Source organism: Indicator indicator, chromosome 7, assembly GCF_027791375.1.
Source record: "Indicator indicator isolate 239-I01 chromosome 7, UM_Iind_1.1, whole genome shotgun sequence".
Lineage (NCBI taxonomy): Eukaryota > Metazoa > Chordata > Aves > Piciformes > Indicatoridae > Indicator > Indicator indicator.
The window spans coordinates 12,867,001-12,922,849 of NC_072016.1; the positions used below are offsets into that span (position 1 = coordinate 12,867,001).

Sequence of the window (55,849 nt, forward strand, 5' to 3'; positions counted from 1 at the left end):
TGGCTGTCCCTGCAGAAGCTGTAACAAAACGCAGACCCCCAGCGCAGGGCTAATGGAGGCAACTTAGACAGGAGAAGGCGCGGCCCCTCGTCTCTCGACGCTGCCTACTCCCCCCCAGCACCGGGCGCGCCGCTCTTCATCGAGCCGCTGCCCGAGCGCTGCCGGGCCCGCGGGACTGCTTGACTGCTTGTGCTGCCCTGATGATGTTACCGAGCCCCGTCACCTCCACCCCCTTCTCTGTCAAAGACATCCTCAACCTGGAGCAGCAGCAGGACCCGCACTATGGGGCCCAGCTCTCGCACCACCTGGAACACCACTTCCACCCCGCCGCTTGTCTGCTGGCGGCCGCCGACGGAGCCCGCTTCTCCGACGGCGAGGAAGAAGAGGAGGAGGAGAAGCTGTCGTACCTGAGCCCCATGGCAGCGCCCGGCAGCCAGCCGGACGCGCGGATCTCCGCTGACAACTACGTGCACGCTGTGCTGCGCGGCTCCTGTGAAGCCTCCAGTCCGGGAGAGGAGCTGGATCCCTCGGCTCGCGACCCAAGTGAGTACCGGTCCGCACTGCGCTCTTCCGCACCGCCCTGGCGGGACGCGCCCGCGCGCGCTTCTTGCGCGACGTTCCCACCCCGCTGGGCATCGTCCAGTGAAACTCCGGTTCCCGCCGCCGTCGCGTCCCAAGGGCATGTCGAGCCAGGACTGGCACGTCATGGGGCTGCCATTGCCCGTTTCTGCACCCACCTCGCTACCTTCTCGGGAAGCGCCTCCGCAGGGTGTCGATTCAGAGCTGTCGGGTCAGGCCCGAGCTCCACAATTTCGGTAGCGGAGAGGGCACCGGGACGGGTTAGGCCCAACCCGTGCCCGGTGCGGCGGGACCCTCCGAGGAGCAGGTGCCCGGTGCCGTACGGGTCTCAGGCTTCGGCCCCGCGGTGCCGCAGCGGTAATGCCGCAGCCGGCCTGGAGGCACGGGGTCGCGCCCAGCCCGGCCGCCCGAACCAACCTCTCGCAAACACAGGCGGTGTCGGAGGCGGCCGGTCCCGGCGCTGCCTCCCCACCCGCACCGCGGTTCCCCTGCGGGCGCATAGCAGCGAGGAGACGGCTGGGGAGCCGCGCCGGGTGCTCGCCCGCCGGTAGGGCTCGTCGGGAACAGGGAATACCCGGCGCGTCGAGGTGCAGCCATGACCTGTGCTCTCCTCCCCGTGCAGAGAGTTGCGTCTTGAAGAAGCCGCTGGATGCAGCGGAGAAGACGGAGGAGGCCGAGAGGCCGAAGCAGCGGAGCCGGAGGAAGCCGCGCGTCCTCTTCTCACAGGCGCAGGTCTTCGAGCTGGAGCGGCGGTTCAAGCAGCAGCGTTACCTGTCGGCGCCCGAGCGGGAGCACCTGGCCAGCAGCCTCAAGCTCACCTCCACGCAGGTGAAGATCTGGTTCCAGAACCGGCGCTACAAGTGCAAGCGGCAGCGGCAGGACAAGTCGCTGGAGCTGGGCGGCCCGGCGGCCCCGCCACCGCCGCGCAGAGTGGCCGTGCCCGTGCTGGTCCGCGACGGCAAACCGTGCCTCGGCGGGTCGCAGGGCTACAGCTCGGCGTACAACGGGCCCTACTCCTACAACGGTTTCCCCGCCTATGGCTACGGCAACGCAGCCTCCTACAACCCCGGCTACGGCTGCACCTACCCCGCGGGCACCGGCGGCGCCTCTATGCAAGCCGCCTGCAGCCCGGCAGCGGCCGCCGGCCCTTTCGTGAACGTGGGCAGCCTAGGGGGCTTCGGCAGCGGCGGGCAGCCGCTGCACCAGGCGTCAGCGGGGCCCTCCTGCAGCCAGGGAACACTGCAGGGCATCCGGGCCTGGTAGCCCGCACGCACTGATGGCCAAGAGCGGACCAGCAGGACGGCCCGGCGGCTCCAGGGCCCCGTCAATCACCCGCACTGCAGGCCGGCGGCACGCTGCGCAACGGGTGCCCCGGACTGGAGAAGTGACGGCCGCGGAGGGGCGGCACGGCGGGACGTCGGCACTCTCGCGGACCGCGGCACGGGGTCGGCGGAGCGGCGGGACGAGACGGGACAGGGCCGCCCGAGCTTGCAGCAGAGGGCCGCCGCCCCGCGGAGCCGCCGCGACGGCCGGGCGAACCAGAGTCGGTCGCGCCGTGCCAGCGGAGCAGCTTTGCTTTTAAAAAGCCGACGGCGGGGTCCAGTGGTGCCGCGGCCCCTCTATCTACTCTGTATCGGTTACTGCCAGCGCCAGCTCGCCGCGTCAGTCAATAAACCAGGTGCAATATCCGCTGCCCGCTCCTCCTTCGCCCAGTGGCCACTGCCTGGCGGCGAGGCCGGGACGGTGCCCGCCGGCGGGGCGATCGCAGCGGCATGCCCGCGGGGCAGGGCGGCCCGGCCGGTTTGTGAGCGTGCCAAGGGCGCTGAATGGGGCCGCGCAGCTCAGAGCCGGGCCCATTGTGGCCGCCGGGCCGGCACTGAAAGGAGCCGCCGAGGAAGGTAGCGGGAATGGGCGCTTATTGGATTCGGGAACAAAAGGTGTGGCAGGGAGGCGAGGGACAAAGAGGCCCCGACGCCGAGATTGACGGGCCGCTTTGCCCCCCACTGAGGCCCAGGCCCGGCGCTTTATGCGCGAGGTCTGCAGAAACGTGCTGGGTTTTGTTCCCCTTTCTGGGAGCGCAGGAGGAAAGGAGGGGGGTCCGCGGGCCGCTGATTAGGGCCGGCCGGGCCGAGTACGCTGAATGCTGGGGCATTATTGCTACATGTTCAGTCATTTCGCTCAGCTGCAGGGGGAGGGGGCAGCCGAGGCCCCCCGAGTCCTGCGGGATCGGCTGCCGGGTCACCCATAGCCCGGGCCGCCCCGTCCCACCGCGGCGGAGCTCTCGAAGCGGTCCTCGTCCCGTCACCGCCGACGTGCCTCTGCCGTGCGGGTCCTACCGAGCGCCACCGCCGGGGCCAGAGACACACTCGAGGAGGGACGAACAGCCGCGGACCTCGGTCTGGCTCTCTCCGGGCAGCCTTAGAGACCGGTGGCGCCCGGCGCTCTCTCGCACTGTACCGCAGGTCTCCTCAGCCGCGACGCTGAAGCTCCCGAAGATGTTTCCAGCAGAGCCTTCACGGAGCTGCTGGGACAGAGACAGCCCGGGGGCTCGGTGTGCCTCCCACCATCGCCCAATAATGTCCACTGTGTCCTCCCCCTGCCCTGCGCACAGCGGTCCCCCTGCCACGAGCACAGGGCCAGGCTTTGTTGCCTGCCGTGGCAGAAGCAGCAGGTAACATCTGTTTGCGCTGCTGAATTAGTTTTACACTGCACATTTCCACTGCATAACGAAACGTGCACACTCGGGATTTGCTGTTTGAAACGAATCACAAAAATTCTTTCCATTGCAGTGCCACAGGGACAGAGTGGACAACCAGCATGCCCAGCTCCCTGCCCTTTCTTGGCAAAGCATGGTGATGTCCAGCAAGCCACCCGGAGGCCAGTAGGATTCATGGGGCCGGTGCTGGGAGAGGATGCGGCACGCCCAGCTGATTGTTTGCTGTATGGGAGCAAGGTGTCGCAGGAGAGGAAGCCCAAGCCCTGGTCTTGGCTTTTGGAGATGAGTGGTTAAGGCCCTGTGGTCTCATGGGTAGAAACAGGATAGCCAAGAACAAAGATAGGTAATTCTCTCTCTTTGTGACAGCAGTCAGGCTGGGGAGATTTGTCTCTGCCATAGGAAAGAGTTGCACTTTCCTCCATGTTCTGCCAGACTGTTATCTACAAAAATAGGGAGCCCATGTGAATTCATGCCTCACTGTGCAAACCAAAGGAATCGTGACCATAGTACAAGCTTCCAGCTTACTACATCCCCTTCCAACATGACAGATGGTTAGAAATCCACTGCATCCCTGGCAGCACCCAGAGGCTTCGGGTGAAACCAGAGGTTCGGTGTGGGATATGCTGCCCACATCTCTAGCCACAGTCTGTGGAGCACAGACAGTTAAGCAAAGAGGCACACAGGTACAGCATGGTTGTGTTGCAAGAGGTGATACCAGTACCAGCATTATCAAGCATCATTGCCTCATTGTTGTGAGGTCAATTTTGTGCTCACCCCACTTGTACCTGGTGACATCCATGTGCACTCCCTTACCACGCTTTCACTGCACAGAGCTGGAATAGCACCCAGCTAAGGGATAATGAGACGCCTGGCTGCGGGCTGGTATGGCACGGTGATGGAAGTTTCTAGATATCCATTATAGCAAGCTCCAATCCTAGGACAGATCACAGCTGTCCCACCAGCTCAGATTGGGGGAAGGGCAGGGGGTTAGTGGGACTCTGTAGACTCTCACCCAAAGACCCAAAGCTAATGGGGAGGACAGAGCAGTACAAAGAGCTGGCGGTGCCGGAGGGCCTGGAGCAGGGTGGCGGAAGTGAAGCACTCCAAAGAGGAGGAACAGCCAGCGGGCGCCAGTGGGAGGGAGATGGTGGGAGACTGCAGATTGGACAGGCTGCCCAGGGTGGGGAGACACAATGGAGGGAAGTTGCTGCGTGGCCGCGCTGGAAGCAGTGCCTGCTCGTGACATACCTTGTCCCCCCAACCCTGGGGTGAAGCAGGGTGAGAGACAAGAGTTGCAGGGTGCTAGTGGAAATCCCTCCAGCATGATTTCAGTGTGACTGTGGTGATGCAGCCAGAGGGAAGGAGTGGGAGAAGGATGGAGAGGACCATGGTCAACGGGCAGAGATTGTGTTGTTTCTTCCTGGTTGTTTCAGGGGATTTCCTGCTGTTTGGGAGGCAGGTTGGGATGTGCTAATAGATTTTGGACAGAGGTGGTATCCTCTAAAGCAGTGCACTGACTTAAAGCAAATGAGAGAATGCTGGGGCAGCCAGACTTCAGGTACCAGGCCTCAGGCCCACTCTGTGCATAGGCTCCAGTTCTGTTTTGCGTTTGAGTTTCCTGGCCAAGGAGGAGCCCATGAGCAGAAGTTGCCTCTGTCCAGTGGTTTCTAGGGAGGCTTTATTCAAACTCCAATGATAGATGTTTTCCTGTGGCTTCTACATCGTGCTTGGGATCAAATGGGAGCAGCACTGTTCTCTCTGCAGCACCACATATGTGCTTTAATTTCCTTTTTTTCCCAACCTCTTTTTCCATCCTCCCTTCCCTGCTGCTGTGGTCATCCCTCCATCTCATGCCATTCATCCTCTCTTTACTACCCACTTGCTGTCATCAGTAAGGAGCTCCTGCAGGGGTGGAGAGAGACACCTCTTCCCAGAGAAGCTGGCCAGGCTGCCCATGGACCTGGACAGACCTCACTGAGTTCTGGTCCCATGTACTTCAACCCTAGCATGGCCTGCTGCCCTGGGGCTGGGAGACTGGGAGGGTCTCAGCTGTGTGCTGGTATGGTGCCCACCTCTTGCCACGCTGTGTTGTATCTGGGTTGGAGTTGCATCTCCTGCTCTGTACTACTTTCCACAGCAGCCACCAAGAACAGAGAGCTGTGGAGACTGCCCAGCCAGCAGGGCTCCATGAAGCTATCAGGGCTCAGAGATGCTGGAAGCTACTTCTGGCAATAGCAATGCAAAGCTATTGCACAAGTGTTTTCCAGTGCCAAGAAAGCTGTGGCCAGCCATGGATCAGGTAATTAAATTAAGATATTGTTACTTGTGCTGTGGAACCTCCAGTGAAGGTTTCTCCCACTACTTGCCTGCCAGCATGAGGGCCAGAGACTTGCCTCTCTTCTTTGAGTGAGTCACAGATGGCCACAGACCCTTTCTAGTCCTCAGCCTGTCCCATGCATGAAAAGATGATTACACCTGACTAAGCAGGGGGGGCACACATGCATATTTTAGCTGTTCCTTCTCTCCTCCCTGCACTGGTGAGACTGGGCACAGCACTGCTACGAGAGATTCAGGTGAATTCAGAGGATGCCAGTTCTTTATTCCCTCCAGCGCACAGCACTGCTGAACGCCAAAGCCCTTCCAGGCTGCGCCATGCCACCTTCTCCTACCTGGGCAATAAAGTCCACAGACCCTTTCCCGGGGACGACCGTCCGCTCTCGCCCATGACGGCTACACGCAAGGCAGTGCAGGGCCCATCAGGGTCCCCAGCTGCTGCCCGGGAGCGCCAGGTGCCCTGGGCTGTCAGTTGGACCACTGTTCTCGGAGCCTGTCGCCAAGCGAGGTACGCCACCGCCATCTATCGGCAGGCTCTAGGGGACACGGAGAGACACGTAACCCTTCCGTTCTCACCAACCCGGGAGCTCTGCCGCTGGTGTTGGCTCCGTTTAGGGGTGATTGAGTGTCCCGCAAGGCTCGGAGGGTTGCAGAGCAGCCGAGCAGGGTTACCACCCCTCATGCTGCCATTAATCTCCCAGCTCTGAGGACAGCAGTGGCTCTGGGCAGGCTGGTGTCTCCCCGGAGCTGAGCCCGGCGGGATTTGGGGTCTCCCGGCACAAGTAGCTTTGCTGCGGCGGGCAGTATCACTGAGACCTGTACACGCAGCGAAAGAAAAGCACTAACATGTGCCTCCACCGCAGTGGGAGAGCAAGGGACAGGGTCAGTGTGCCCTCTGAACTTTTAGCCACCGTGCAGGTCCATTTCTAGGGAGCCATGCTTCGTCGCCGGTGCTCTCGTTGTTGTTGGTTTTTGTTTTGTTTTTCGTTTCGTTTCGTTTCGTTTCGTTTTGTTTCGTTTTCAGCTGCGTACAAGCATCCGGCATGTTTTTAGCGCTGGTTATCTTCTCCGTTCCCAAGTGATGCAATTCACCCCAAGGCTGTGAGCCCCTTCCCAAAGCTCCAAATGTCCTGGCACTGCCCGCAGCCGCCAGCTACCACGTTCACCCCTGGCAAGTCCTTGCCCAGGGACATTTTATGATTGCAGTGTCCAGCGCCTGGTGCCCGTTACAGCTGTGTCCTCACCAGAGGGAGCTGTGTCCCCGGTGGAGGCACGAGTCGATTTTATCCCAATTCCTTACTCCCTCCCCTTTATGTAGCCCTCGGCAATGTACTGCTCAAGTCTAATGGGCCCCTAAAGGTGCCGTGCAAGGCATGGTCTGTGCCCTGCCAGGAGGCCTTTATGTCACCCCTCTGCCATGCCACAACTGCCCAGGGAAGGATTTCAGGCGTTTTCTGGGACTAGCACCACAAGCAGTGCAATGCCTGGAGGCATGCTGGGCTGGGGACATTAGGGCTGGAGTCCCCCCACTATCTTCTGGAACAGCCCTTGCTTCACATGCTTTTGAGAGAGACTGATCTCAGAGCAGCCTCTAGTGTCACACCAGCCTTGAGCTGTTCTCACCTGCATGCTCTCGGGAGAATGACCCCTGCTGCCACTGCCATGCCATCCCCATCTAACCCAGAAGTGGCTTTTCTCCCATGTCTGCTACCTCCCCAGTGTGACACACCACTTGCCCACAACCCAGCTTCAGACAGGCAGCATCTTCCCAGGGCCACTTGCAGCCTGTTGTTGGGGGACTTCAATGCAATCTTGCACAAAGTACAGGTATTACCAATATCTCCCCATCAAACCAGACACATGAAGACCAGTCCCAGCCCAGCCCTAGGGATTGCTTTCTCTGGTGCCTCTTTTCACCTGAGAAAGCAGGTTGTCAGCCTCAGCTTTACCTTTCAGTCTATATTCCCTCCCCGCCCCACAATGCTCAGCTGGAGTCAGGCAGGCTGGGACCAGCTCAGCCAAGAACTCTCAGCAGCTTAACCCAGGCAGTAACATGGGTCAGAAGAGGCTTTCCCAGGGCTCACCAGAGGCAATGTCTGCTCTGTGTCCAGGCAGCCCCAGTGCCTGCATTTACCACCACTGTATAGCTCTGGGGTCATGAGAACTCGTACTACTTTATTGGGGTTTGACAGAGCCCTGAGGAATCCCAGAGCCACAGTGTGCTGGGGCTGGAGGGAGGCTGGAAGCTCACCTCTGAGTCCCTGAAGGTCTCTGGCCATCTCCTCCTGCTGAGCAGGGCTGTCTGGCACCCACTGCAGAGGAGCTGAGGAACAGGAAAGCTCTGGTAGTCCAAACATTGGCAGAAGAGTGGAAAGGATGTGGCTTGGCAGGGCAGTGTCTTTGGCCACCCTCCCTGCCCCTGAACTGGGCTGGCAAAGGGTGGGACCTGATGGTCTACATGTGGTCCCTGGAACAGGAGCATCTTGGGAGCCTGCCAGCCGCTGGCTGAAGATATAAGAAAGGACACTGGACAGATGTCCACTTTTTGCTCTGGGGGAGATTAACCCCCTCCAGCTCCCCTCACCCCAGCTCTGCCCTTAATCTGTGGGAGCATAGGCACCTCTGGTCACCCCAGGAAGATGGCTGGGGGCTCCTAAGCTGCTCCTGGCATGGCAAACTCTGTCTGCAGCAAAGTAGGGCTGGTAGCACTGCTCAGCTCTGCCTGACTGTGAGCTGGGGGACTCACTGCTCCTGGCAGGACAGGGCTCAAAGGGCAGTCAGTTGTGGGAAGGTAAGGCAGCAAATCTCTGCCCAAACTGGATGTGGTTGGGAATTCTGCAAGAAGGCAAGAGAAAAAGGGATTGTCTCCAGAACTGCCAGGCTAAGTGTGGCTTCCTTGATGGAAAGCCAAAAATAGTCTTTACTCAGAAAAGACTGTAGGAGGGAGCTCACTCAAGGAGCAGCCAAATACCTAGGAGGCCATAGGACAGACCCAGAGCAGCACAGCTTCATCGAGGTGTTAGCAGACCTTGAAAAAGCAGTGGCTGTAGCTGAATGCTAGTTCAATAACTGATGCCTCTGGCTATCTCATCATACCAAAGGTGCCAGAGGAGCTGGGCTGGCTGGAAAGGGGGGGCACTCCCACCATGGCAGAGCTGGGGAGCAGCTGTACCCCAGCATGGCCAGCCTTTGGTCTGTGCCAGAAATTGAGCTCAGGCGATGGAGATCGCAGCAGGGCAGGGTTGTGGGGTTTTTTTTTCCACTCTTTTTTGGCCTATCCAAGGGATATCTGGAAACCCCTGGGTGATTCAGCTGTCCCTGCAGTGCCAGATCTTTCACAGGCAGCACCATCCTCCCTGGGGCTGCTGCTGCCTGTGCTGGGCAATACCCAGCAGCTGCTGGGTAAGCTATCAAAGTGCCAAGAGATCAGAAAGGCCATGCCCTTGCCAGGAGAGTGTTCAGGCCAGTTGCTCACATAGCAGCATCTCTGTGCTGACTCATCATCTCCCTGTTCCTGGGGGTCTCGCTCCCTTCTACAGCACTTCTATGGGCAGTTATTCCTGGAAACATCCTGGAGTTCAATCATGCCTTCACCAGCTGACATTTACAGAGCTTCTTCTAGCAGCTGATCGATTTAATGATGTTAATTGCCTCCCAGCCTCTGTTTATCCTTTCCCTCTGCAGAGTCTCTCATGACCTTGGTATGTAGTGAAGGTTAAAGGTTAAGCTGCAGCTCTGCTGTCAACATCTTTCAGCTTCTGGGCAGGGAGACCTATCCTGGCAGAGCCCAATTGTACCCACCTAATACCCTGCCAAGTTGATTCTCCTCTGGTCTCTCCCAGGCATTTTTGCTTCTCAGATTTCACTGGAGGGGCCTCAGGGTTGCCAAATCTTGCTATACTCAAACTATTTCTTAAAGGCCCAGCTCCTGAAATGGTGAGAAAAATGGAGGCTCCTGCCTTTAAGTGTCTTCTATTTCCTGAAGGAGTTTCTCATCCTCCTGCCTGTGCAGCAAAAGCAGGCACCAGGACCCTGCAGCCCATGCCAGGGAGCAGAGGATAGGCACACAATCCAGGTGGACCTGGGCTGCAGAGCAGTGACTGTGACCACTCTGTCCCCCGTGACAACCACACCTGCAGGGCAGCCATCAGAAACCCCAGAGGTGGTGGCTCAGCATCCAGCCTCAGGAATCCTGCACAAGAGAGGTATTTAAGGTGGAGCTAGGGTTTGCTGGAGCTTGGGAGCGTCAAGTACCTGGCCCTACAGTGAAGGGGTTGTTGCACTCCCAACTCCCTGAGGGCTGTGCATTCACTCTCACTCATCAGCCTTTCCAGCTGTAGTGAAGTCCACCCCAGTAGCCCTCTGTGTTGGCCAGCAGGTCCTCTGGAGCAGCCCTGAGTTGACCCAGATGCTCACTGTCAGCACTTTACCATGGCTGTGAACCCATTTCTCCTAGGCTATCATTTTGGACATGGCAGCATGGAATGCATGCCTCTCCTGCAAGCACTTATGGAGGCACCCTGGGAGTGTCAGGGGTCACCCACTAGCACCTGGCTTGAGAAATGCAAAGCTCTGGTCTGGGAGGGTCAGCACAACTAGGTGATGCTTTGGTGCAGAGCATATGATTCAGTGAGCCTGGCTCACAGGTCCAGAGCTGGGTGAGACCCTACACAAAGTCAGTATCAAGACAACTAACATGTTCAAAAGATTAAGCTATTCATTATCATTAGATTAGAAAAAATAATAGCACTTTGAGCAAGCATGGCAGTAGTCATAAAATGCTCATCAAGTATCGAATCAGTTTAATTACTCAAAACCAGGGGGCAAAATCCCTGCTGAGCCCCAGATCTCCTATGCAAGGCACACAAAGACCTCTAGCCTCACCCAAGTGCAAAATTCACATGCAATTCCTGACACACAATCCGGGACTCCTGTCAGCATCTCTGTTTGGAGTAGTTTGGAAGCGTCCTGAAGATCCCTGATGAGACTGAGGATGCAAGACAGCCTAATCAAGGAGCATGAATCTCAGCTTCTCCAATGAAGTCACATCCCATGCCTATAGCAGGTGATGGGCCATAAGACAAAGGATGGGGGCCACCTTTCTCCTTGCATGTTGCCAGGATGGCAGCCAGGCAGGTTTTCTTGTTCCACCACCACTCCCAGACTCAGCTTCTCCCTCTGGCACCCATCAAGAGCTCAGCACCAGGCAGAGTCAGAAAGGCATGGTGCCAGAAGCTAGGCCATGGGGAGTAACAAGGGGACATGAGGACAGAGCAGAACTGTTTTTATTGGAGGTGTCAAGAGCAGGAACAGTAACAAACCTACAGGCTCCCCTCCTCAAGTGCCATCCTCCCGCTCCCCTCCGCCACTGGGGTAGTCAGCATCACATGTGCGTGCTACAAGACAACGGTAAGGCTTACACTTTGCTTCAGCCAAAAGCCAGACAAAGCCCCCAGCAACCCCAGCCACCACTGCCCCTCCTTAATGACTGCAAGCTCAGCTTGGCCCTGCCAGAAGCAGGGCATGACATTCACCATCCCTTCCGAGGAAGGTCGAGATTTGTGTGAAAGGAAGTTGTGGTTAAGGGAAGGACAGGAGCACAGCTCCACCGAAGTGCCAGGAGATGTGACCTGAGCTGCACCTCCTATCAGGACATCTTGGAGGACCCTGGGAGAGGGCGAGCCGTACAGCCTGAGCAGTGCTGCAGCAGCCACAGGCAATAAACAGCAGCACTTAACCCCAAAGGGTTTCACTGCCCCCTTTCTTCACCACAAACCAAACCAAAAGGGAGAGGGGTCAGAAGACAAACCAGGAGGGGAGGTGAAGCAGGTCTGGAATGGTGTTCAGCTCTGGCTCACTTCCCAGCACGCCGCTCCTCCTGGCGCTTGGTGAGGATGTATTTGAAAAATTCGTACACGGACCAGGCAATTGCTGTTGAGGGCATCTGATAAATGACTCTTGCCTGGACCCCTCTGAAGTAGGCAGTCACACCGCCCACTTGGTACACCGTCCTGAAGGCATTGGCCATGCCTGTGATGTGTCCACTGATGTTGGAGCTCAAGGCCAGGGACTCCTGGGTATTGAGCAGTGTTTTACAAACGTCCAAAGGCGTAGTGGCAGCAGCAGCAACGGCCCCTGCACAGGCTCCAGAGACCACGTGAGAGCCTGGGTTGTACTGTCTGTGGGGGTTGAGCTGCTCTTGCAAGAACTCGTAGGTCATGAAATGAATGGCTTGGAAGGGGATGTTCATAGTGAGCTGGGTGGTGTAGCTGCGGTAGAAAGCTCCAGCCCCTTCGTTGCGCCACACAGCCCGCACACAGTCCGTCACACGCTGGTAAGGTGAGTTGTACATCTGCATCCTCTGTTTGACCACTTGGGACAGATGGTAGCAGCCAGGACCCAGGCATGGAAGAAGAGAGAGAAGGGGTAAGTGCAAAGCCAGACTTTCTCTAAGTCCCTGGAGTTTGGTCATGATGGCTTAACTTGGGCCAGCAGTGCTCTGCATGTCCCCAGGAAGGACTGCAGATATTTAGACCTGCTGAGGCATCACCATTGCACAAGCATCATCATCTGCAAACCCCACAGCTGCTGCAGGGAACACCCCCAATACCCAGGTGCTTTTACTTCAGAGCCACCCTCACTCCCAAGAAACTGGCTTTTCCCCATACACCACTGCAGACCTACCAGTCAGAAGAACTCCCTCCACATCTATTCTTTTTGCTTTCAGAAGACTCACAATGTTGATGAGCCTGTTCCTCCCCAGCCACCCTTGCTGCAGCCCAGAATAACTACAGCATATCAGAGTCCACCAGCCAGGAATTATTGCCAGGCCGCTCCAAAAACACAGCCAGGCTGGGGCAAGAACCAAACACCAACCCACTTCAACACATCCATGAGCAGGGCAGTGAAGCCCAGAGTACTGTCCTGCCTCCCTGCATGACAAGGAACCAAAACCAAGACGACTACAAACCACTGCAGCTGCTACAAGATGGCAAGCTCCAGCAAAGTAATGACAAGGGTCTTGGCCACTCAACTGCCTGCTCCTCAGGGTCCCAGCCAGTCAGCAGGCACGCAGCCTTGCTGGGCCCAGATCAGCTGAAGCCTGCACCATCATGAGCCCCCTCAGCTTTAAGAAGAATACACTCATGACTGGCCTTTCTGTGGTATTTCCCCTTCTCCCACCATGTTCACAGACTTTAAGTACAATTTCCCTCTCTTTCATACACACCAAAATCAGCATCTTCCTGACTTCTCTAGCACCTTTGTACACTTGCTTCATTTATTCTTTTCCCTGACTACAGGCCCAAAACCATAACACATCTTCTTGAGATCTCACCACAACAATGCCCTGCTTCCAAACACTTCAACTGATTACATCTCTCTTGCCTTCTCTCCTGCTCCAGGCAACTCACCAGGCAAATCTCTGGCTGGTGCCTTCCCAGCTGTTCATAAAACAGAATTTGCTGCACTTCCCAGAATTGATCCTTCTGCCTACCCTCTCTGTAACAGGCAGCTACCAGGGCCCCTAACTAGAGCCACAGCCCCCAAAGGATCCTTGCAGTTGGGTGAGCAATGAGGAGAGCACCCTCTGTACTGCAGAGGGGACCCAAGTGACATGGGCAGTCCCTGATCCTCCCCATTGTTACCTTCAGCAGGGTTCATGGCTGCATCATGGAGCAACGTTGCTACACACCCAGCTGCACCTGCAAAACAAGAACTGCCACATGTAAGGGGGTGCAGCAGTGAGGGACCCTGAGGCTCTACCACAGCCCCAAGTCCCCTACCAAAGCACAGGAGGAGGCCTCTGAAAAAGAGTGAAATCCAAAAAGGGCTTCCATGCCCCTCCAAGAGGCTGGCTGGTCCTCAGTAGTTCCCACCCAGAGAAGGCTCAAGACGGAGAGGATCGTGAGAGGTTGTCAGTTCCCATGGGCTGACTGGAACTCTCAGGGACAGACTGATTCCACCAGGTAACATGGGATCAAAGGAATGGCAAGTGTCCCATGCCCCATGGAGGAGAAAGCTTATGGTACTCCACTGCACACCTGCTGAGGGTGGGACATGTCCTGCTCTCCCCTTGGCCCTATGCCTTCCCCATCACGGCAGCTCCTTGAGTCAACCAAACAAGCACCATGGCAAGACAAGCTCCAAAACCCCACAGTGCTCCTGGCGTGAGCTCTGTCGATAACCTGTGTGACTCCAGCTGGTCCCAGCTCAACTGCAGGCAGCTCCTCTACTGACACCCTTCCAAGCTCGGGCTGCTAACCTGCTTCAAGGTAGATACTCATGAGCAACTCCAGCAGGTGCAGGACCAGCTCTTCCCCCAGCGTGGCAGCACACTGGCGCCACTGCACAGCTGGCTCACAGCTGAAGAGAGCACACGACTTTAAGACATCCATGACACCCCGAGCCCGCAGCACCCACGGCGCTGCAGATGAGCAGGACCGGATCGGACCTCCCTACCGCCAAACCTCGGCTTCTCCCCACCCCGGCGTTGAGGGGGGCGGCCCGCGGTAACCCCCGGCCTCCGTGGCCCCCCGGGGGGCATCGGAAGCAGTACCGTTGGCCACATGGCTATTGCCCCCCGCGTGGATAACGTCGCTCAGCGTCTTTTTTAACTTTTCGTAGCAGGCAAAGTAGAGGGCGTGCGCCGGGCCGGCGCCGGTGGCCGTGATGTTCATGCCCCGCATGGGCCGCCAGACACCCTCGGTGCGGGCGATGCGCCACAGGGCCTCCAGCACGTTCCGGTAGCGGGCGGCGGGCTCCGGCTGCAGGCTCTGCATCCGCGTCTGCAACATAAGGCCCGGCCGGGCGTCCCGTCACCCTCGCAGGCCCGACGGGACCCAACCGGAGCAACTCCCATCTCCTTCCCCGCCAGGGCCCTGTTGCCATCCCCCTACCCACCGCGCCCCCGCCCGGCCGCCAGTGCCAGCACCTTGACGCAGTCGACGGGATACATCACGCAGTGCTCCATGACGCCCGCCACGGCACCCGCTAGCATGTGCGTGGAGACGGCGGCGCCCTGCGGCAAAGCCTCGTAGTCGGGGGCGGGTGGGGAGCGGGGCTCCGGGCCCCGTGCCTCCTCAGGTCCCCCCGGGCCGGCGCCGGAGCCCGGGCCCACCTCTGCCTCCGCGCCGCCTCGCCGCGCCCGGCCCGCGCCGCCGCCTCCCATAAGCAGCAGCAGGACACGGCCCGACTCCGCGCCGCCCCGCGCGCCGGGGCCCGGGCCCGCGCCCGCCCCCGCTCCCGCCCCCAGCTCCATGGCGCCGCAGCCACCGCCGCCGCCCCGGCCCCGCGCCGCGCCGTGCCGCCCCGTTCCCGCTCCCGCCCCTCTCCGCCGCGCCCATTGCCGCCGCGGCTTCTGCCCGCCCAGCGCGCGCCATTGGCCGCCGCGGCTTGCTGCCCGCCCCAGCCGCGCGCCCACTGGCTCGGCTCGCCGCCTACCATCCCCGCGTTCCGCGCTCATTGGCCGACGCCTCCGCGGCTCGGACACCGCCACTGGTTGGCTACTCCCTCCGGCGCGCTTGGATGCGCTGCCTGTTGGCCGTCTGAACTCCCCGCCCAGCCGAACCGCACAGCTCATTGGGTGTCTCAACTTCGTGCCCCGCCCCATCACGCATTCCATTGGACGGTGAACCCGAGACCTTTGGCCCGCCAGCAGTTCCTCTCCGCGGGACCAGAGAGTCGCCATTGGCCGCCTCACCCGCCACTCCGGCTCTCGGCGCGTGCTGTTTATTTGGGTGCCTCGTATTGGTTGGCCGCTGGCGGTAGAAAGGCTGCGATAGGGCGTGCAGGAGGAAGGCTCTGGGTGACGTTCCCGGCGAAGGTCGCGCGCGGGAGCAAGGGCGAAGACAGCCGCGGCCTTCGGCCTCCTGGGGGAGCCGTGCCGCCCCGATCCGATTGGTCGCCTGGGCCTGTTGGCGCGGCTCCGCCGGTGGGCGGTGACGCCGATTGGGTTTCCTGATCGCGGGGCATGGAGCACCGCCCGGCAGGGCTCGCCTGCGGGTTCCCTATTGGCTGTGGTGGGGGTGTCTGGTGACGTGGCCGCCGGTGGCGGCGGCGGGTGCCGGCAGCGGGGCGATGCGCGGGCGGGCGGCGGCGGGCGCACATGGCCAGGTGAGCGGGGCCGGTCTGGGAAGCCGGGGCTGGCCTCGGGCCCGCTGCTGAACTGTGGCATCTGCCCGCAGGATTGGCGTTTCCTGCCCGTCGTGGCGCTCAGCGGGACCCTGCCCGTGTCCGGTGCCGCGGCAGCGCCCGGCAGCGCTGGCGCTGGCCCTCGCCGTGGGGCTGCTACTGCTGCTGGCGGTCGCCGCACCCCGTCGCTGGGTCGCACCTCCCCGCGCCGCCCGGCGCGACGAGAGGTGAGCCAGGACCTGGGCTACTGGGGGCCCGCGGCTCGCCGTTGCCCAGTGGTGCTGAGGTGACCTGTCCCCTCTCCGCCCCCAGGTACCTGGCACGGGCGGAAGAGCTGACGGCCACTGACACCGAGGACTCTGCCCTCAATTACGGAGTGGTCATTGACTGCGGGAGTAGCGGGTCCCGGGTTTTCGTCTACTTCTGGCCCCCACACAACGGGAACCCCCACGACTTGCTGGACATCAGGCAGATGAGGGATCGGAGCAGCCGTCCCGTCGTCAAGAAAATTAAACCAGGTCGGTGCTACCTATCTCCGCTCCTGGCCCCGATGTCCCCACATACTGGACAGGTACCACTCCTGCCTGTGGTGAGGCTGGCTGGTTCATAGTCTTATTTCCCTGGGCAGGAATCTCCGTGGCAGCGGCACCCCCCGAGCAAGCTACGCCCTACCTGCGCCCTCTGCTTCAGTTCGCGGCAGCCCACGTCCCAGCTCAGAAGCACAAGGAAACTCTGCTTTACATCCTGTGCACGGCAGGCATGCGGCTGCTGCCCGAGAGGTGAGCTCATCGCAGGAACCGGGAGTCCGCGGGGATCTCCCAGCTGCAAGAACGGAGGAAGAAAGCTACTTGTCTGAAGCCTAATGGGAGAAATAGGAGTTGGGGGGGCAGGAGGGATTGAGAAGGAAAAGGGTGTGTTGTAGTGGCAAGGGCTGCCAAACGAGGGTTTGAGCATGCTGGGTGGTAGCTGCTCTAGAGGAGACACTTTTTACTGAAGTTTTGAATGGATAGAGCTGGTTTCTCATGTCCAAAGTGGACTGGGTGCAGCAGCAAGATTCATGGGGCTGGCTGTGAGGTATATTGCAATGAGATTCCCACTGTCCTTTGCAGTGCTGTGAAAGAGAGTTGCTCGTGAAGGTCCTGTAGCATCTGTGCACAGGATGTCAGGGCTTGGAAAGGACCCAAATACATCATCGAGTCCAACCCCCCTTGCCAGAGTAAGACCATACAATCTAGCTCAGGTCGCAGAGGAATGCATCCAGGTGGGCCTTGAAAGTCTCCAGAGAAGGAAACTACACAACCTCTCTTGCATCCTTGCAGGCAGCAAGCTGCAATCTTGGAAGACCTGGTGAGAAACGTGCCCCTGGAATTTGATTTCCTCTTCTCCAGATCACATGCAGAAGTGATCTCAGGGAAACAGGAAGGTAGGAGCTTGCACAACGCACTGCTTGGTTCTCTTTAGTATATTGTTGCAATGATTTTTTCTGTCTTGTGCAGGTGTTTATGCTTGGATTGGCATCAACTTTGTCCTGGGCCGGTTTGATCATGAGGACGGTGAGTCTGGCTGCTTGTAGAGCAGCTGGAGGGTTTGAATAGAGCCCTGCTGGAGCTCATGCCAGTGCTAGAGCTAAGAGGAAGCTCTCAAGCAGGCAGTGGCTGCTCCTCTGGCCAGGCAATGCCTGAACCCAGCTATATGTGTGGAATTCTCCTGAGCCTGGGACTTGGAGGGGCATCTGCTGCAGTCAGAGAAACAAATCCTTGTGTGAGTGGGACACCCTCCAGTGTTTGGGAGGAGAACTAGGGAGAAGGGTTTTGTGGTACTATTCCTGTAGTGGTTTCCAGCACTAGTTGCTTTGGGGAAACACACAAAGCTTGGGGGCAGCCACCCCGATTGCCAGGACCCACTGCCCTGCAAGTGATCCTCATGGACTACTTTCAGGGGTGGAGGAGCCCCACAAAGTTGCTCTGAGGGGATAACAGTGAAAGCGAGGAGATGCTGCCCTAGGCCCTGTTCCTCACTGACAAGCTTCTGTGGGTTGCAGAGGAGGATGCGGTGGTCACCGTAGCGCTGGGGGACCACAGAGATTTGCTGGTTCGCAAACGAACAGTTGGGATCCTAGACATGGGGGGCGCCTCCCTACAGATTGCTTACGAGGTGCCTGACTCTGGAGCTTTCTCCTCACAGCAGGTACGTACCTGGCCAGCTGGCCCCAAGAGCAGCCCCTGCCTTCCCTGGCCTCTGCTGATCGCAGACCTCTCTGCATCCCCAGGAGGAGGCTGCTAAGAGCTTGCTGGCAGAATTCAACTTGGGTTGCGATGTGCAGCACACTGGCCACATGTACCGTGTCTATGTCAACACCTTCCTGGGCTTTGGGGGCAATTTTGCCCGGCAGCGCTATGAGGACCTTGTGCTGAACCAGACCTATGTTCACAACCGGTATTGTTGCCTTGCCTAGAGGTGCCTCTGCTGGGGTGTCACAAAATGCAGTGCTGGTCCCTTCACACCACTCTCTCCCCATTGGATTTGTTCCAAGAACCACCTGAGGCAATAACAGCTCCCACAACCACCTGGGCAGCAGCCACGTGGCAGTGACTGGTGCCCAGGCTGGCACTGGGTGTACAGGCACTGCCCTTCTCCAAGCCCAGCAGATGTTATCAGTGTTGCAGTTCCCTGCCTTCTTCCTCCTCCCCTCATGGCAGGTGCTTTTGGCTTTTTTTGCTCTGACTATCTCTCCTCTAGCACATATTTCTGTCACATCCCTATCTTGAGCTCTCTGTCTTCCCTTCCCAATGCACTACGTGAAACTATTGCCACATAGAGGCTTGGTGCCCAGGTACTCCTGTGCCAGGAGAAAACCCTGCCTTCAGAGCCCCAGGGGCTAGCAGAAGGGTAGATCTTTGCAAGATGGGTGGGGTGGGCATCTCACAGATGCTGCGGGCATGTGGCAGGGGGTGGCAGAGCAGGTGCCAGCACTGTGGGGTACAAGGAGACATGGCTTGGTCTGGTGCAGGGGATGTCTGGATATGAGGCAGCCCTAGACTAAGCTTTTAGGAGTAGTACAAGAACCCCATGTGATTGCCTTTCCTTCCTGGCATGTTTTCCAGCCTACATGGCCAGCAGACAGGACTGAGCCCGGAGATGCCTTTCCTGGACCCCTGCCTGCCTGTAGGGCTGGAGGACACTGTGGTGAGGGGCCGCCAAACCCTGTACATGCGGGGTCAGGGGGACTGGCTGGCCTGTGTGGAAATGGTGCAACCCCTCCTAGCTGCACCCAACAGCAGCCAGGCCTCCCTGGTGGGGACCTACAAAGCACCCATTGACTTTAGCAACAGTGAGTTTTATGGCTTCTCTGAGTTCTTCTACTGCACCGAGGATGTGCTACGCCTGGGGGGCCGCTACAGTGCCCCCACCTTCACTGCTTCTGCCCAGGTGGGTGTTGCCCAAGCCTGGGGATGGGAGGAAGTAGGGGCTGTTTCTCTGCTTTGATCCCTAACTTCTATCCCCCCAGGAGTACTGCAGGCAACGATGGGAAGTGCTGACCCAGCGCTTCCACGGTGGCCTCTACTCTGCACATGCTGACCAGCACCGGCTGAAGTAAGTGACTTTGCTTGAGAGGTGCCATGGCTGCACCTCCTGGTGGTTGGGAAGTGAAGGTTGCTGAGGTGAGGGACTGTGGTGCAGATAGCAGTATCTGGCTGATGATCCCATACGCCATGCCTGCAGGTATCAGTGCTTCAAATCAGCCTGGATGTATCAAGTCCTTCACCAGGGCTTTCACTTCCCTCTGGACTACCCCAGCCTGCGCACAGCCCAGCTGGTATATGACCGGGAGGTGCAGTGGACGCTGGGAGCCATTCTCTACAAGACACGATTTCTGCCACTCAGGTACCACTGGCTTGCTGATAGCATTGCTCAGGCAAGGGTGGGTGGAGATGAGTAGGACTTACCATACTGGGTAAGGGCTCTGCCACACCCAGCAAGGGGAGCAGCAGCACCATGGTAGTACCCAACAGCATCTCAGAGCCAGTCCTGACTCCTCTCTGCAGGGATCTCCGTCGGGAGAGCATGAGGCAAGCACATCCCTCCTGGCTTCGCCTCTCTTTTGTCTACAACCACTATCTTTTCTTCGCCTGCATCCTGGTCGTAGTGCTGGCTATAGTCCTCTACCTCCTGCGGCTGCGCCGCATCCACCGCCGGCAGCTGCGCTCGGCCCAGCTCACCCTGCTCTGGCTGGACAAGGTAGTGGTGGCACCAGGCCAGGGAAATGGGCCATGATACTGGTGGTACCTGCCTTCCAGTTGCACCAGCAGAACCAGGACTGGAAGACAGCCTGGGCTCAAAGGGCTTTCTTAAGGACTATTTCAGTTCTGCAGTTCATCATCTCCACATCAGAAACACAGCCTGTGGGCTGAGGCAGCTGTGGACATTGGAGCTTTCCTCTCCACCCTGCCCCAGTCCTAATCTTAGCATTCCTTGGCCTCTAGCCTTTGCCTGTAGGGCAGAGTCCTCTGATGCCAGCAGGCTCAAGGTTGCAGCCCTGGCCAGGCCCTCAGATAAGTAGGACACTATCACCAATGCAGCCAACCTAAGGCCTGGGGCATGGGGCCACCCCATGATTCAGCTGCTGGTTTGCAGAGCAGGCTAGGTGAGGTGCTGTAGCTTATCACCTGGGGTGGTCTTTCTGCAGTCTACTAGCCCAGGGGCTAAAAACCAGCTGTTGCCAGGGAAGTAACTGCGGGAATCAGGGGAGTCACAAGTTCCCCTGAACTGCTCTGCCCAGCGTGGTCCCTCTTGTAGCATTCCCTAAGAGTTGTCCTGTTTACCGTATCTTCACTCCCAGGACAATCCTCCCACAATCCTAGCCCATGGCTCAGGCTCAGCCTTTAGGGCTCAGGGATTGGTTCCTAAGGCACCACTAATATGGGTTGCCTTTCCTTTCATGCATTCCCTTCTGAGCACATCTGCACTGTGGTGTCCCACATATTAATCAGGAACTAGCACCAGGACCTGTGGTTCTCTCCACCATGAGTTGCAGGCTGGGCCTGCTCATGAGGGAATCGCCTCACTCCAGTCCAGCTCACTGCCCTAGGCCAGGCCTGAGTTATGGCTGGGCACACAGGCATGAGCCTTCCTCCCCTGGGGATGGAGCACCCCAGGATCCTGCCAATGACCCAATGAAGTTTGACACTTTTTACTTGAATTCAACTGTTCCTATTCCTGTAGCAATAAACAAATTCCATGAGCCAGCCAGCACTGGTGGTGTTCTCCAGTGGGCACTTCCTAGCAGTGACAACTCCTGGCTGTTGGCATGACCAGGGGGCCAGCATGTTTGCAGCAGCATTGCTCTGTGCCCCTGCCCTGGGACCACAGAGCTGCTTTAGTACTAGCAGCAAGCAGAAGGGACAGCTGAGCTCAAGTCCCAAGTTGGTAGCAGCAAGGAAGGCTCCAATCCAAATGAACTGTTGTGATCCTTTGCTGCTCCACTCTCTCCTCCTAAGATAAGGTCCACTCAGAGACCCTAGAAGATGTTGCTCCTGCTTTTTACCTTATTTCCCAGCCTTTGAAAGGGGCCACTGAGTTTCCCCAGCTGTTGTACAGCCACGGGGATAGGCCCCAGCACAGCTGTCTAGCACGAGAGGCTGGGCAGGTACCCAGGTCACCCTCTAGCACATGCTGTTTCCTGTGACCCTGGCCCAAGAGGATGAGTGGCATCAAGGATAAAGCTTTCCACATACCAGTGTGCTGCCACCCTCCTGCTCAACAGCTGGGGATCCCAACCCTGTTCTCATAGTACAAGAGTGGGGCCAAGGGGAAGGGAGGAAGTTTCAATAAAGCCAAGATTGTTCTTCATCCTCAAAACACCAAGTGACTCTGCTTCCAGCATCATTTAGTAGAAAAAGGATTTATTTCTACAACACACATTTAACAATCACAAATACATAAATAAATACAGATAAATTACGTGATAAATACGGGGAAACTGAAAACACAACACTCACTTCTCGGAACTGAGACACAGGTTGGGGGAGTGGTGGTACCTAGATCCTGCTGCAACACCCTCACTGCTGAGGTGGAAGGAGACAATCCCTTTCATCCCTCCAACAGAATCCCCTGCCCTGCAACCCCAGCATCTCCCTCATCACAATCAAAGGGGTCTGCATGCTTCTCCAGAGTCAGCCCTCCCTTTTCCCACCCCCAGCTAGAATCTGGCTTAGCAAGGACCACCCCCACCACAGGGGATTGATCATACAGAGGATGCTATGGGCTCTTGCCTTCTCATGCAGAGGGGTGACTGGTACCTGAAATGACCAGGGATATAGTAACTGGTTGGGCAGCTTGGACTGGGAGCAGGCATTTCACTAGGAGTGTTAGGGCTGAGCGCACTGAAGGGAGCAGGCAAGCACTGCAGGGGCACAATCTGCTGGCATTAAACATAGGTCTTTCTCAGGATGGTGTTCAGTGTCAGTGACTGCCACACTTAGCCAGCTGAGAGGATCTCTCCCTAGTAGCATGGCTGCTCCCAGGGCTGGATTTAGCAGGCGCTCATCCCAGGCAGGAGTGTTGCTTGCCATGCTCAGCAGCCCACCACTGGTCCAGGTTGCAGTGTTCAGGGTACACAAAGCAGCTGGTCCAGCCTCTGTCCCAGCAACTCTGGGAGCTGCCTGGTATGAGACTGTAGAGGCTGGAACAGCAGCAAGAGCTGTGGGGGGAGAAAGGAGAAGTTAGCACCAAACTGTACCCAGAAGAGAGCTTCCACAAACCTAAAGAACCAGAGGCTCATAGTGCTTGGCTTGATCAGGTCTAGTACAAAACCAGCAGTCCCATGCTGAGACCAGCTCACCATAGCCACAATGCACAAAAGTCAAAGCACCTCCCACTCAGCAAGGATCAGCCTGCAGCTCCCTCCTCAGCCAGACACAGGACCCTCTGTCGACTCACGGTGTGAATCTGGCGGGGGGGAGTCTCTCTCTTCAGGCGCTGGCTCTCGGGGACTGCTCACTCCCAGAGGAAGCGCACGTACCAGATGGTCTCGTTCTTCAGTTGTGGCCCGAAGAGGGGGTTGGCCTGGGCCAGGATGGCGATGAGCCAGCTGCAAAAGGACCCAACCTGCTGTCAGCCCCGGTAATACAGGGGCAGGGACCAGGTTCCCGAGATGCTGCTGCCTCGAGAAGCTAGCAGAGAAACTGCTGCCTCGGAAAGTCAAGTACTCGGGAGTGAGGCAGGCCGCAGCCGGGGAGCCGTCCCATTCATCCATGGGCAGAAAGGCTGAGCAGCAGCCACTGCGCCCAGTGAAACTACAGAATGAAGGATTGAGGTGGAGACAGCATCAGGACCCGATTCGAGTTACTCACAAGAGGTAGCAGCACACAGCCGTAGTCACCAGCATCGTGATGATCACCCTGTGGAGACACTGGCGTTAGGAGTGAGGCCCAGTTCCAGACCTCTCATCCCCGTCATCCCCCGGAAGTCCCCACTCACCCGCGGTTCGGCCCCTTGGGCACAAACCAGGGGGCGGCGATGCCCACGAGGCCCCAGAAGGCAGAAAAGAGGACAAGCGGCAGGGCGAAGCTGTGAGCCGTCATGACCACTCCGCACCGACAGTCGCCCCGCACCGGAAGCCACCCTGACACTGCCGCACGCTGGCCAATCCGCGGGCGGAGTGCGGCGTGCTGCCGACAGCGTCGCCTCCGATTGGCGGAGACGAGAGGAATGGAGTACGGGACTATCATGCCAGGGGGCGCCAAAGGGAGCCCCGTCTGCTCTTCCCCCGTTTCGTTCCCTCCCGTCAGCGGCGGCGCAGTTCGGCGCCCCCTGCCTGCTCCCGCCGCGGCTCCCCGCATCCCTCCTCGCCTCCCTCCGGTAAGGAAGCATCGAACCACACACTAGCCTCTCCATAAAAACTCCTTTATGTTACAAAGTTAGCATTCACACCCGCTGCCTCCTCCCTGCGCATAGCCCAGCTGGACGCACGTTCCTCTGCACCCAGCGTGCAGTGGTTCTGCCTCCTCTGCTGCCCCGCCAGCATTCTCCCTCCTGCGGGTTACTTGGGGACTCGCCGGAGCTCGCTCATGAGCCAGAGCGCCATGCTGAGCAGGGCCAGGGACCCTGACTGATGCGTGGCTGCCAGAGGTGTGGGGACATACAGCAGCAGGGTACTGATGCCCAGGCCCACCTGCCAAGAACAGAGAAGAGGTAAGAGCAACTGGGTGCAACACTGATGTAGTGTATGATGTGGAAAGACCCACAGTGAAACTTCCCACCCTCAAATTCAGACTGTGGACACAGTCTAGTGAGACCCCAGATCTTGGCAGCTCCAGGCTCTTGGGACCAGCACAGATCTAAGCTGGACACAGCTCTGTCTTGTGAACATGCTGCAAAAGACTACAGAGAGGAGAAAAAAAAGAAAGTACCTGCATGCAAGCCACAACCAGTAAGGAAGTCACTGCCATCCTGGTCCGGGAAGGGAGTGGAATCTTCCGTGAAAAGAGGTACAGTGCTATGACAGCTGCGACTGAGGTGATTCCCTATAGAAGGGAAGGGAAACAACCATCCTTCCAGAACAGTTCAAAGGAAATGGGTTGCAGTGGCCTTTGGCTGTGCCTTCCACACAGTAAAAAAAAAATAAATCTGTGAGTGATATTTAACTGAAGAACTGTTTAAATGATCTTGACCAAATCCCAGAGTTACCATGCCCACCAGGTTAACCACCCTGAAATTTATAGAGAATTCCATTGTTCTCCAAATTAATGCTTTATTTTCAAACAGCTTTTCCTCATTTCTCCAAGTCATTAAGGATTATTTCTGCCCTCTCCCCATCTACCTTAACAGCTAAGATAGAAGCTGTCACCAGAAAACTGATCTCATTTTCACCACTTGGCTGTAGCTCACCAGCATAATCTTGCTGTGCAGGTCACCCCAGGAGTTTCTTCTTCTAAGTCACTTAATCTTTCTTTTTAATCTTAGTAATGGCTTAGTCCACAACAGTGCCAGCTGAGCATCTGGATTGCTCTTACTAGCAAAGATACTTTTACAGGGCACTGCTGGTGTAAAGGAAGTTCAGAAATGCTGGAGGAAGCATTCAGTATCAGGATTTCCAAATTTTATTTCACACAGCTTTCTCAGACACTTCAAGGCTACCCTGGTTTGCAGTTTATGTTATGGAAAAGGAGACACAAATATACAAAGTCTGCAACTTGTGCAGAAGGAAGACATCCTTAAGGAAGGAGACCACACTGAAAATAAATATGAGTGCCAAACTTCCTTTCTGCAGATGCAAATTGGTAACACGCTCTCAAGACCTTTGAATGCCCTGGATATCACTCAAGCTGACAGGACCATGGCCCAAAGAGGACAGCTTGGCTGCAGGAAGCAACTGAGAAGCAGCACAGACATAGCAGGAAAATAGTACTTACCAAGATCCTGTGATCAAACTGTACGGTTGTAGGATTCTCAAAGATATTTCTCAGCATGGGGGAGAAAGCAAGGAGATCATCTGGGATCCACCGTTCCCCCATTTTAGGGAAAGAATTGTACACAAGTCCAGCATCCAGCCCTGCCACAAAGGCACCTGCAATTCCAGAGCAGAAAATGAGACTGCAATGGGCAGGCCGGAAGATGCATCTCCACCTGCCCAGGAAATATCAGTAAGGGAGATTCTTGACTGCAGGCTTCCTAGCAGCAGTTTTCCCAGAGAACAAGGTGTGGTTGCTCATAGTATCCACCAGACCAGGAAAAATACCACAGGTCAGAGAAGAATGAGCTACAGACAAGACAGCAAAAAGGAAGTCTTACCTGAAAGAGCTGTAATAAAAATGAGAGCTGTAGTACAATGAGCGTATTGCCTTAAGCGAAGAAGCTGATGAGTTTCAGGTAACTGTTAAATAATTGAAAAAATGAAAATAGTCAAGGCAAATAATTTCCAGTGCTGTTTGCAGCAAACAAGAAGAGCCTTCACCACATATATAGGCCAAGGGGTTGTCCTGTATTTTACAGGAAGAATCTAGAGACCACCACGCAGCAAAGTCACACTTCAGTGGTTTCTCAAAACCACAGCTGAGTTCAATCCCATGCAGAAATTGAAGTAGCCACTGGGCACGTACTGGCACAAACCATTTAGCCCAGCAGGCACACCCCTGCCTGAGCTGGCATGAACTCTGAAACTAATCACTTTTGAGTGCAACAGCACAAGTCAAAGGAAGCATCCCATAACCAAGAAGTTCACAGAAAGGGTATTTTGTAACTCAGATCAGAGACAAAAAGACAGACTAAAATGGAAGCACCACCACCCTTCACAGCCTTTCCTCACCCTTCCCATCATGCCCCCAGTCCCCCTGCAGTTTTGACTCTTGACACACCACTGTACCTTGTGTCGTGGAAGCAGCACAGACAGCCCTGTCCAGAGGCTAGCGGAGTACAGGACCAGTGCGGAGCCAAGGTGCGCTGCGAGACGGTACTGACTGACCCTAGGAATGTCATAAGAGTCTGGCTTCTCTTCCAGCCCACTCTTCACCATGTACCACCCCAGCAGCCCCTGACAAAACAGGAAGAGAGGTGTTAGAATCAAACAATAGAGCAGCAACTGCAAAGACTTGGTAAACACTAGAGGCAAAACAACTTCTTCTCTCCACCTTTGACCAGCTACCAGCACTGACACCCCCCAAGTTTTCATTAATCCTACTCTCTCAACTAGGCTCAATCACAACATGTTCCAGAAGGTGCTGCTGCTAGTCCCTGTAGCTACAGAGCTTGCTTACCTGGAAGCAGACCAGGCCACAGAGTGCAAGAACGCAGACCTTCATGTGGCGGCTGAGCCACCCCTTTCGCCAGAAGTAGGCAGCGGGCAGAATATAGGCCAAACCCACGGCACGGCCCCACATCCGGTGTGAATACTCCATGTACCAAATGAACTTGAACTCTGTCAGTGTCATGTCATGATTCAGACTGTTAAAGACAGTAACATAAAGAACCATTTAACATGATGCAGCATTCCTACACTACGTTTTCACACAAGGGATCACCTTCCTTAGAGAAAGGAAGTGACAGCAAAGGAGCCAATGTGTGCCTTCCTAGGAATTTTGAAAAAACATTTCTCTTCTTACAAGAACTCCTTGAGTGACTGAGTTGCAGGAAGGATGCTCCCAGTCCACCCTCCTATCGCTTTTTCACACTCACATTTTAAACTCCGGGAACTGTTGGTATTTCTGGAACTCAGCTTCCCACTCTTTCTGTGTTCTTGGGGGTTTCATCTCTTTCACGAGATGCCAATCAACCATGGAAAGGCCTGATTCTGTGAGCCTAGAGACAGAAGCAAGCAGTTCACTCCCTGGCAGCATGCCAATCTATTTAAGCAAGAGCTGTTAGCTGCACCAGGTAACTCACCTTAGAAGCAGAATGAAAAATCATTTAAGTCTCAAAGTGATCAAACAGGCATAAAAATTAACAAAAGCATGTAAAAGAAAGCTATCCCTAGCGGGCATTCACACAGCACCGTCTCTCTGGTATTCCCAGCCCCACCCCATGATGACCCTAAAACTCGGGAAGCAAAGACACGAGAGGACTGAGGACACGGGAGACAGCTGCAGGCCGCAGGGACAGCGGGTCATTAGCATCAGGGACAGGAGGAGCGCAGAGGCCGTAGTCATGCAAAGGCCACTGCCGCCACACGGCCTCAGCTCTGAGCTCCTTCAGATGCGACGGCGTTGGTGCGGCCACGGCCGTAAACTGGTGCCAGTGGGGCGGGGAGCACCGCGCTCACCTGGTGACGCCGCCCAGCACCACTGCACCGGCCACGGCACCGCTGCAGGCCAGGAGCCATCGCCCAACGGCAGGCGGGGTGGCGGGCGGGGACGCCTGTTGCAGGAGCCGCCGCGGAAGGCACCGCAGCGGCAGAGGACAGGCAGGGGTCTGCCGGAGCAGGCCTGGGGGTGAACCTAGCCCCAGCCCGCCCCGGCTTTCTGCAACGCCACCGCCCCGCACAGACAGCAAGAACCGAGCACTACAGCGCGCCACCCGCAGCATCCCGACTGACCCCGGAAGTGGCGCGAGCCACCGGAAGCAGGGCGAGCACTTCCGGACACACCTGGGCGTCACCATGACAATCCCCGGCACGTGACCAAGAGCCAGCAGCGACCCCCGAGCGCCGCCAGCGCAGGTGAGGGCGCGTGCGAGGCGGGGGCGGGGCCCGGGTGGGGCCGCGTCAACAGGGGGTGTGGCTTCCGCCGCAGCGTGCGAGCGAGGCGCGCCGGCCCTCTCCCACTCCCTCCCCACCTTCTTCGCGCCCGCCCTCACTCCCGCAGGCGGCGCGGGCCTGGACCGCGAGGGGGCGAGAACGGAAGCGTGAGCGAGGGGGTGGGGCCTTCGGCGGAAGTGGGGCGGGACCAGTGGTGGTGCGGAGCAGGGCGGCTGCCATGGGGCGGGTCGGGCTGACGGCGTCGCTTTCTCCCAGGTATGGACGATGGCTTCCTCATGGAGGTGTGCGTGGACTCGGTGGAATCCGCCGTCAACGCGGAGCGCGGAGGTAAGGCCTGGAGGCTTCATGGGAGGTGGCGGCAGCAGCGCGGTGGGCCCTGGCAGGGCTGGTTCTGATGTGCCTCTCCTTAGGTGCCGGCCGGATCGAGCTGTGCGCGAGCCTCGTAGAAGGAGGGACCACGCCGAGCATGGGTGAGCGTCGCCCGCCCCCTCCGTTACGGCGGCCGGGCTCTTCTCTCGCCCCTGGGGCTGCGGCTTTTTCTTGGGGATCAGCGTCTCTAGCGCGCCCTCCTAAAGTCTTCTTTGTCCCCCTTCCCGCCAGCTTGGCTTCTCGTCTGCCCTGGGTACCCCTCCCCGTTGTCTCGTCTTGCCTCTGCCGGTGGGTCTTGTTGCAGGAGCTGGGTGCTGAGCTGCTTGTCTCCCTTCACTCCCCAGGACTTCTGCAGGTGGTGAAGCAGTGCGTACGGGTCCCCGTGTTCGTGATGATCCGGCCGCGCGGGGGAGATTTCCTCTACTCGGACCGAGAGGTGGAAGTCATGAAAGCCGATATTCGTCTTGCCAAGCTGCATGGGGCTGATGGACTGGTGTTCGGGGCCCTTACTGAGGATGGGCGCATTGACACAGAGCTCTGCACAGCGTTGCTGGGTAAGAGTGTCTTCAGTGAGGAATGCTATGCAGAGCTTCATGCAATATGTATGCTCTGTGTTCAGTGCTACTCTGATGCTGTAGGAAGAACTGCACAGGGTGCTTTGATCTATGCGTCTTGCCATCTCTCTCCACCTCCAGTTTCATGTATTGTCATACCTGTGGCATGTTAAATAGGTAAGAAGCTTCACAGGCTGTTGCCCCAAGCAATTCACACAGTTTGAGGCCACTGGGGATGTAATAGCAGCATATAAAAAGGAGAAAAGTTTAGGTTAGCTGCTTTCGGAACATCAGAATTAAACTGTTGGATTCTCTTCATTCTTCGTTTTCTTTGCCCTTTGTTCTTTTCCTTATGGCCCTGCTAGAGGTATCTAGGGTATGTCCTTCCATCCTTCTGGGTAGCAGGCAACTCATCTTTGGATTTTCCTGTTAACTCACTTGGTGAGGAGAGATAATGGGAGGTGGAATCATATAAAGGGCTACTGAAGCTGCTGTGGGAGATTGTTAGTCCAGTCCACACACAGCTAGTAAATTTGATTGTCTGGGAGCTATGCCTAAAAGCTGAAAAGGCCTGAGCCTTTCCCTTGTGATGTGGTATTAAGGATTCTCTATGAAGGTGAGTGTGTTGTAGGGAGTCTAGCAAAAGACAGGAGTCTTGGCAGGATTTGTTTCCAAAAGAGCAAAGAGGTGTCTGCTGGAACCAGTGTTTTCAGGTCAGGAGGAAGTTGAATTTATTTACATATAAATAACTAAGCTTTGTCCAGTAAAGAGAGCACTATTAATGAAGTTTGCTGTGGTCTGGGAGCAGAAATTACATGTAGTGAAAGAAATCACAACAATCAGCTTTCCTGTTTTCCAAGCACTGGTCCTGTCACTTCTCCAAGTAGATGATACAACTTCTCTGCTTCCTCTCTGCAGAGAAAGCCATCTCTGGTGGGAATGGGGGTTCTGCATGACCCAGCTGAGATGGGGGATTTTGGCGTTGCTCATAAAAACAAAGCTATGTGGCTTCCTCAAAGGGCAGAAAAACTCTTCCCCACCAAAGAGCCGCAGCTGCGTTGTTCCCAGCAAGTACTGGAACTCTTCTGAGCAACTTGGGAATGGCCCCAAAAGTCTTTGCCCTCTTTCACTTCATGTGGGTTTCTGGTTGTAGTACAAGGGACTCTCTGTACTAGCCCAGACTGACCGTATGTTTTCTTATTGCAGCGGTGTGCCGTCCCCTGCCAGTTACGTTTCATCGAGGTATGTCAGTTGGGACAGCAGCCCTAGCAGGGACTAGCCCCTGCCCCACTGCCAGGGGAAGGTGGGTCTGGGAGAGGTCCTTCTTTGGAGGAGGGAAAGCTCTGTATGCTGTGCAAGAGCAGTCTGTGTCTGTGCTGTTCCCTCAGTGGGGGACAGGTAAAGGGGGTCCAGGTTTGGGGGCTGTGTCACAGGAGGTGGCCCTGCCACTGCTGCAAAGGGAAACATAGTCAGGAGCTGTAGCTCCCTGTCATAGTGACCAGCTGTGAGAAGGACCCTTACTCAGCTCCTGAGCTGGCCGAGGGTCTGAGCTTGAATGTGATGAGATGAGTGATTTTTGGGCTGTTGTGTTGATGTCTTAGCCTTCGACATGGTGCATGACCCGCTGGTGGCACTGGAGACTCTGATTTCACTGGGGTTTGAGCGGGTGTTGACGAGTGGCTGTGACAGCTCAGCACTGGAAGGATTATCCTTAATTAAGAGGCTTGCAGAACAGGTAAGTGTTTCCTCTGCTTCCCTGGCTTACTGTGGTTGCTTCCTGGGCTTTGCCTAGAGGACACTCCTTTGTGGTAGCTCTCATTTCTAACGGTACTTCTGTGAAGAGCTGCTTGTCCTCTCTCTCTGACTTGGCTTTAATCTGTTTTCTCAAGTCCACGTGGGATGGACCCCACAGAAAAGACTGGTTGGATTGTTCTTGCTTGCAGGCTAGGAGAAGGGCAGTGGGAGTTGGTTTCAGCAGCTGGTGTGATTAGCCCACTAAACAGCAAAGTGAGGTCCCTGCTGAGGGTCTCACAGTTTCTGTTAGGAGCGTGCAACAGATGTACCTGAGAGGTAGCTAAGTATAGATAGTATATAGGATAGAGAGGCAGGAGGAAGTAGTGACAAGTTGGCTTTTCCTTGTAAAACAAAAAAAGGTGTTGAGAATGGATAAATCATAAGCCATGGTAACATCCTTGAGCTTATGGAAGACACTGTGTAAGGTTTCCTTGCTGCCCTACAAATGTGCTTGTCGATGTAGTGCGGGGCAGTATCACTAACATGTTCTTCTTCTTCCAGGCCAAGGGCAGAATTGTGGTGGTACCAGGTAATGTGTGTTTGTCATCTGTAACAGGTCCTGTAGGCCCTAGCCCCTCCTTCCTAGCCTCTTGCCCTGGGGTGTGCTGCCTGATCTGGCTTTCTGAGCCAGGTCCCCAGGAGGATGTGCTCCTGCTGTGGTGTTAGTAACAGCCATGCAGCCAGCTGGGGTGGCAGAGCCCTGCAGGTGCTGCTCATTGGAGGATTTGGGAACAGCTCTAGATACATGGGAGAATGTGAGACAAGGCTTCTGTTTCTTTTCAAGTGTCTGGGTTGCTGTTGTCCCAAAAGCTGTCTTTTTTTTTTTTTTTCAGTGTAAATGGATGACCCTTAGGGGATAGGTCCTGGGGTGATGTCAAGTGTGGACAGTGCCATCTGCACTGTATGTGACTTTGGGATTCTTCCTACCAGGGGGTGGCATCACAGAGCGCAACCTGCAGAGAATTCTGGAAGGCTCCACTGCTTCGGAGTTTCACTGCTCTGCTCGCTCAGCCCGGGACTCAGGGATGAAGTTCAGGTAACTGATTATTTGACTTTGCTTTTTAGCAAAACTGTTATCAGGTAAAAGCTGTATTAATAGGGATCAATTTCAAACAGCTTCCTGAGTGCTAATTGGGCTCTTGTGGTTGGCATCTTGGTGCCTGGTCTGTGTTCTGCAGTGCATGAATCCAGCTTTGCTCATCACCTGGATGCAAGTTCCATACAGAACTGGATCCTTGGGGCATTTCTTCTGCTACTGCTGCCCTAGGGCTTGTGAGTGCACTTGTGTGGCACTCGGGGAGACAGGTTTTGGTGTGGTTCTTAGACCTTTAACAGAAGCATACAGGATTTGGAAGGCCAGTGGGATGTACTTCTGTGGAATGGCTTATATTTGTCAAAGGTCCTCTGTTGTTCTGTTGATGTTGTTTCTTGGTTTGGGGTTATTCTTTCTATTACTGTCTCATCTTTGGTTTGGGTGGCACCAAGAAGGTTCTGGGGCCACTGCTGAGACTAGGGCACATGGTGGTTCTTTTTTTTCTTGGTTTTCTTTTCTTACTCCTCTGTATCACCTGTGGATAGTAACCAGTGGTTTTCCTGACAGAAACCCGAATGTTACCATGGGAGCATCCTTCTCTGCTCCTGAATACTCCATAAAGGTGGCAGATGTGGCCAAAGTGAGGACCCTGAATGCCATTGCAAAGAACATTCTGTAGTGGAAGGCACCGTCGTGGGACAAGAGCACTGAGACTCCAGGGTCTTCCCTGCCTCATGGACAGATGGGTACTGCTTCCGTCCTCAGGCTGCAGAGGATGGGAATGAGGTGATGAAGCCTGACATCTCTTCCCTTGGCTTCCTCTGAATGACCAGTCCCTGGCCTGGAGACTTACATTGGCCGTTTTAAACAAAAGGACTCATACCCAGATGTTGCAGCAACGAGCTGTTCAGCAGGTTTTGGGAGGAAGGGAGCGAACAAGGGGACTGAATTGTGTAGCACTGCATGTGATTGTCAAATAAACACTGCAGCTGCCCCTCTCTTGCTGTGCTTTTTTATAAAATATTATTTGTATTTTCCAGGCAAGACTGTGATCTGTGTTGTGTAGCCTGAAGGAATCAGACCCCTGCTGCACCAGAGGAGAAACAATCACATCCAGAATGCCAGGGAGGGAAACATCATAGCCACAGCTGGAAACCAGGGCCTGCTGCGGTCAGACAGTAGGATAGCTAGGGACTAACAAGGTAACAGCTGCTTGGTAGAGAGAAGCACATTGATATAGAGTCTACAATGTGTTCATCACCTCTAACGGGAAGGTGCCTATGACTACCTGACTGATAGATGAGGTAGTTTTAAGGCATCATGGGCTGTAGGCCTTGAGTGCTTGAGGTGGAGCTGGCATATGATGAGATTCCTTGGGAGAATAAAGTGCTTTTCCCAGGGAGTTTCCAGGTCCTCTTCCCAATATGAAGTACAAACTGCTTGTGCACCAGACAGTTACGGGAATGTGCCTGTTAGGTTATTGCTGCCTGGTCAGAATTGAAGCCCTTAGATTTGTTTCAGTTACTCTGCAAAATGCCTAGCAAGGATCTGAATGGCATCAGAGTCTACCATTAAAAAGAGATAAAGCAGCTTTATTCTTGCTGCCTGCTGTTCTCTAAAAGAGACTCTCACCTGACAACAGAGGCAGCAGACCTGGGGTGTATTGGAAGGGGTGTGGTTAGTAGGTCAAGAGAGGTTCTCCTCCCCCTCTACTCTGCCCTGGTGAGGCTGCATCTAGAATATTGTGTCTGGTTCTGGGCCCCTCAGTTCAAGAAGGACCTCGGGTAACTTCTTGAAAGAGTCTAGCGCAGAGCCACAAAAGTGATTAAGGAAGTGGAACATCTTCCTTATGAGGGGAGACTGAGGGAGCAGGGGCTTGGAGAAGAGGAGACTTGTGTATAAATATGTAAAGGGTGAGTGCCAAGAGGATGGAGCCAGGCTCTGCTCGGGGACACCCAATGACAGGACAAGGGGTAATGGGTGGAATTTGAGGCACAGGAAATTCCATGGAAACAGGAGGAAATTTTTTTTTCACTGTGAGGGTGACAGAACACTGGAACAGGCTGCCCAGGGGAATTGTGGAGTCTCCCTCTCTGGAAATATTCAAGACCCCCCTGGATGTGTTCCTATGTGATCTGGTCTAGGTGATCCTGCTCTGGCAGGGGGTTGGACTGGATGATCTTTTGAGGTCCCTTCCAGCCCCTAACATTCTGTGATTCTTAGGAAGCAAGAAACGGGGTTCACTTTTGCCTGCCTAACTTGGCAATAGCATGCAGCCTATAAGGATGTACAGGAAAGTGTAATGTTTGACAAAGTGGCAGTACTTTTTATCACGCTGCCAGAGTGAAGTAACTTGAAACCTATAACTAAATACTTCCTTCAGCTCAAAATCTGCATCGACCTTTTCATATGGATCCAGTGAAAGTATCAGTGCCAAAACACCTTGTGAACGTACTTGGTAGTTCTCAGCATAGTTGTGAAGTGCATGTCCTCTTAGTAATGGCCTCAGAGCCTGCTTCAGCACTGACAGCTGGGCAGGCAGTAGGAAGGATCCAGTCTCAGAAGAGAAAATGATTCAATTTATGGTTACAGGGAGTATAGTTCAGAACACCTGACTGAAGAGTTCATGGCTTAGGTCATGACGTTTCATGTGTCATGATAATTCAGATACTGGTAGGACAATTAATATTCTGCTGGCGCAGATCCCCACATGAGTTTCTTTCTTCGCTTTTGTGTATAGTGTGTTTTTTTTTTTCTTTTTTCTTGTGTGTGTGTTACAGAATCACAGAATTAACCAGGTTGGAAAAGACCTTCAAGATCATCAAGTCCAACCTATCACCCAACACCATCTAATCAACTAAACCATGGCACTAAGTGCCTCATCCAGTTTTATTTTAAACACTTCCAGGGATGGTGACTCCACCACCTCCCTGGGCAGCCCATTCCAATGGCCAGTCTCTCTTTCTGTGAAGAATTTCTTCCTGTCATCCAGCCTAAAACTCCTCTGGCACAGCTTGAGACTGTGTCCTCTTGTTCTGTCAGTGGTTGCCTGGGACACATGTTTTTGTTTGTTTTTAAATTTATAAAATTGGAAATAGAAAAAGGTTTCTAAACTCCGGAGGGGCTGCAGCATCACAGAGCAGAGAAACAAACCTTTCAGAAACAAATGAACAGTGAGGGCTGGACTAATTTTTTTGACTAATTAGATTGCCCTACAGAAGCCTGTGTCCTGGACCAAACCCTGTGTGAAACATTAATGAAGCAGTGCCTAACTTTGAAAAGTTGCAAGGTGGTGGACAACACATAGGTAAAGGCAAGGGAACACAGGGAAATGATGTGGTGTTGACCCGAGAGGCCTTACTGCTTTCATTAGCTTGGTCTCAGTGAATCTTTTCTGGGTACTATAGTAAAGGAAGCTTTATGGAAAGAGCTAAAGGACAGTGAGGTGGCTTTGTGGGTTTTTAGGAGGAGCATCTCCTGGGCATGAAGGTAGAGAAAGTGGGGATGTACTTGCTTTGAACATTAAAGACAGCTGCCATCCTGTGCTGAGCAAAGCACTTGAGCTCTGAATGAGACCAAAGATGGGGTGAGGATGGGCTGTGACCCAAACTGAAAACGGAGGCGAGGGGTGGGACAGAGCATTAAATGGGAAGGTGTCATGAGCAGGTGCGGCAGCAGCACTCGAAGCTGCTACAGGCAAGGCCGTGGGACACGTGCGCCAGCAAGCAAAAAAGAATCATGTCGACACTCTGAATGGATAAAGGCTGAGGGAGTGACTGCTCTGTTCAACTCCTTATCCATTGCAACAGATAGCTGCTCTGAGCAGTATGGCCTGGAGGGTGTAGCACTAGGGGTATCTTTATTTACAAAGAGAAGTGGATTTAATCAGACAAGTCAATAATAATTAACCCATGAATTGGACGTTGAACCTTTCTCTGTTATTGATGGTAAGGGAGTTCTTGAATGATTACTCATATTGAATTCTGAGCTAACTACTAATTCCATGAATGAGGCATCAGAGTCCTTACAGTCAGCCTTCCACCTCCTTTTACCTACTGTTGCTCAAGAGCATGCATGACAAAGTAAATTCAGTTCACAGAATCACAGAATGTTAGGGGCTGGAAGCGACCTTGAGAGATCATCTAGTCCAACCCCCAGCCTTAGAGTAGCACCATGCCCACCTGCCCCCATACCTCTACCTTTCTAAGCAGCAGGGTGATGATTTAGTGGCAATCACTCTCAGAAATGCTCCTCTGGCTGTCTTGGGTATTGAGACTTGAATTAGAATGAAGATTCAAAGTCTCTTGGGTTTTGTGGCCAACCAGCTGCCATAACATGCAGACAACACAGAGATGTGGGAAAGGGAGAAGCAAAAGTAAGAGCTGGGAAAGTCTCCAGGCTCTGCAGGCCAGAAGTTGACAAAAGGAACCCAGACCCCAAGGACACAGACAGACCATGGCGGCATGCAGTTGGCTCAGCTACCAGGCACGAAGCTCCCAAGCTTGGAGCACTGCTGGTGCTCTGGGCGTCCTTGCTGGGTGGTACATGATAAAAAGGATGCTGTCTTCTTTGGCTGACTAGCCTTTGCTGGACTTTGGCAGAATTCAGCAGAAGTCTGTTTTACTGCAGTAGTGCCTTTGGTGTTCTATCCAAGCTTGTCTCTGTTGATGTGCGTTGAAGAAGGCTGTGGTTTCTGAGCAATAGCTGTGGTATCCTGTGGTGACTCTCTGACAGTGACTTCCCCACATCTGCCTTTCATCTTTCTTAGGCCTTCCTCACCTCTGTTGTCCAGAGTCCATACAGTTTCCAAAGCCCTTTTAGTCACTTCTTTGATTTGTGATGTTGTGCAATATCCAAGTTAACAATTAACTGTGTGTCAGCAGGGACACCCCTTAAAGGTGTGCAGGGACTTCTGTCCCAAGCATCCAACCAGGGCTGTCACATCCAGGCAGAGTGAGGGGCAGGAGCTGCTTCTCCCCTGAGCCATGTCAGCAGCCCTGGACGAGTTCTGTGGCTCCGTTTTTTGGGTGAGTGGCTGCATTACCTCCATTGTCTGCCCTTGGGGTAGGATACTCAGTGGAAGGGAAGAGTGGTAGATCCCAAGGCTCACAGCTTGGTCAGGTAGTGGGACCTAAGTTGCAGCAGTCAGCAGAGGTTCTGGTGTTTATCCAAGACTGCCTGTGTGGAATCCATGAGACAGTGATGCAAATGACAGCTCTCTGAGTGAGCCATGTCCTGTTTTAGATCTGCAGCCCAGCTGGGAACACAGGATGCCCTGCATAGATCTCTCAGGGAGTAATTAGGGGTCCAGCTGCTGTGGCTGGCTTGGGTCCAGCAAGGAGTAGTTGTGGGGGAGGCAAATAGATGGGTAAGGGGACATGATCTGGGACCTTGGCTAAGTGCTGAAATGTTCAGCAAGGAAGGTGGATGTTGAGGAGGGAATGTGATGGGGTGGAGCAGGGTGGGCAGGAGTTAGAGAAGTGCTGGTTGTTGTGCCATGAGCAGGTGAGAGTCAAGCCATCTGAAGTGACTTGGCTCTCTGTCCTTGCTTCTCTCAGAATGACTCCTACCTCGCTCGTCCAGATGCTGACCTGCCCATATGCTTCCAGCAGACCGTGCTGGTCTGGGTCCCCCTTGGCTTCCTCTGGATTTTGGCTCCATGGCAGCTCCTGCCCATGTGCAAATCTGGAGCCAAGAAATCATCTGTGACCAAACTATACCTTATCAAACAGGTAGAGTGGGGCTGCGGGTGGGGCAGACAGAGGGCAGGCTGGAGCAGTCTAGAATGGAGGAGAAGTGAGTGGAACATGGCATGGAGAGGTGGGAAGTATAGGAGAGAAGGAGTAATGGTCTAGGGCACCATCTGGGACAAATACGTCAAGGGAGGCCGATGAAAAGGCATATCTGTGATGGAGGGAATGAAAAGGCTGGGATGCATTGGGAAGGAGGGCAGAGGTGTGTACTGGGGCCTCTGATCTTGTAGGCTGCAATCCTCTAAGCTTAAAATTATAGAAGTGCTCCTGTGGAAGTGATGCAGCTTCCCAGGGACCTAGAAAGCTCTCTTGGACCATGTTTGGGTTGGAAAGGGTATAATGGAGTATGGGAAACAGTGCTTTTAAGCACAACTGTGTTGTCTACCACAGGTTCCCAGTGCCCACAACGGGCTGGGTCTTCCCTCATGCCTGCTCTTCTCTTCCTGCAGATGCTGACTACCTTACTTGTGCTGACAGCAGTGGCAGAGTTGGTCTTGGCCTTTGTAGACGACACAGAGCAGGACTCCCTTCCAGCTGTCCAGTACACAAACCCCAGCCTGTACATAGCCACCTGGGTAAGGGATCACCTGGTAAATGTGCAGTGTGCCACCAAAGAGACAGGGTGTGATACTGTGGAGCCAAGCAGCAGAAGACATCCCGTAGCTCAGAAATCAGCTGGAAGCTGTGTCCACAAGGGAAGTGCAGCCTGGAAGATGGGTAAGGACTAGCTCAGGGCAATAGGTTGAGGGTAGGTGTCTAGTTGTACGGTGCTCCCTCCTTTTATCCTTAAAACTGGCTTATACTATGTGAGAATAGCTGAGCTTTCAGGCAGAAGCCTTACTAGCAGCAGCATGGATTTCACAAGACTGATTGCACAGTGTGAATATTAGACCATGACTTGCTGCTCTGATGTCTCACAGCTTCCCGTGGGCTGCTGCTCAGTTTTGTTTAAAGGTTTGAGGAGTGCCACATGGTACCGAGGCAGAGGAGAAAGCTGAGGACTGTGGGGCTCTTAGCTTGGTGAAAGTTGCAAATACCCTGTGTGAGATAGGAGTTATGCTAACAGTGTTAACCAAGCCAAGAGGTACACTTAAACCCTCCTTGTCTGCTTCCTTTGTATTTTGTCGTGACACTCAGTTTCACATGCAGAGTTCACGTGAGAATGTGAGCCATGGAAGTGCCTAAAGAGGCTGAGTTGCTGGGTGTCTGATTTGACTTTAGTTCCAGGTCTGCAGTCAATATGTTTTTCCTATGAGAAGCCTGATCTTGTGGCTTCCTAAAATAAACCTTTGCCCTGTGCAATTAACTCACTTGCATAGGGCTGGCAGCAACTTCAGGTACTGGGAGCTTGTTGTGCTGCACTTTGGCTACAACAACCTCATGCAGCACTACAGGCTGGGGTCGGACTGATTGGAGAGCAGCCAGGCAGAAAGGGACTTGGGGGTACTGGTTGACAGCCACCTTGAACATGAGCCAGCAGTGTGCCCAGGTGGCTAAGAAGGCCAATGGCATCCTGGCTTGTATCAGAAATAGTGTGGCCAGCAGGAGCAGGGAAATCATTCTGCCCCTGTACTCAGCACTGGTTAGGCCACACCCTGAGTACTGTGTCCAGTTGTGGGCTCCTCAGTTTAAGAAGGACATTGAGATACTTGAATGTGTCCAGAGAAGGGCAACGAGGCTGGGGAGAGGTCTGGAGCACAAGCCCTGTGAGGAGAGTTTGAGGGAGCTGGGGTTGTTTAGCCTGGAGAAGAGGAGGCTCAGGGGTGACCTTATTGCTCTCTACAACTACCTGAAAGGAGGCTGTAGACAGGTGGGGGTTGGTCTCTTCTCCCAGGCAATCAGCACTAGAACAAGAGGATACAATCTCAGGCTGTGCCAGGGGAAGTTTGGGCTCTAGGTGAGGAGAAAGTTCTTCAGAGGAAGAGTGATCTGTCATTGGAATGTGCTGCCCTGGGAGGTAGTAGAGTCACCATCCCTGGAGGTGTTCAAAAAAAGGATTGGATGTGGCACTTGGAGCCATGGTTTAGTTAGTCATGAGGTGCTGGGTGATAGGTTGGACTTGATGACCTCTGAGGTCTTTTCCAACCTTGTTGATTCTATGATTCTATGATCTTCAAGGCAGGGGATCCCAGCAGATCACATGTGCTGGCCTCCTTGGACACACACTCCAAATGCACATTCAGAGCACAGGCCCAGTCCTGCAGCCCTGCTTGAATCTCTGTCTGATTTTCCTTCCCCTAGCTCCTGGTCCTGCTGGTTCATGATGCACGACGCTTCTGCATGCGCAGAGACTCGGGGATACTTTACTGCTTCTGGACACTGTCCCTGGTCTGTGGGATATTGTCGTTCCAGTCTCTCGTCCGGAGAGCTCTGCAGGTTGGGTTTGGCAGCAAGCTCTGCTTTTCCCCATGGTCTTGTCCTATCCCCAGAGAAAGTCCCTTCAGACTTCATCTCTTGACAAGCTCTCAGTGGTGTCACTGAGGTGCCAGCTGCCCTAGGGACTGTGGGAAACCAGAAGAGACCTGAGAAGGAATTGCTGTTTGAATGCATCCTGTCTCTTTGGGGGGAGGCATAAGCTCTCCAGGACCAGTTTCTCCCCTTATGGACTTATGGGATGAGGTCCTGCAAAAGCAGGGAGGGATGGCAAAGCGAAGCTGACTGAGTTTTGCACTGCCCTATTGAGTTCAGCCATGTTCACTGTACTGGGGATGGATCCTGTCTCTGAGTGCCCGATGGCCTTGAGACAAGCTCCAGTAGTCACTCTGTTCTCCATTCCTTCAGGCACCAATCTCCAGTGTGCCACGGTTTGTCCTTTTCTTCATCTCCTATGGGCTCCAGCTACTGCTCTTCATTGTCTCAGGCTTCTCAGATGTTGCCCCAGAAACAAAGGAAATCAGCAAGAAGGTATGAGGTCCATGTGGGAGTGGGGCTGGGCCTTGGGGTACCACGTCCCAGCTGGCATTGCATGGGGCAGGGTGGGCTCCATGCAGGTATTCCTCATGACCCCTGTGGGAGGGAAGACCCGAGGGCTTCTGCAAGGGGCACAGCAAGAACTGGAGACTAAAGCCTAGGGCAACAGCACGTGTGTCCAAGGGAGTTGCTTCTGGCTGTGAAATGAGGCTCATGGTGCTGGAGCTGGCACAGTTTGAGGCCTCTGAGGCTTCTCAATGAGTGGGGTGCGGAGTCAACCCTTCTCAACACCACTCCTCAACATTAACAGCCTTTTGGTGTCCCCTTTGCTTTGTACCCTAGAACCCAGCAGTGACAGCCTCCTTCCTGAGCTCCATCACTTTTCAATGGTACTCCAGGTGAGCAGGGCTCCATGACAGGTTGAGCTGGTGAAGTGTGGGGATGCTTTAGGGTTGGGCCAGTGCTGTTTCAGGGAGCCTGCAGCACAGGCTACTTGGAGTTAGTCATGAGAAGCACTGCATTCAGTGCAGTCTGTGCAGCCTGAGCTCAGGGCCAGGCAGGATGTGAAGGATCTGTATTTGCATCAAGGACTCTCCCTCGGGTGTAGTGTGGAAGTCTGGCTGAGAGGAGTTTTCCCTATCCCACAGCATGGTCTTCAAGGGCTATCACAAGCCTCTGGAGGTAGAGGATGTTTGGGAATTGAAGAGTAAAGACAGAATTCAGGCCATTCACACTGCTTTTGAGAAGAACATGAAGACTGCATTGAGGAAGGCCCAAGCAGAGCTGGAGAAAAGAAAACGCAAGAGAAGACGCCGGGAAGGTGATCCAGACCACGGGAACAACCTTAGCAAGGCCCGGAGCCAAGACGTCCTGGTGCTGGTAAATCCCTTCCTATACTCTTGGCATTGCATAGGACTGAGAGATACAGGTCCAGCCTTGGAGAGTAGGATCACCTCACCTCCCTGCAGCCCCCTTTGTTAAGATTTCCCCTCTTTGATTCTGCTGGGCCAAGGGAACCCATGACAGGGTTTTTTCCTGTCCTCAGCACTTCCCCATATTTGGTGAAACCAAGAAAATCTCCATTCTTCTGCCCTACAGAAAGACAAGAACCACCTTCAAGCCTGCAGTACAAACAGGCTCCCTTATATCTGTCTTTCCCCACCCCAGAAATCTCCCATAATGAGGTCAGACTGAACATCATTCTGTGGTAGTCCCTGGCCTCAGATTCTTTCTGGGATGTCTGAGAGGTGGCTTGAGAGGTTTGGGCTGATCTGGGGTTTGCAACAGTTGTCTTTGGTGTTCAAGAGAGGTGTTAGTACTGAGGGTGTAGAACTTGAGCAGAGATCAGCAAGAGTGAACAGGACAGGAGTTAAAGCTAATGCATCATTCAGAATACCTGATCTTGTATCTGTGATGCTGCCCTGGAAGCCTCCTTCCAGGAGCAGGTAGCCTGCACAAACAGCTCCTTTACTCCTGTGTGTGGTTCCCTCTAGGAGGAGAAGCAGCCAAAGAGGAAGAAAAAGGGAGACCAATGGGACTCCAGCTCTCAAAAAGATTACCCCAGGGGTTGGTTGGTGAAAACCCTCGGCAAGACCTTCTGGCAGAACCTTCTGCTATCAGTGGCTTTCAAGGTGGTGAATGATGCACTTACGTTTGTCAGCCCTCAGCTGCTGAAGTGAGTCCTTTCTCTTTGTCCCTGTCTGTGCTCTGTCTTGACTTAGCACCTATCCTCATCACCTCCCTGTGTGCACTTTATCCAGCCCCACCATCCCCATATATTTACCTTTCCCAGCCACACACCCTGGGGACTTTTTGTGCCCTCATGAAAGGTGTGAAAATGTGTTGGGTTACAGTTTAATAAAGAATTGACCTGAACTAGCTGCCAGCTCTTATTGGTGATATCTTGTTCCCTGATCCTTGCATCCTTTGTTATGCAATCCTGCTCCCTCCCTGGAGACAGTCTTGACTCTTCTTTATGGCCCTTTGTAAGTCAGTTCATCTCATCTCAACAGGACCTGCCTGGTTTGTTTTGCAGAGTCGCAGTCTCTGTGGATGATCTGATATTAGTGACCCACTGCTGTATGTCAAATGCAGCATCCCTGACAGAACAGGGACACTCAGCAGAACAGATCTCTGAGCTTCAAACCAGCTGTCTGGAGCAGGGTCTCTCTCATTGCTCTTGTGAGGGTGCTCTCCCTGCACTGGTTTGGAGCATCCTGCTTGGGTCTGTCTCAGTAGGGTGGAGGTCTCACAGGCTGCTCTGCCCTGCAGGCTGCTGATCGCCTTTGTGTCAGATAAGGAGTCCTTTGCCTGGCAAGGCTACCTGTATGCTATCCTGCTCTTCCTGGCAGCGCTGGTCCAGTCCCTCTCCCTGCAGCAGCACTTCACCTTGTGCTTCCATCTTGGCATAAACGTGCGTGCCAGTCTCATGGCTGCTATCTATAAGAAGGTTGGTATGGCCCTTGCATCACTACCATTTGATTCCTCCAAGCAGGGCTGGGGATAATGGCGTCTGTTGCTTGCTCCATCAGCCTGGGGCCACCGGGATGTATGACCTTTACTTACCAGGAAGACAGGGAGAGCTTGGTTTGTGGGACACTCACCCAGTGCTGGGGACACTATGGGTGCTAGTTCTGTCTGAGACCTGGGTGCTGTGAATGTGTATTTGACAGCTACCAGAGGACAAGTAAAGTTTTTCTTCAGAGCAGTGCAACACCTTGAGCAGCTGCTACTGGGATTCCTGAATGAGGTAGTGTTTCTTTGCCCCTAGCATCCAGTGGTTCCCAGTGTGGAGGCAGTGATGGCAGCACCCACAGTCGGCAGAGGGGCACCAGAAGCAAACCCAAGAGCAGTTTCTGCTTGACCTGCTAATTCACTGCTCTTAGCCATGCTGCTGGTAGCCAGGCTTGCTCCCAGACCGGCCTGCAGTGACTATGTTTTCTCTCTCCAGGCACTCACCATATCCAGTGCCACCCGCAAGGAGTCCACAGTGGGAGAGACTGTGAATCTGATGTCAGCTGATGCCCAGAGATTCATGGACTTGGCCAACTTCGTTCACCAGCTGTGGTCATCCCCCCTGCAAATTATCTTGTCCATTTTCTTCCTCTGGCAAGAGCTGGGCCCCTCCGTCCTGGCTGGCATCGGAGTCATGGTGCTGCTCATCCCCATAAATGCACTCCTCGTCTCCAAGTCCAGAAACATTCAGGTCAGTGGTGGGTGCAAGATCCTCCCTGGCCTTGCAACCTGAGACCCTCTGTTGTTCCCCTTGCTCGTTTTGAACACTCCCCTGCTCATCCCTGTTATACTACTGATCTGTAGGTGAGAAACATGAAGAACAAGGATGAACGCATGAAAATAATGACTGAAATCCTCAATGGCATCAAGGTGAGCAGTGAAGCACGGACCCCCTGGGCAGCTGCTGCACTCCTGAGTGCACTATAGCTGGAGACAGCACACCTCTATAACCCTACAGAACCAGCATTAAAGTTGAGTTTGGGACTTCTTCTTCTTGTCTGGGGTGGCCAGCCCCAGTCTTTGCAATTCCCTTGAGTTTCTCAACTTTTGAAAGGTTGACTGGGGAAGAGCTCTGGGAACCTGGACTTTGGAGACTTGGGAGCCAAGAGAAGTTTTTTTGGGGGTTTCTCAGATGACTGTGGTGGTGAGCAGGCTGCTGTGGTGACAGAGGGGCTGGCAGTGCCCAGTAAACTGAGGATTAAGGAGTGGGAATGCTATGGGGAAGTGCTATAATCCACGATACAGGACAGGAGAGGGGAGATGAAGTGGCCAAGTAGGATTCTGAGCAAGTTAGGAGCTGGTGATGGAGGTGTTGACCACTAGCAAGCTGAATGTGGAGGTGGGCATTCCTGTGAGGCCAGAGCCTGCTCACCCTGCTTATCCCACAGATCCTAAAGCTGTTTGCCTGGGAGCCCTCATTTGAGAAGCGAGTCAATGGGATCCGGGCACACGAGCTCAAGAACTTGAAGAACTTCAGTTACCTGCAGGCAGTCTCTATCTTTGTTTTCACATGTGCCCCCTTCCTGGTGAGTGCCAACAGGCCTGGGGATGGCTGTACCTTCTTCAGACCTGGTGCTGGGCTATGTCCAAGGGGATTGGAAAGATTTGGAACCTTGTCTGGAGTGTCTCTGCAGTGAGAAAGGGTCTGGCTCACAGGTGCATGGGATGCACAATATGGCCCTGACTGCTGGCAGCAGAGCTGTGGTGAAAAGCAGTCCCCTCAAGGTTGTGAGATAGGACCCAAAGGAGAAGGGAAGCAGGGATGGGAAAGGTCCTCAGCAGTTAGGCACTGCTGAAGCCTCAGGGGATCACAATGCTGTGGGCTGTACACAGCCACACTGATGGTGGTTTGTCCTACCATCTGTCCTAGGTCTCTCTGGCCAGCTTTGCTGTCTATGTGCTGGTGGATGAGAACAATGTCCTGGATGCGCAGAAGGCCTTCACTGCCATCTCCCTTTTCAACGTGCTGCGCTTCCCCATGTCCATGCTGCCAATGGTCCTCTCTTCCGTGGTGCAGGTCAGCCCTCGCGTGGGGCAGGGGGTGTAGGGGGATCTTATGATACCTTTGCCCAAACCAGCACATGGGCTTTAGGTGTGTGATGGACCTGGGCCTTGGACACACAGGAGTCAGGGTGTTGGGCTCTGCTGGCAGTGGAGCTGGACAGGACTCACATACATGACATGGGCTTCAGACACAGAGGTTGGGGCTGGTGCTTGGGTGGGGCCTATGTGTATGGTATACTCTTCTTTCGGGGCTCCTGTCTGCCCACCCAGCTGTACCCCGTGCCCACATGCCATCCTCTTTCTGCCACGGCAGGCCAATGTGTCGACTGCAAGGCTGGAGCGCTACCTGAGCGGAGAAGACCTGGACACCTCAGCTATCCACCACAACCCTATTGCAGGTAAGTGAACCTCCAGGTTACTCCCTGTGGGTCCCAGGCTGGCCCAAACTGGGGCTTTCTCAACCCTGAGGGTTGGCTCTCTGTTGACAGGCAGTGCTGTGCGTTTCTCGGAGGCCACCTTTTCCTGGCATCAGGATAGCAACGCTGCAGTAAGAGAGTGAGTGTCCTGCAGCACTTGGGGACAGCTGGGTGGGCAGAGGGAGTTGTTAGTTGGGGATGGCAGGCACCTCTCACAGTGTTGCTAGAAGCAAGTGCCCCAGGGGCACTGCTCTGTGCTGGTCCCATGCAGGAGCTGGCGGGTGACCTGGCAGTGCTGCTTCCTCAGCCTTCATGTCTTCGCAGCGTCACCCTGGACATCGCACCTGGGAGTCTGGTGGCTGTGGTGGGGGCTGTGGGCTCAGGCAAATCTTCACTGGTGTCAGCCATGCTTGGGGAGATGGAGAACATCAAGGGATATGTCAACATCCAGGTAAGGGGTGTTGGCTAGCATGGGGGGATAGTGGGGCTGCTTGGGAACTCAGTGGGGAGGCAGCAGGGTAGGTTTGGTCTCAGAGGGGTGGCTCAGGGCAAGGACAGGCTGCAGGAGATGGCAGTGCTGGCACTGATACTCTGACATCTCTTTCCAGGGCTCCCTGGCCTATGTTCCTCAGCAGGCCTGGATCCAGAATGCCACACTGAAAGACAACATCCTTTTTGGGTCAGAACTGGATGAAGACAGGTATCAGCAGGTCATCAAGGCCTGTGCCCTTCTTCCAGACATAGCATTGCTGCCTGCAGGTGACCAGACAGAGATTGGAGAGAAGGTATCAGCCCTGTGCACTATGGGTTTCCCATAGCACCTGCAGCAGAGGACAGAACTGTTGCTCTGTGTCAACCCAGTGCTCAGAGAGGTCCCTTCCCTTCCAGGGCATTAACCTGAGTGGGGGCCAGAAACAGCGAGTCAGCCTGGCCCGGGCAGTGTACAGCAACGCAGACATCTATGTCCTGGATGACCCCTTGTCTGCTGTGGATGCTCATGTTGGCAAGTTCCTCTTTGAGCATGTGCTGGGGCCAAAAGGGCTGCTGAAAAATAAGGTGAGCATCCCTGTCCTCCTCTCTGCCACCTAGCCAGGCAGAAATGGTGCTGGCACAGTGTTGACCATCTAGGGAAGGCTGAGTTTGCTTGCTTGGCACAGAGACACAACTTTCATGAGGACCCCTTCCTGTGGTTTTTTCGTGTGGGGCTGCAACAGGCAGACGAGGCCTCATGGGTCCCCAGAGGAGTGCCCTGTATCCCCATAGCCAGGCAATGATAAGCAGAGAGTCCCCTAAGTCCCAGGAGATGGAGAGCCTGCAGGTACATGGCTGGAAGGTGAGGAGTGCTCTGATGCTTACTGCCTTGCAACCACTTTGTTGCAGACACGGATCTTGGTGACGCATGGTATCAGTTTCCTGCCCCAGGTTGATACCATCGTGGTGCTGGTGGAAGGAGCAGTGTCTGAGCATGGCTCCTACAGCACCCTGCTTGCAAACAAGGGCGCCTTTGCTCAGTTCATGAGCTTGTATGGCAACAAGGAGGAGGATGCTTCAGAGAGAGATACTGCAGGTACTGAGAACACATTGGGGATGCAGCAGTTAGAGGGGCTGTTTGTGTCTTGGGGTTATGATCTGTCAGTTTCACCTCTCTCTACTCAGCCCAGGCTCCAGTGGTGGTTTCTTTGAATCCTTCCTAGCTTCTGGGAATCGCCAGCACAAGGATCTTCTGCCTAAGAATTGCATCTAGGCATTGTATTGAACAGCCGTTGAAGGACCTGTCTTACTTTTTCATGCACTTTTAGTGCCTTTATGTTTATGAGTCCCACAGTCTTACATGGTAACAGGTTCTGTACCTTAGTGATACTGGGGTGAGAAAGATCCTTTGGTTCATTCTAAGCATGCCATCAAATAACATTTCACCTTCGTCGTGCTCCCTGATGCTAAGGGGAGGAGTGGTGTTGACTCACATGGATGCTCAGCCTGCCTGGGCTCAGCCTAGTCACGCAGCTGGAGCTTGGCTATTCTCAGTTCATCTTCACAGGACTCAGCTCCACCTGCTCAAAGAAATACTCCTAAACTGAAGTGATGTGACCTACTAGATCCTGCACCTGCTAAACTAGCACAAACCTCTGTTTGAGGTCCTACCAGTGGTACTGGGATAAGTCAGCAGCAGTGACTGCCTCCATGCAGGCCTTTCACCCTGCATCTCCTGTCAGTTCTCCTTCCAGCACAATGAATTTCTTCCACTTCCTGCTGTACTGGGCTTGCAGCAGGGTTGGGGAAAGTGTGGTGTGTGGTGGTAGGGCACAGCCTGGGCATAGGGTGCAAGGTGGAGCTGAGTGCAGCAGAGATGCAATGCATGGATCTGCTCTCTCCTCAGTGCCTAACCTTACCTTCCCTTATCCTTGTGCTTGTAGCTGTTGCTTTAGCTGGGGATGAAGAGCAGGCTGATGAAGACCTTGAACCTTGTGTGGAGGAGGGCCCTGATGATGTGGTGACCATGACCCTGAAGCGAGAGGCCAGCATTTATCGGAGAAGTCTCAGTCGCAGGTAGGAACTTAACTTGAGCTCTCAGCTCTCTCTACTGTCCCCTGCATTGCTCCCTAGGAGAGAGGGGGCCTGGGGGGTTCTTTTGGGGGTTCCTGCAGAGAAGGGGCTGGGAGCCTCCTTACCTGCTCCTACCACCAGCTGGGATGGGTCAGGAGAATCAAATCTTGCCTTTACTCACATTAATCTGTCACAGCCTTACTCTGTGCTCTTCCTGGAAACTCCTGCTGCTGGCTGGTTCTGCTTTGGGCAAAAGGGCTGTGATTTCATGGCTGTAAATTCCCAGGGCTTCCTCAAGGCTCATTCAAAGCTACCCCAGTTTGGACACTATTTCCCAGAGGATTCCAGCATGGGAGTCCTAGTGCAGCATAGAAATTGGATCCCCAGGAGAATAGAACCCATGCAGTACTCTGTGACCAATAATGCCCATCACCTCCCTGCAGCCTTAGTAAACGCAGCACCAGTTCCTGCAAAAAGGCCCAGGAGGAGCCGCCCAAGATGCTGAAGGGCCAGAAACTGATTGAGAAAGAAAATGTGGAAACTGGCAAGGTGAGGAGGATGGATGGATGGATGGATGGATAGATAGATAGATGGATGGATGTGTGGATCAATAGATGGATGGATGTTCACTGTACTGCTGTGGCTTGGTGCTACAAGACACTGACTGGCTCAGAGCAGCTGGTGGTGGCTGGCTGTAGCTCCATTGCAGTCAGGAGACACTGAAGGAGACAGAGCTGCCTGGGACTAGTGTCAAGGTGGTGTGGAAAGAGAGCACTGTGGGCAGCAAGAGGGGAGTACCAAGGCCGTACCGAGTGCCACTGACCGTGGTTTGCTGGGCAGTGGTGATGGGCTGAATTGTTCCACAGGTGAAGTTCTCCGTGTACATGGGGTACCTGCGTGCTGTTGGTATTTGTTATTCTTTGTGGATTGCCATGGGCTATGTTGCTCAGTACGTTGCCTACGTGGGGACCAACCTGTGGCTCAGTGACTGGACTGAAGATGTGAAGCGCTACGAGAACGAGACTATCCCTGCGGCGCAGCGAGACATGCGGATTGGTGTCTTTGGGGCACTGGGGGTGTCACAAGGTAAGTGTGGGAGCACAGGGGATCGTGCAGACCTCAGCTATGTGGTCCAGAAGGAATATGGCTTGCAAAGCTAGCAGCCAGCAGTGCAGCAAGGAGCAGGGGACTAAGTATTGTGTTCATTTGCCTGCTGCCTCTGGGCTCGTGGCTGGACTGGGGACAGAGATCAGTCTGAAATCAACATAAATTGCCCCCTTAGGTTGAAGATCACTCTTCTTAATCAGTCTTGTAGATAGTGCCAGGGCCAAGCCTTTCCAAAAAAGGCTAACTTTCTTTCATTGTGGTGGGACACTTTTACTGAGGCCAGCCAAGAAGGTGTGATGCAGGACTAATCAGAGTGGCTCACTGCAGAGCTGCTGGCTTGGACCTGCTTGATGTGTCCCTTGAATGAAAGTGTGTCTGGGGGCAGTGTCACACATGAGCCCTAATGACCACCCTGTGCTTTCCTTTTCAGGTCTCTTCTTGCTCTTTTCAACTGCCCTGTCTGCACAGGGTGCCATGCGAGCCTCCCAGCTTATGCATCAGAGGCTGCTCAGCAACATCCTGCATGTGCCCATGAGCTTTTTTGACACAACCCCAACTGGCCGCATTGTTAATAGGTTTGCCAAGGTAAGAGAACAGCTGGAACATGAAGAAAGTGTTTGTTTCAGCACGTCTGGAGAGCATTGGGTAGTAGCATAACCCTGTTTCTGCTTAGCACTGCACGGATCAGCCCAGATCAGGGCCTGGAAGAGACCAGAAAGGCATGGTGGGTGAGAGGCTGACCATGAAGCAAGCCACATCCTGGGCTATACTAGGAGGAGAGTGGTCAATATATCACAGGGAGCTATTTATGTCCTCTGCTCAGTGCTGGGGAGGCTATAGATAGATATCGTGTCCTGTTTAGGGGCCACATGGTCAGGAGGGATGTGGAGAAACTGAAGAGGGTCCAGAGCTGATTGCCGTAAGAGGTGGGAGCCTGGAGCTCATGTTCCATAATGAGATGTCCTTCTGGTTAAGGGCTCTCAGCAAAAAAGTCTGCTCATAAAGAGAAAATGAGAAAGGAGAGAGAATACAGACAGGTAATTTCAAGTGTGCTACCATTCCACTTCTTCCTTTGGTGCCATCTCTTGATTCTTGGGAGTGAAAATCTCTCTTGAGATAAAGTCTATGAACCTGCTAAGTTTACTCTGAGATGAGGGAGTTTGTAGTACCCAGATGGGAGATGGGTGATGACCAACTGGAGACCTGAATGTACCTGCATGGACCTGGAGTCAGCCCTGTCCCTCTTTCTGCCTTAATTAATGATGCTGTATCCTCGATCCAGATCATAGAATCATAGAATTGTTACGGTTGGAAGGGACCTCAAGGATCATCTAGTTCCAACCCCCCTGCCATGGGCAGGGACACCTCACACTAGATCAGGTTGCTCAGAGTCACATCCAGCCTAGCCTTAAAAACCTCTACCACCTCCTTGGGCAATCTGTTCCAGTGTCTCACCACCCTCATGGTATAAAACTTCTTCCTAACATCCAATCTGAATGTACCCACTTCTAGTTTTGCTCCATTCCCCCTAGTACTATTGCTACCTGACATCCTAAGAGGTCCCTCACCAGCTTTCTTGAAGGCCCCCTTAAGATACTGGAAGGCCACAATAAGCTCTCCTCCTCAGAGCTTTCTCTTCTCCAGACTGAACAGCCCCAACTCTTTTAGTCTCTCCTCATAGGAGAGGTGCTCGTGGCCATTCTCTGGACACATTCCAGTGCCTCCAGATCCTTCTTTTAATAGGGGCTCCAGAACTGCATGCAGTACTCCAGGTGGGTTCTCGCCAGAGCGGAATAGATGCAGATGAAGATGCAGTTCCCAAAGCTTCTCTGTGCAACAGGGGAATATTACAGAAAGCTCCTCTGTTAAATCAGCTGGTCCCAAGCTAAGACCTGGGCCCTAAATGAGGTTGTGACCCTGAGACCGATTTAGTGTCAGCCAATATCTGTGCAGGTGTCTGGCACTGTTACCACATGAATGTGTAGGACCTCTGTATGAGTGGGGCTTTTGGGTTTCTCCCTCTCTCTGGGGTCTGACTGCTTCTCTGTGCTTCTTTTCATGCTCCAGGACATCTTCACGATAGATGAGACCATTCCCATGTCCTTCCGCACCTGGTTCAACTGTTTCATGAACATTGTTAGCGCAATCATCATGATCTCCCTGCCCACTCCATTCTTCATTGTCGTTATCATTCCCCTGAGCATCTTCTACTATTTTGTGCTGGTGAGTAGCCAGGGCTTGAGAGAAGCTCTTGCTCTGCTTAGAGCAGTATCTCTGTTGCTGCCAGACTTCACGTTAGTAACTGTGTCTCTCTTTTCAGCGCTTCTACATCTCTACATCACGCCAGCTACAGCGTCTGGACTCTGTCACCAGGTCTCCCATCTACTCCCACTTTGGAGAGACAGTGTCAGGCCTTCCTGTGATCCGGGCCTATGGACACCAAGAACGGTTCCTGCAGCAAAATGATGCCACCATTAACGTAAATCAGAAAATTGTTTATTCCTGGATCATCTCAAATAGGTGAGTTTTACTCCTTATGCCACAACACAGCCTGCTGCACTTGCTGCCCAGGCTCTTCGGGGTCCCGAAGGAGGTCCCAGAGATGCTGCAGTACTCTCTCTTGATCTCAGGACTGAGAGTCTGTGTAGGAACTGGGGGAACTTGGGATAGGGACAACATCCATGGGAAGGAGACATTTTAGGGTGATTTTGAAAGCCGGAGTGTGGCCCCCCTTACAAAGCGTGCAGAGCCTGGGCAGGGTGATCTGCACTGCCAAGGGCTGAGATACTCTTGATGGGTTCTGGGGAGAAGCTGATGCTCCAAGCCAAGTGGGAGTGCAGTGGGCAGCACTGTCTGATGTTGATATGTTACTGCTAGATACTTTGGGGGTGTGAGGGCTATACAGTTGTGACTCCTCCAATACACAGCTCCACCAGTCCAGGACTGAAAGAGTGACAATGAATCTGCTAGCAGAACTGGCCACCAATCACATGCTGTGTAGGTGCAGATACCTTGCGTACACCACTGGCTTCAGGGCTGGGTGTGCAGAGATGCTTGTGGACTGCTGGTCTGGTGGGCTCCATATGAGGCACAGGCAGATGCCTCTCAGCATCACCTCTCAGTGATCCTTTACTGGTACAGGTGGCTGGCCATCCGTCTGGAGTTTGTTGGGAACCTGGTGATCTTCTTCTCTGCACTTCTAGCAGTGATTTCAAAAGGCAGTTTGGATGGTGGCGTCGTGGGTCTTTCTGTCTCCTCCGCCCTCAGTGTGAGTCAGTGAAAGCTTTTTGTTCCAGGACAAGGCTGCTCCTGGTAGCTCTGGGCTGGCTGCAGGATGCTGCCCTGCTTCCAGCTCTGATCCATGGAGAGGGGATTAGCTGGGGTGTTCTATCACCTGGGGAGCTACTATGCAGCCAGGGGAGCACACATCCCAGTGTGAGGCAAAATACTTGCTGCTGTGTGGAGGAGCATGGTCCTGCTATGGATCAGAGATGCTGCAGCAAAGCTTTTGAAGGTCTGGGGAAAGGGTGCTTTGGCCGGGGAGTGTAGAGAGTTAAGGGCCTGGCCAGGCACGCTTGTGCCTAGGTTGAGTCCCTGAGCTTGAGGTAGGAGGTGGTTGTTCCCGAGACACACAGAGCAGTGCATCCTCTGGCTCTGCAATGCAGGTGACACAGACACTGAACTGGCTGGTGCGGGTGTCCTCGGAGCTGGAGACAAACATTGTGGCTGTGGAACGGGTGCATGAGTACATAGAGGTGAAGACTGAGGTGAGGAGACCAGGGTCCAGACAAACACTAGCTACACAGCTTGGTGCTAGCCAGCATCACAGGGTGCAACCACCCTAACACTCCTGTGCCCCTGTGCCCTCAGGCTCCATGGGTGACTGAAAAGCGTCCTCCTCACGGCTGGCCCAGCAAAGGCACAATCCAGTTTGTTGACTACGAGGTTCGTTACCGACCTGAACTGGAGCTAGTTCTTCAGGGGATCAACTGCAATATTGAGAGCACAGAGAAGGTGAGAACCTTCCCTTTGCCCTCCCTACATTTTTCCCAGAGTGACACTGTGTTAAAGTTGTTCCTGTCCTCCGTGGGCTGGAGAGGGGCAGTGACAGGATATGGAGACTCAAGCTGTGGGGCAGGGACCAAAGGAGACAGTCTGGGAGATGGTGATTGCAGATGCAGAATAAGAAGCCCTGCCAGAACAAGACAGAGTATCTGCCCTGTTCTCTTCAGCCCTGGCAGCTGGTCTAAATAGCTGCTTCCACAGGTTGGGGTTGTAGGCCGGACTGGGGCTGGGAAATCTTCCCTCACCAGCTGCCTCTTCCGACTGCTGGAGGCTGCTGGAGGGAGAATCATCATCGATGGGGTGGATATAGCAACGATCGGCCTCCATGACTTGCGTCAGAACCTCACCATTATCCCTCAGGTAAGCTGATCCCCACCTTTCTACATCCCACTGCTGCACAGCCTCCCCAGGCTCTGTTCTCTGGGTGATACATTGCCTTTAATGCATTCCTGGGTGCAGTGGAGACTTCCCGGGCCTGTGAGCATGTTCCCACCACTGCCCCTTCCCAGCTGCAGGCAGCAAGGTGGGCGGGATGTAGCCAAACTCAGGGGCCTGGGGCCATCACCTCTGCTGAATGGCTGTGGTGTGGCTGAATGCGCTGTTCCTGGCAGGATCCTGTGCTCTTTACTGGCACCCTGCGGATGAACCTGGACCCCTTTGACCAGTACACAGATGAGGAGGTCTGGAAGGCCTTGGAGTTGGCCCACCTAAAGAAATGTGTGCAAGACCTTCCTGAGGGCCTGCTGCATCTTGTGAGCGAGGGAGGGGAGAACCTGAGGTGAGCAGAGGAGCAGAGGCATATCTAGCTCCCCCTCCCTTCCCCTGGTCCCAGGGAAACATCAGCCTACAGCAGAGTGCTTGTCCAGGGATGAGAACACAGAAGCTTGTGGGAGTGAAGGCAGGAGAAAACGGTTCAGGACTCAAGGCTATCAGGGGTCCAGCATGAGCCAAGCTTTTCATGGTGGCTCAGAGAGCAAGATGCTGAGGGATGTGGTGCTCAGGGTGGCAGATGACCAGCTGGAGGATGGCCAGGGAGGGCTGGGCAGGCATGGTGTTGGAGTCTGGGCAGCAAGTGGCAGTAGGCTTGCAAACACCCAGCACCTTCTCCTGCCTGCCTGGTAACTCATGCCCCCCACCTCATCCCAGTGTTGGGCAGCGGCAGCTTGTGTGCTTAGCCCGGGCCCTCCTCCGCAAAGCCAAGATCCTCATTCTGGATGAAGCAACAGCAGCTGTAGATCTGGAAACTGATCATTTAATCCAGACAACGATCCGGAGTGAATTTGCTGACTGCACTGTTCTTACCATTGCCCACCGCCTCAACACCATCATGGACAGCAACAGGTACCATGGGGTGAGGGGATAGGGATCTGGACTCCTAGGACGGGGTGAGAGGTGGCTAGCACAGAAGCAAGGATGCAGCCAGAGGAGCAGATGTGAATGCATTGCTCAGGAGAGCAACATACAGGTCTTCTGGGAGAGCAGAACAGAGGGATGGGAAAGACAGCCATGCAGTAGTTATGCAACACCCATTCCACAGTTTGTGGGGGGGTTTGAGGATCTTGTTTTACAGCAACAGGACATAAAGGTGTTGTTGACACCTTATATGCATCACTCCACCAGCACAGGAAGGAGAGCTGTGCCATCACCTTTGTGCTGGAGAAGGTGAACCACGTAATGTGGCTGTAGGAGGAGTGAGAGTCGGTGGGGCTGTAATGCTGGCACCAACAGCGCTATCTGCTTGGATCCTGGGAGCTCAGGCCTTCTCCTTCCATCCTGCCAGGGTGATGGTGCTGCAGGCTGGAAGGATTGTGGAATTCGACAGTCCTGAGGAGCTGCTCAAGAAGCAGGGCACCTTTTCTGTGATGGCAAAGGACGCCGGCGTCACGAATACAGAATCCACTGTGCTGTAGGAGGAACGGAGCAGTATGTGGGGGGTGTGTGGGCAGCTCCCTCACGCTGGCAGGCACCAGCATCTCCCTGCACCTAGGCTGCCCAGGAATTTCTCTCTGCAGCTGGGAAATGCAGAGGGTGACTTCCCTGTCAGGGGCAGAGCATTGGACTTCAGTGAACTGTTAACTTTCCTACCACACCCTGCCTGCTATGCACCTGCAAGCCTAGAGCTGTGTAATTTATTTCAGAACAGAGAAGAAAAGTTATCTGCAGGCAGGGAGACCATGACCCACCTTTGGATCTTTGTTTTTATACTTCATGCCAGAGAAACGTAGATGAGATGTTTTTGCACTGTGGAATGAGATTTATAATTTAATCTAAGCGTGAATGTAATAATTTGTTTACATTTTGTAACTGTTTCTAGTCTTCCAACTGGAAGTCTGACGTAAGGCATACTTAATAAACCTCAATTTACCTTTCACCCTAGCTGGTGTTTGGGGGAAGCTGGCAACACAAGGTATGCAGACACATGGGTGAGGACCCCAAATCCAGTGGCATAGCTATACCAGGGCATGAACACTACTGTCAGTGAAGATGAGGCCAGGACCTGCCCCTCTTCCTTATGGCTGCAGCTCCTTTTGTTGTGCAAACAAGTAAGGAAGGCCAGGAGCTACTGTAACCACTAGTAGGGCAGACTTTGGGCTGTGACTCCAGGCAACAAACCTGACTGTGGTGGAGATAGATGCAGAAGTGCAGACACAGGGCACATGCTACACCAACACACCCACTCACACAGTTTGGTGGCTACTGTTGACAATCTCTTGGCCTTCTTGGGCATGAAGACCAGGAGCCATAACACCAGCACACGGGGAGTCTGTTCCTATTGTGCATGCTGCATACCCATTTACAGCAGGGCAAAGCCCTTGCTCTGGATAGTGGCAGGAGG

General features: G+C 54.4%; 7 protein-coding genes across 7 annotated transcripts; 4 read left to right on the forward strand and 3 right to left on the reverse strand.

The window, feature by feature from the left end:
- The first annotated feature begins 200 nt into the window (after nucleotides 1-200).
- NKX2-3 (NK2 homeobox 3) lies at nucleotides 201-1,842 on the forward strand. Its single transcript, XM_054382337.1, has 2 exons — nucleotides 201-553; nucleotides 1,206-1,842. The coding sequence occupies exons 1-2, from the start codon at nucleotides 201-203 to the stop codon at nucleotides 1,840-1,842; spliced, it is 990 nt and encodes a 329-aa protein (XP_054238312.1).
- A 9,089-nt stretch (nucleotides 1,843-10,931) lies between these two features.
- On the reverse strand, nucleotides 10,932-15,317 carry SLC25A28 (solute carrier family 25 member 28). The gene is made up of 4 exons (XM_054382370.1): nucleotides 14,562-15,317; nucleotides 14,187-14,415; nucleotides 13,276-13,332; nucleotides 10,932-12,001 (listed from the first exon to the last, which is right to left on the reverse strand). The coding sequence occupies exons 1-4, from the start codon at nucleotides 15,315-15,317 to the stop codon at nucleotides 11,484-11,486; spliced, it is 1,560 nt and encodes a 519-aa protein (XP_054238345.1). The 3' UTR covers nucleotides 10,932-11,483.
- Nucleotides 15,318-15,734: 417 nt separating this feature from the next.
- ENTPD7 (ectonucleoside triphosphate diphosphohydrolase 7) lies at nucleotides 15,735-20,035 on the forward strand. Its single transcript, XM_054382371.1, has 12 exons — nucleotides 15,735-15,742; nucleotides 15,814-15,987; nucleotides 16,073-16,278; nucleotides 16,389-16,539; nucleotides 17,080-17,183; nucleotides 17,257-17,313; nucleotides 17,802-17,947; nucleotides 18,030-18,196; nucleotides 18,865-19,189; nucleotides 19,269-19,354; nucleotides 19,484-19,645; nucleotides 19,807-20,035. The coding sequence occupies exons 1-12, from the start codon at nucleotides 15,735-15,737 to the stop codon at nucleotides 20,033-20,035; spliced, it is 1,815 nt and encodes a 604-aa protein (XP_054238346.1).
- Nucleotides 20,036-22,705: 2,670 nt separating this feature from the next.
- On the reverse strand, nucleotides 22,706-23,343 carry LOC128967815 (V-type proton ATPase subunit e 2). Its single transcript, XM_054382049.1, has 3 exons — nucleotides 23,240-23,343; nucleotides 23,113-23,160; nucleotides 22,706-22,850 (listed from the first exon to the last, which is right to left on the reverse strand). Exons 1-3 carry the CDS (start codon nucleotides 23,341-23,343, stop codon nucleotides 22,757-22,759), a joined length of 246 nt encoding a protein of 81 aa, XP_054238024.1. The 3' UTR covers nucleotides 22,706-22,756.
- A 429-nt stretch (nucleotides 23,344-23,772) lies between these two features.
- Nucleotides 23,773-27,853, reverse strand: LOC128968051 (cytochrome c oxidase assembly protein COX15 homolog). The gene is made up of 8 exons (XM_054382372.1): nucleotides 27,516-27,853; nucleotides 26,933-27,055; nucleotides 26,515-26,701; nucleotides 26,124-26,291; nucleotides 25,553-25,634; nucleotides 25,174-25,328; nucleotides 24,172-24,285; nucleotides 23,773-23,933 (listed from the first exon to the last, which is right to left on the reverse strand). Exons 1-8 carry the CDS (start codon nucleotides 27,851-27,853, stop codon nucleotides 23,802-23,804), a joined length of 1,299 nt encoding a protein of 432 aa, XP_054238347.1. The 3' UTR covers nucleotides 23,773-23,801.
- Nucleotides 27,854-28,207: 354 nt separating this feature from the next.
- On the forward strand, nucleotides 28,208-32,649 carry CUTC (cutC copper transporter). Its single transcript, XM_054382048.1, has 8 exons — nucleotides 28,208-28,277; nucleotides 28,361-28,420; nucleotides 28,664-28,873; nucleotides 30,080-30,115; nucleotides 30,475-30,608; nucleotides 31,169-31,196; nucleotides 31,598-31,703; nucleotides 32,268-32,649. Exons 1-8 carry the CDS (start codon nucleotides 28,208-28,210, stop codon nucleotides 32,377-32,379), a joined length of 756 nt encoding a protein of 251 aa, XP_054238023.1. The 3' UTR covers nucleotides 32,380-32,649.
- A 4,036-nt stretch (nucleotides 32,650-36,685) lies between these two features.
- On the forward strand, nucleotides 36,686-54,923 carry ABCC2 (ATP binding cassette subfamily C member 2). The gene is made up of 32 exons (XM_054382283.1): nucleotides 36,686-36,727; nucleotides 37,259-37,432; nucleotides 37,903-38,028; nucleotides 39,695-39,829; nucleotides 40,235-40,357; nucleotides 40,706-40,761; nucleotides 41,011-41,242; nucleotides 41,857-42,038; nucleotides 42,635-42,812; nucleotides 43,314-43,568; nucleotides 43,682-43,747; nucleotides 44,266-44,403; nucleotides 44,748-44,894; nucleotides 45,195-45,279; nucleotides 45,370-45,436; nucleotides 45,622-45,748; nucleotides 45,906-46,082; nucleotides 46,186-46,353; nucleotides 46,678-46,864; nucleotides 47,712-47,844; nucleotides 48,285-48,390; nucleotides 48,708-48,927; nucleotides 49,379-49,533; nucleotides 51,016-51,171; nucleotides 51,269-51,468; nucleotides 52,090-52,216; nucleotides 52,614-52,715; nucleotides 52,819-52,962; nucleotides 53,215-53,373; nucleotides 53,625-53,791; nucleotides 54,160-54,354; nucleotides 54,794-54,923. The coding sequence occupies exons 1-32, from the start codon at nucleotides 36,686-36,688 to the stop codon at nucleotides 54,921-54,923; spliced, it is 4,659 nt and encodes a 1,552-aa protein (XP_054238258.1).
- The last annotated feature ends 926 nt before the right edge of the window (nucleotides 54,924-55,849 follow it).

Bases quoted from the DNA above. Each gene is read 5' to 3' on its own strand.
- LOC128967815 (XM_054382049.1), bottom strand. From the start codon at position 23,343: ATGACGGCTCACAGCTTCGCCCTGCCGCTTGTCCTCTTTTCTGCCTTC. The intron at 23,161-23,239 runs GTGAGTGGGGAC...GTGTCTCCACAG, and splicing joins CCCAAGGGGCCGAACCGCGG to GGTGATCATCACGATGCTGG. The intron at 22,851-23,112 runs GTGAGTAACTCG...GTCCTTTTGCAG, and splicing joins GCTGTGTGCTGCTACCTCTT to CTGGCTCATCGCCATCCTGG.
- ABCC2 (XM_054382283.1), top strand. From the start codon at position 36,686: ATGTCAGCAGCCCTGGACGAGTTCTGTGGCTCCGTTTTTTGG. The intron at 46,354-46,677 runs GTGAGCATCCCT...ACTTTGTTGCAG, and splicing joins AAGGGCTGCTGAAAAATAAG to ACACGGATCTTGGTGACGCA. The intron at 48,391-48,707 runs GTGAGGAGGATG...ATTGTTCCACAG, and splicing joins AAAATGTGGAAACTGGCAAG to GTGAAGTTCTCCGTGTACAT.
- ENTPD7 (XM_054382371.1), top strand. The intron at 16,279-16,388 runs GTCGGTGCTACC...TTCCCTGGGCAG, and splicing joins CGTCAAGAAAATTAAACCAG to GAATCTCCGTGGCAGCGGCA. The intron at 19,646-19,806 runs GTACCACTGGCT...TCCTCTCTGCAG, and splicing joins ACACGATTTCTGCCACTCAG to GGATCTCCGTCGGGAGAGCA.
- SLC25A28 (XM_054382370.1), bottom strand. From the start codon at position 15,317: ATGGCGACTCTCTGGTCCCGCGGAGAGGAACTGCTGGCGGGCCAAAGG. The intron at 14,416-14,561 runs GTGCTGGCACTG...CTTATGTTGCAG, and splicing joins ATCCCGTCGACTGCGTCAAG to ACGCGGATGCAGAGCCTGCA. The intron at 12,002-13,275 runs GTAACAATGGGG...ATCTGTCCCAAG, and splicing joins AGCCATGAACCCTGCTGAAG to TGGTCAAACAGAGGATGCAG.
- NKX2-3 (XM_054382337.1), top strand. From the start codon at position 201: ATGATGTTACCGAGCCCCGTCACCTCCACCCCCTTCTCTGTCAAAGAC. The intron at 554-1,205 runs GTCCGCACTGCG...CCGTGCAGAGAG, and splicing joins CGCGACCCAAGTGAGTACCG to TTGCGTCTTGAAGAAGCCGC.
- CUTC (XM_054382048.1), top strand. From the start codon at position 28,208: ATGGACGATGGCTTCCTCATGGAGGTGTGCGTGGACTCGGTGGAATCC. The intron at 30,609-31,168 runs GTAAGTGTTTCC...TTCTTCTTCCAG, and splicing joins TTAAGAGGCTTGCAGAACAG to GCCAAGGGCAGAATTGTGGT. The intron at 31,197-31,597 runs GTAATGTGTGTT...TCTTCCTACCAG, and splicing joins CAGAATTGTGGTGGTACCAG to GGGGTGGCATCACAGAGCGC.
- LOC128968051 (XM_054382372.1), bottom strand. From the start codon at position 27,853: ATGGTGACGCCCAGGTGTGTCCGGAAGTGCTCGCCCTGCTTCCGGTGG. The intron at 27,056-27,515 runs GTGAGCGCGGTG...TTCTGTCTCTAG, and splicing joins GTGCTGGGCGGCGTCACCAG to GCTCACAGAATCAGGCCTTT. The intron at 25,635-26,123 runs GTACAGTGGTGT...ATTATTTAACAG, and splicing joins TGCTGCTTCCACGACACAAG to TTACCTGAAACTCATCAGCT.